This window comes from Bombus pascuorum, chromosome 1, assembly GCF_905332965.1.
Source record: "Bombus pascuorum chromosome 1, iyBomPasc1.1, whole genome shotgun sequence".
Classification (NCBI taxonomy): Eukaryota; Metazoa; Arthropoda; class Insecta; order Hymenoptera; family Apidae; genus Bombus; species Bombus pascuorum.
Window position 1 is genome coordinate 34,143,915 of NC_083488.1, and position 66,954 is coordinate 34,210,868.

At 41.7% G+C, this 66,954-nt stretch overlaps 2 protein-coding genes across 2 annotated transcripts; both read left to right on the top strand.

Moving 5' to 3' along the window:
• The first annotated feature begins 23,498 nt into the window (after nt 1-23,498).
• LOC132916051 (uncharacterized) lies at nt 23,499-26,280 on the top strand. Its single transcript, XM_060975795.1, has 4 exons — nt 23,499-23,863; nt 24,493-24,707; nt 25,186-25,467; nt 25,752-26,280. The coding sequence occupies exons 1-4, from the start codon at nt 23,499-23,501 to the stop codon at nt 26,189-26,191; spliced, it is 1,302 nt and encodes a 433-aa protein (XP_060831778.1). The 3' UTR covers nt 26,192-26,280.
• A 4,847-nt stretch (nt 26,281-31,127) lies between these two features.
• Nucleotides 31,128-39,629, top strand: LOC132911952 (fatty acyl-CoA reductase 1-like). Its single transcript, XM_060969017.1, has 4 exons — nt 31,128-31,426; nt 33,674-34,153; nt 36,133-36,360; nt 38,905-39,629. Exons 1-4 carry the CDS (start codon nt 31,242-31,244, stop codon nt 39,236-39,238), a joined length of 1,227 nt encoding a protein of 408 aa, XP_060825000.1. The 5' UTR covers nt 31,128-31,241; the 3' UTR covers nt 39,239-39,629.
• The last annotated feature ends 27,325 nt before the right edge of the window (nt 39,630-66,954 follow it).

Sequence of the window (66,954 nt, forward strand, 5' to 3'; positions counted from 1 at the left end):
AACGAGGGTTTGACTCTGGCTATTGCCAGTTCCTCGTGAAAGTAACTGAGATCAGTTGTAAGCTGCGAGTCAAACTGCGCCGATACTGGCTTCAACGAGCCCCTTGCTTTGATCCCTTTCCCCTTCGAATCAAGTCGACAAAATTAAAAGGGGAGACCACGTTATATCGTTTTTCTTTTTCTCAAAGACCGTTCATGCTTGGCTTTTCAAAGTCTCATCCCTTATTCGTCGTACACGCCATTACATATCAGCAAGCGTATTATTTCACGTTGAGCGAGGTTAATCGATTTAAATTTAGGATTTGTTTGTCGTAACACGAATTGCCATAATTCTACATCCACTCGCGATTGCACAGTATGCATAGCTACCATGCGAGTCTGTCAAAAACCCAATGATTGCGAGTTATCGATAACCCTCGAACGACCGCGAAGATCGCGACAAAGAGCGGTTTTCCGTAAGCAAAATCGAAGCCGATCGAACGTTTAATTGCCCGTCGATTGCATACAGCGTAACATATTTAACGTTAAGTTGCACGCAAAACGTAACTGATCGTTATCCACGTTATTAACGCCTTGCAAGCAGCAGCAAAGTGCGTAACGAAGGCTCGATTCGTGTCGGCGCATACACGAATGTAAAAAAATCGAGCGAGAGACGCGCTCTCCTTGGAGATACCTCGAATTACGGCGAAACCGGCGACGGCCTTCTCCCGCGTATTCAGGCAAACGTGTACTTATGAATTTTAAAAACGTGCCAAATCCTATCATTCGGCTTAACAACGTCGTGCGATTCGCGTAGCCGTGACATTCGCGTAAATATTAATTTTTGCGCCTACTCTGTTATTCATACGACTAGTATAGCAGCACGGTGCGCCACGCATTTGTATGGAACGATGCAACGCGAACTGTCCTTTTTTTTTTCTCGTGCACGTTCAACAGCCGTAGTTTAAAAATGTCAAATATTTTAGTTACTTCGAGTACGACTAGCATATCGAATATACGTAGAATGTTGGATTCGATATTCGTGGTGGAAATCGCTCGACGCGGTGCATTTTAAACGATGGCTTAATTTTTAATTTGCGACATTCTTTTGGACTCTGACCGTTGAGATATTGAACGGCAAAGTTAAAGCTTGATTAATTCTCGCATAGCCGTTACGGGGATCGGTGCAATTAACGGTTGCAGTTAGAATTTACATTAGATTACAATTGAATTCGATTTTGTTCGCGTTAAATAACCACAGGCATTGCGCGAGGTAGTTGGATTACACGATTTAACCGAAACACGTATATAAATATTCGTGCGGAGATAACGGCTGAAAAGTGCCGTTCAACGACAACTTCGATTTTACGCGATAATAAAGGAGATTATGGAAATGCCGGGCATAATAGTCAAATTTATCGGACCTCAAAACGTGGTAATTCGCCTGTACAAACGTTCTACAAATCCCGATTAACTTAATTACCGGTCATGAATTATCGGCTGTAACGTTTAATAGCAATTGGAATTTCATACTTCTCGAAAAAAATATCGTAAATAATCCTATCGTTCGCGATAATGGCGAGATCGAGAGGACGAATAAATCGCTGGAGAAAGGATAAACCTTGTTCAAGGATTTGATCGCGATCTCATCCATAGTTTCCTTCTTTACAACCAGGTAGGGATGGCCGTATTATTTCGGATCAACATCTAGGGTAATTAATTGCTAATAATTGCCATCCGGCTTCACGAAGAAGTAGGTTATACCTAATAACTTATCGTAATGGCGTCATTTATAAATCTTGGCGAACCAAGTGGTAAGGTTATACGTATAAACGAATAATTCCTAGTTGCTCGAGGAAATACGGAGATAAAAATCCGAAAGACACAGCTACCTCTACGTATCTATCCTTACAGAAGTACCTTACAGAAGTAACTGTCAGGCTCGAAACACAAATCAGAAAACGTTTGCCTACCGATTCGGTGACAATATTTGTAATTCATCGAAGATTCAGTTTAAACTATGGACTAGGTAATCGAGCGAATCGAGTGCAGGTTAGTCGTGCGGTTAATTATTCGAATTGCCTAAATACCTGGATGTATTTCACAGAAACGTAGTACCGGTCGAGGTCAGACCGGCTGCAGGAGCGTACTGTTTCACCGGAGATAATTAATGGAGACTTCAGACTAATAGCAGGTTAACACGACCGCATGACGGGGTTACAATGTAAATGGCCATTACTGGCTTTCAACTAAGAAATTAGAGTGACTAGAGTCGCGAACATTCGCGCTTAAAGACACTTTAATTCTCGTCAAAAACTTTCAAGACGTTCGGTCGAAAATGCTAGGTTCAGCATCCTGATATCCTGTCATCCTGATAAAATCACGCGGAAGCGCACGAGCAAAGGAAACGCAATTAGTTTTAACGTTCAAACCGCAATCGCACGTGTTTGGTACTTGTACTTTTATTAAATTGCTCGTTCGCGTCTTACGTTCTAGCCCTAACGAGTTCTTCTACGATTTAGAAGAGTAAGAGAACGTCGACTTGGGTCGACGACGTTAACTGGCGCGGCTTGTAAAAGAGCCAGGGTCGACGACCAACGTTTCGAGTAAGAATCACGAAAGGTGAGCGCGCTTGTGCAGGTGCGTGTACCAGGATTTCGGTCAGGTGGACCAATTAAGGACAATCTGCCTCATCGTCGACCATTGTTAGGAACAATGAACGAACGTTAACGAAAAAGAAGCAAAAGAGGAACGAATCGAAGGAACGGATTCGCGTCGGTCAAAAATTTTTGGCTTTTCGCGTGCTGCATTCTCGCGTTCCATACACGTTGAATCGAATTTTAATTTACCGACTCACGGAACGTTCTCGTCGCCATTTCTATAACGAGACGAGTCGTCGCGATACAGCGACCATAATACGGATACTGTCGCGACAAAGTTAGAAAACGGATACCGTGATACCATTTTATATGTTAAGCACGCAGGGTGACGCCTACCCCGAAATTGGTGCATCTACCGGATAAGCTTCTTTCCTTGTAACTCAGGAACATAACCCGGAGGACATCGCCGCTTGAAACGTCCCAGAAATCCTTCGATGCTCTTGCGTCGCAGCTTTTCTCTCGCAAGGCTTTCTAAAACGACAACGTTTCTGGAAATACCCGATTTTGAAGCGTCTGTCGTAAAATCTCGGTCGTTTAGTGCGAGCGAGCGGAGCACGGTTTGGAAACATTGATTAACCGTCCTATCTAGAGAAGCGATTTAAAAATAAAACTAGGTGTATCGCTGAACGGTGCAACCTTTCGGCAAGCGCCAGCGAACGTTCGTTCGATCATACGCCAAGAGGAAAATAAAAAAGAGAAGGAGCAGGAAGTCTGCCAAGTAGCGAAAGAATCTGTATTATTTGCGAACAAGTTTTTGCCTTGTTAACGGCCACTAAAACCGAAAGTCGTCCGTCATTTATCCATACGCGAGATATAGTAAACTCAAAAAAGTTTATCATCTGTGTACAGTATATTTTGGCGAGCGCGGTGTTGATCGTTTTTCTCAAAGTTACTACGTAGGCGTCGGTTACGACGAAATTCCGAAGAATATTCCCACGAACGTAGAATTATATCGGAAATGATCTCTGAACCGTAAAACCAGATTGGTTATACCAAAATGATTCTTGTTCGCTCATACTTGGAATTATGGATCTCGTCATGTTTCCCTTGGGAAAGCAATTAGACGATGGAAACTGGACCTAGATTCGTTGTGCTTCGACACCGATATCTACCTAACCGTTTGAACGATTTAGACACCCATCGATGAAAATAGGAAACGATACGATTGAAATTTCGTAGAAAATTTGTTGGGTACAGTGCCGTTTGCGTTCGTTGTTTATTGCGACGAACAAGTAAGAAATCCTACGAAATTGCGTTTAGTATTTCTTTGGTGCGATTCAAAATTTAACTACAATTTCGCTAAAATTTCTTCCTCCGCTCTACTGTTCGTTCAAACTTTTGCAACGTACATGGAAAACCTATGTACGAACGCTGCGAGTGAAGATATCTGTGAAATAGAACGCACAGAAGGCGAGTAGCGGGTGTTTTTTTCCGGGCGGTAGCAGAGAATTCGAGATTGCAAAGAATCGTAAGGTTAAAAGTTGAGAGGGTGTATCGTCGTAGTCGATTAAATGATCCGAGTCCTCTTTGGTATCGGAAGCTTCTCCGCCGAAGTTTCCTGGCCGTTCAATTCGGGCCAATCTCGACGGACGGACGGCCATGAGTCTCAAAGGGAAGTTGGACGGATCGAGGTCGAAATTAAGTTTCGACCCGATTGACGTACAGCCACCGGTGTGCTCGACTTTATCGACGAACCAATTATATTCCTCCTTATGCTCATCCTCCTCCTTCTCTCACCTCGTCTAATCCGTTCACTGCCTTTTATCCTCTATATTTTCTTTCCGCTGCTGTTCTTTTCTCGATGGTTGGTTCGAACGATCGCAACGGTCGTAAACGTGGCGGCTCGGCGGAGCAGGGCGGGATAGGGCGGGGCGGGGCGGATTTCGGAAATAATAGCACTCTCGTTTCTCCCCGATTTTCGTGACCGGGTTGTTCGTCGGCATTGATTTTGGATAATGTCCAATCTGTTTGTTATTTATGGGGAACGAGGTAACTCCGCTCTTCCCTTTCGCTCCTGTTCTTTCACCATTTCGCTTCGACGTGCCAGCCGGCAACCGATTTTCCATCTTTTCCTTTCGCTTGTCCTCCCTCTCTGCCTCTCGCCGTCTCTCCGCCATTCTACAAGGAGCGACCACGTACACCACACTGGGAAATCAATTTTCGGGAACAACGAAATGTCCGCCCTTTTCAGTCCTACCGCGTGACGCTGCTGCATCGATGTATCGCTCGAAACGCGGTCGTATCTCGACATTCTACTTTATCACATCGACAAATATCAACTGACCGATCCAATTATCGTTTCGAGAGTCGCCACTGCAACGCGATCCATTAATTACACCTAAAATGTTGTTTCCTATTCTCATCTCCTATTGCTTTCGAAATTTCTCTAACGAACGCGGTATCTTCCATTTATCTCTTAGCTTAGTTTTTCGTTTTACCGAAAAGAAATTCATCGCGTTTCATTTCTTTGTCGTTCTCGTTTCAATACCTTCGATAGAACATTAATAACGTTACGTTAGAATTCTTATCCTGCTCAACGACGCGATCGCGTTCGATTCTTGTATCCAATCGGCTTACGCGGTTGAGCTAAATTTCATTCGCCTCGTCAGTTCCTAGTTCTGTGTTCCTTAATTCCCTGTTCCTGTACATACTCACGCGTTGATACGAGATTCGTGTCGATTTTCGCTCGCCGTGCCGTTAACGTCGAGTTCGCCACCGTCAGGGATTAAATATTCAAGAGTCGTGTACAGAAGGGCCGTCAAAACGTTACATGCAACTCAAACCCCTCAGGAGATATCGAAAGTTTTATTGCATCGACAGATTTCGTGGTGTACCGCCGTGCGGCATTCTCGAGCGAATTCTCGTCTTTTCTCTTTTTACCGGCAGTTCTGCCAACTTTCTTTTTCTTCGAAACACGTCTTCGTTGGAAATTTGCGATATCTTTAACCACTTTTCCGATGTTAATAGTCGATAAAATTCAAACGATTCGATGCTAGAGTATAGCGTGCGTGTAATTATATCGATATATCTTATTGGAAATTTTCTTTTAAAAACTTTAAAAGATTATTCAAAACGATTCAGTTTGCAAAATTGATTCCATCGGAGTCTATGCGACAGAATAATTTTCATGCACTTTTCACAGTACGTTTATTGGTTCGCGGTAACGTTGTTTTTCCATACGAACGTAGTGTTTCAACCAAATTCTACACTTCGCTTCCAGGCATATTTTTTCGTTTTTAGGTTGCATTTAGGTTGTATCGCGAGATTAAAGATACAACGCACCATCCGCGTAAAACGCGCGTTCCATTTTCAACGTTAAATATTAGATGAAATAGCGAACAAGGGATTAATTACTAAAAAAATTTTGCAAATCGACCCCGCATGATTGATCGTGGTATCGCCTGAATTACTATTGCAACTGCTTCCTTGGCGACAAAATTTAAGGATATCACCGAAATTAGAGACAAACGTTATAGGTATTTTGAGAATCTATCTATTTCGCGAGCAGCTAACTATACGTTCAGCGCACACTTTTATAAATCGAAACGCTAATTTTAGCAAAGAACATTTTAAACTTTCGATCGACGTTCGGTTTGAAGATGTAAAGCCAATAATTTCAGTTTCCTGTATAATCCGTAGGTTTGCGTGGAACTTGGCAAATATTTTCGCAAATTTGACACGCGTTTTGTTTGATCTGTCGAGCCTTTCATCGTGCCTCTTACAAACTTACTCCGATTATATGCATATCGTGTATCGTGTTTATTACGAAATATCTTGTAAACTATCGAGCGTTTACGAAAACGACCAAATGTTTGTTCTGTGTCTAATACCCTATGACGTTGGGATACGCTACAAGCATCGTAGTCGACTTTTTGAAGATTATCTCGTGCCTGGTGTTACGTAACAGCAAAGATGAAACTTGTCCGAACCGGAGAAATTTTGAGAGCGTATTCGAGCGTATTTTCGCCGGGAAATGAAAGCTCGTAATCTGGAAAGGAAGTTTCAGACCGCAGAACGTTAAACGAGAAAGGCGCAGCTGTTCGCGTTAGTTCGAGAAGCACTAAAAATGGGCGATGACGTTTCGTTATGAAATTACGGCCAATTAATTAAAGCGGTAACATATTTGCCAAAGTAGAATCGATTTTAGCAGCTATCGAGGGGCCAAACTATCCGTAAATCAGTGACGTACAGCTTCTTCGGCATGATCTTGCACTAATGCAGTGCATCTGCGCTCTCGGCGTCTCGATATCCGTGCCGTGTACGCGTATTAACGCAATAACCGTGGAGATGACGGAGGGGTTAGATCGTAGACGCAAGACAGCGGAGACACGGTACGCGGTGTATTGTCGTAGAAAAGGTTTTCGCGGAGCTACCGTTTAATCGCGTGATCCCGGTTAATGGGTAAGATCCCGCAGCCATGCAACACGACCCGCACGCTACGCTACTTGGAGATACGTCGCGATCGTTAAGATTTTCATTAATATCCTTTGGTTTCGTTCCCATCGGCTCTTGCCTCTGTGTCTCTGGATCGAAATGCTAAAAGTAAAATCGAATGTACGGACGAGATACGCGACTGCAGGTGCGCGGCGGTTGCACGTCGGTGACATACCGCGCTTAATCATTAGCTAATATCCAGCACGGTTGCGCGGCATCCCCGCAATACGAAAGGTGATATAGCTCTTGGCTACTTGCTGCCGCACTCTGCGGTTTCGCTAGCTGGAGTTTGCGATTCAAAACGAGCAAACCTGTACGAGCCGAGGGCGGAAAATCAAGAACGAAAATACACGCGCGCTACTAGTACCTAATTTTCGAGCATGCGGCAAATTGCAAGAATAGAAATGTAACGGTGAAATGAAACGCGAGAATGGGAAGTTACGAAACAAAGAGCGAGCCACTCCGACCATGTTTTCAAGATTTGGATTTCAAAACACGCTATATCGTCTTTTAGCGCTGTGTTGTTTCATTTAAAAGATAAAGCGGAACGAAGGTATGGTATAGTTTTCAAGGGTAAACGATACACGCTAGCAAAGGATGAAACGTGAAAGACGGATCGTTAGAATGTTAATCAGGGCTATAAATTCTACATTGCTGTTATCGTACTTCATATACTTGGCGTGGACGGTTTTTCACGACTGAAAATATCTAAGAAGATAAGACTGGGGACCAAGTTCGGATCGTAAATCAGAAAACAGGGTGGCGGTCAGTCGAGCCGCTGAGCTTCATCTCGTGCACGAACGTGATTTATGCGGTCACCGTGTACGTACAACCGAAACTGCAGCTTCACCAGTCTTCTTAGTCGTCTCGAACATCTACCTTCCTTGCGTTAACTTGACCCAAGTCTCCAGAGATAGGTTATATCGAGTTAAAAACACTCGTAACTCGAATGCATTTAAACGCCACGCTACGATACGATACGATACGATACGATACGACGCGATACGATACGACGCGATACGATGCACGGGCTACCGAGAACAACGGCGTGTATTCACGAGGAATGATTATTATCGCCATTTCAATGGGGTCTCATTTGTATTACCGATTAACAGTTCTGGTATCGTGGCAACCATCGATGTCGACCGAGCAAAGGATTCTGTATTTCTGTATTTCTGTGTTTGCGTCACAAGATCCTTCTTTCGATTGGTAACGCTATAGAATAAATCTGCTTGCAAAGTGGTCAGAAATGCGATCTGTATCTTGTTTCTAGATCGACGCCTCACCGATTCTTTAAATTAATCGTTTTAATGGAATTAGTTTTTCGACGGATATAAATAAAAGCCTTTTATAACAAGCGACAGAAATAAAAAGTTATCGCCGTCGTATTTAAGGGCACTTCAATTATGTAAAGCCCTTCAAGGAACACAGTGGAACGAAATAACGTGGATCGAGCTCCCTTCGTGACACTTGGCGCTAATAGAATTCGTCGGATTATACATTGGCGGGCACTTAAACGTAAGTGCTTAAGTAAATTACTTCGCGAGAGCATCAACCCTCGTCGTCTTAGATATCGTTCGAATTATATTAATTCGTAACGTTGACATTTAAAATTTTGCCACGCTCTCGATATTGCAAAATTACTCGACTCTTGAATTTTAACGAAATTTACTCGAAAAGCAATTGTAATATTCGATGTTTCTACTACTCGTAGGCAAACCTTACTATACCTATATGCAATATGCGTGTAATTGAAAATAATTTGTAATAACAATATTCACAGTTATGCAAATCGAATTACGCACGATGTTCCGAGTTAATTAAACGTAATTTTAATTCGTACTAAATTCGAATAATAAGGTAGTTTACTTTTAGTACCCTAGAAACGGAGGACGACGCTTTACTTCATCTTTAAACTGTAAACGTAGGTTAGCGATTTTCGTGCTCCGTCGTCGTTAACTCGTAGAGGAGATTTCAAATCCAACGTCGTTCATTGTGTCAAAGTTACAAATGCTGTAATAGAATTTCATTGCTTCCGGCAAGTATCGCAGAATAGCTGGACATACATATGTACATAGTTAGCCGTTCGATATAGTTGAGTATGCGTAATGTTTCCTAAGCGGATAACCACGAATCATCCGCTATGAATAACATCATCCTGATTAATTCTCTCGCGCTCCTTTTACAATAACGATAATTTTTCGCATAAAATTCACGAAGTACAGCAGGAGCATTATAAATTTTACGACACTTTGTATACCGTACGAAGTGTACGTATGTATATCAAGTCAAAAAGCAACCAGCGGCGTCACGTGGCGCGATTTGTCGCGTCTACTGTCTGTGGCAAATGCGCTCGTGCTCGCAATGATATCTTCGTTGGACAAAAGATTGTTAGGACAAAAGACCAACAGCTAGGAAGCCATGGAGATTGCGCGACGTCAGTGGACACGGCACGGCGAGTGGAAATTTGGAGAAGCAAGGCGAGAAAGACAGCAACGGCGGCGTTTCCCGCGAGCAACCGTATCGCTCGATTAACCTGTACGCGCGTACCGCTCAATTTATTGGACGCGAGACAAACTTCGCTCGCTGAGAGGAACGAACGCGCTACAAAGAGAGAGAAAGCTCGCGCCGACGGAATCAACGGCGCAAAGGAAACAAGAAGCAACGAAGAACTGAGAAACGGAGAAGGAGATGTTGAATTAAATACGTAAAATAAAAAATAGGACGAACGCTAAGGAGCGACTTGGAACGTACAGAATCGGAGAAACAAGGCGACCAAGGCGGCGAAACGTGCGTAATTAGTTTAGTGGAAAGAGCAACGGCGAAGATAAACGCGCGTAGATTCGTAAAAAGAGAACGAGGCGGAAGGAAAATCGAGAGAATAAAAAAGCTCGCGAATGAGGGTGACGAAGTCTGTCGCAATATCCTGCAACAAAAGCCAATAAATAAGGGACGGCTTTACCGCGGAATTAAAACACATACATCACGACGTTGGCTGGTAGGCGTCTCCTTGTTTCCGGTTCTCGTCAGCTCTCGCTCCGACCGCTTTGTTCGATCGCTGTTTCTCTGTTTCTGCGCGGTGCAGTTCGGAACTGCGGCCGAATCGAACCTCGAATTAATCTTGGTCTGGCACTGATTGCGAAATAATTTCGCGATTGAACCGTCCGCCTCGACAGCTTCCGATCGTTACCAATGACGCAAGACGCGAACGCTCGCGAACATCGCGCGAATATATATGTCTTTGAACGACCGATACTTCCTCGTGGAATCTTCCTACAGGTAAATCTCTTGATTTACGAAGGTAATTCGTTTCATGGCCACCGATGGTTTTCGCGCGTTTCACGCTATATCCTGCTCCTCTAGTTATCATCCTACCGGCGGATACTGTGTTTTGATAATGAATTCCCGTCGACGTGGTTAGCTACTTCATCTTACGGTTTTGTATATGTATAAGAGAAGAATTTTACTTCTCAATTTCGAAGTTCCCAGAGAAGTACCCAGAGAAATAAGGTATCTCGTTCCACGAAGCTCTGCCATGCCAACAGCACTATCGATAGCAGTAGTAATTTACGCAAACTGTTTATTTATATAGAAAAAGGTACGAACGGCTTTACAGGGTTTACCGTAACGTGGAAAATTTATTCGTGTAATGCAGGACACGCTATCGAATACTTGGTTATTTCGCGTTCCAATTGGATACTTATTCGATAGTTTAGTAGGCCGCATACTGTTTCGCAAGTTTGCAGGGAAAATTTATTCGCGATACATCGATAATTTGCATATATTCACGCTTCGGATAAAAGTTTCGAAGTACGTATATTTTTTTAATCGATGTACGAAGCGTTGCTGGAAATGTTAAAGAAGCAAAGTAGACACGATCCCTGTGTCTATCATAAATATTTCGTATTCACGGATACCATTGTTTTCAATCCCGTTGCAGTCGATGTTGCACGAATCCAAAGTTCGGATCGACCTCCGGCTAGATACGAATTCGTTTTAAATTAAAGCAACTTGATCGCGCGTATTTGTAAACGCTACTTGTATCTAGATCAGATATGAGTTAGGTTTACCTAGATCCACACAAGCATCCTATGTATTACCTAGCTAGGTTTAGGTGACATATGGGTTAGGTCTATCTAGGTTTACCCACACATTCTCTATATTCTGGATGCTCTGTGTGTTTCCATGATCCGAGTTACGGATGGCTCGAATACTGCCGGGCTGTGGGGTTAACCCAACCTTACATTTACAATTTCTTTTCTTCCACTTAGCGGTCGATAACGCGCGGCTTACCCTAAGAGACGTATCAAAGCAGATCGTTTTGTTCTCCAGCGATTACGAGTCTCTTTAAAATTTTTAATCGTCGCTTCTCTGTTTTATCTTTTAGGCTGATAGATGCCAATCTTTTTGTCCGCTATTTCGCTAAACTTCTATCTCGGTAAATTTATGTCGGTAATCCGTACCGTCGCGTTTCTCTACGATGTTGTTAAAACGAAATTGTCGAGGATCAAAAAGTAATTGATATGGAAACGCTGTCTCGATTCTCGTAACGGAAAATAGCTATTCGACGAAGCGATTGAGAAATTCGTTCGGAACTTCGTGTATCGTGCAAGATAGATAAATAATACGTAGTTGGAAACCTTTAAATGATCCTATACACTGTGATAACATTTATCGTTCTTACAGTGATAATTTACACGTAATCGAAATAGCTCACTGTCTCTGGAAAACCTCGTACCCATTATCAAAGCGTATCACGAAACTTTTCCTTTGAAGAAAGTTTGCGACCGGTGTCGAACTTTGATCTGGATCGTGCATCGATTCCAGGGTCACCGATATAAAACGTGGGACCTCGTGGTCGATCGACGAATACAGGAGTTCTTGCTAAGGAGGATCGTGAAGGAAACGAGCCAAGTTGCCAATTACGTTCGCTGTTCATTGGTGGGAGTTAGGCCGGCAGCGAATGAGACGCAGGGGCCGTGGGTAGACATTTCCGTAGCTATCAAAGGCGCGATGGGGAAGAGGGTATGCAGCGGGTAGAACAGGAAGGTGGAGGAGATGTAAATGGTGCGCTTCATTAACGTGAGTTACCGTCACATCCATTATTCGCGGTAACCGAGCTGACAAGCGCGATTCCAGCTTGTCCAGGGCATTACTGTGCCGCGTTCCTTCCTGGACAGCCAAATTGGAGCGAGCTGATGCCGTCGTCCTAGAAAACGTTCTCCGCGACAGCACCGCGTAATCGCTCGAGCCTGCTTTTAATAAGAGGAGCGATCGTTCCTTTTCCGTCGGGAACGATCGCTAGTCGGCCGAGCTGTTCGCGATTAACGTACTTTCGTTAATTTCGCGTTCAGCGCGTGCTCGTTCGCCCGAAAGGACGAGCTTATCGTGCTTTCCGAAGCAACGCGTCGCGTCCGCGCTGTCTCAACGCGATACTCGTCTTCCAGGAACATCACGTCCCTAAGGAAGTCACGAATTTGTGCACCTTTCGCAAAAGTAACGCCGACACCGACATTCGCGCAGTCTAAAAATGACATTTTTTTCAGAACGCGGGACAGGACACGCGTATTTGGAGAAGTTCCTTCGCGATTCGTCTCAGGTTTGCCATCTTTGAAGCGTTGCCACGTCCGAAACGCTACGATACTTGCCACATCGATAAGCTACTAAAATCACTACGAACTTTTCATCTTGTCAAACGAAATATAAATGTAGCTGCGACATCTACACCCGCAGCAGAATCTACCTCGACCTTTACACCGGCAGTAGCACTATCACCGCAACCGCTACACTACTACACCTCAAATTGGTCACCCCAACGAAAAGAGGTGTGACCGTGATAACGCCACCGAGACTTTCATCATCGCGAACCCAAGACTGTGGCAATCTGGACCTACCGCTACGACGAACACGGAACGGCCCTTTCACCTTCAGTAAAATCTCGACGCCTCACCGCCGACCCACGCAAGCAGGTGACAGGATACGAGACGATGACCAAGCCAGGAGAGATGTGGCCAGTGCAAAGTCCATGGGTATCGTCACCAGCACGTCACACCTAAGAGGAAGAGAGGCCTACGACCGTACGCAGAACACTCCGCACCGTACCGACAGGTATCCACCGCCACATCGAAGACTTAGCGCAACATCTGCACGGGTTTGACAACATACGACTGACGCTTTACCACACGTAAAAAGAAACGTTATCACTGGTAAGGGGATACTGTAGCAGCGACATCAACATCCGCAGCAGAACCTGTCTCGGCCTTTGCACCAGCAGTAGCACTATCGTCACAAGCGCTACACTACTATACCTCATAAATTTAGGGAAATATCGAATCTTGCGTCGATCGATTTATACGATACATGAGCCACAGCTGGAAAAGATCAACAAAGTTTATTACGTCGGCCGACTCTCTGTCTGAACCGGGCCACGCGTCGCGGACAGGATGGCAACCAGATGTCTTCACATCCTTACCGCGTACTCTCAATAGTCTCAAGTACCCTCCATAAATCCCAGGCATTTTCTATTTAAGGTCCTTCAGACAGACCAAATATTCTTTCACCGAATAGTTTGTCTACTACGGGAAGATACGGGAAATTTGGTTTCTCTCACGTTCAGTATCTTCCGTTAGCGACTTTCTCTCGAGAGCGACTAAGACCCTTCCTAGTCCACCAGCAGTCTATTATCCAATCAGAAGCAACGTCTATTGCCCTCACTGTCCTAGCCAAAATTGTCATCAACAAATCCGATGGTTCCGTGCGCTAGACACACCCATCCTTAGCTTTCCTTCGCCACACCATCGTCACCGAATGGCACTGATTTTCCATCTTTCGAAGGGTCAATACCTTTGACCGGGTTTTCCACCTTTAGATCGGTCACCTACTTAACTTGCACATACGCACCAGTGTAACTATATTCGTTACAAAGTTGTTGGAATAAACTGTAACTTATAATTTGTCATATCAGTGTCGTATTCAATTTGACTACCTCTATTATCCTAAGCGAAATAGAGGATCGAACATTTCGCGGCGTCGATTATCTAATCGTAACGGGAATTTACGACTCCCGTTGACGTGCTTTCTCGCGAACGCGTCTCTCCGCGAGTGAACAAAACAAAGTTGTAACGAAGAAATAACAAACGATACGATTACGGACAAAGGAGACGTCCGTCGCGTTGAAATCTGGAAATTCTAAAGTGCGGTATTCCGTTGATATTAATTGGAGTTGGAATTAATTCTCCGCCCTCTCCTCATACTATATTACGAGCCACCTGAAAACTTGATTAGTATTCCCCAGAGCTGCGCCAACACGCTGACAGTGGATTTCTGCGAATAGTTGGAAATCGAAATAGATATAGCGAACTCGATCGCCGTCTACGAGCCAAACTATGCCATGCAGGAGATTCTGCTCTTCAACTTTCATTTGTTACGCATCTAGTAAATGCAACGAGAGGAATGAATGTTCCGTCGAAGCTTATCCTACGCTCGGTTGACTTTAATCGTCGATCGCGATGCGTCTCCTCCAAGCTAAACGCTATTCGCCCGCGTTACATACTCTCGTCGCGTCGACGAGGAAAAGCTAATGAATGCCGTTGCAACGTTACCACGCTGTTCTCTGGATCCTCGATCATTAAAGTCATTTCTTGTTAATTCTCATGAAACTCGCAACGCAACTAAACAGAAACGAGCCTTGTTGTTTCTGTGTTAGCTTTATACGATCGTATCGATAAATTACACCGGTCGTGCAAATTTGCCTTTCGTTTATCCACCTTTGCCATTCGATCGCTATCGTTTCAACGAAAACGACATTGTCAATACCATAGTATCGTATCAAATTCGAAGACGCGAAAACCGAGTTACGTGAAACTTGCTTTCTGTCGTCGCTTTTCGATCGGAAGAACGATAAATTAAGCTCGAATTCGAGCGACATCTCGTATTTTCCGGTTATTAGAAAATTCGTGAACGTTTCGAGTTTTTGGAGCGTTCACGTTAGGATAGATAGGATAGAACCGGGATCGTTACGCGATCGTCGATTCACATAGGTAGTACGTTGCAAAAGCATTTCGCTAGCACCACCTATTTAACACGCATGCGAAAAGAAACATGATCGAAGCGATGATTTTCACTCGGTACTGCAACAAAGAGACTGATTTATCATTCGGATATCGATCAGAAACTGCGATGCAATTTCGACCACTTGAAAATTAATACTTTGCGATATGACAGGTGTGTGTGTGTGTGTGTGTGTGTGTATGTGTGATACGCGACGCGGAAAAGTGATTATATCGTTAATCATCCCCGCGATCGGTGTAGCTAGCGGATCCGTCTCTTTGTTTTTATTCCAACCGAACGGCTGGTTGATTGGGCCAATGGAAAAATCGTCGAAAATGGTTCGTTAATTATCGGTATTTCGTATCGATGGGCCGACGTCGATGGGACGCTGCGATTAACATGCAAATCTACTCTCTTCCGATGTAGATTATTTCAAGAATCACCGATTCATAATTAACGTTGGAAATCCATCAGCCGACGACGCGGTAGGCTCGTCCGGATTGCTTCGTTTTAAAATATGCCGCACTGATTGTCGTCGCCGCGTTAATTAATGCGCTCGTACGAAGAATCGTACGAAATACTTCCGTCTATCCCTCTTTCTCTTCGTCGGTTCCCTTTAAAAGAGCCACGTTGTATCACGATGTTCCTTTTCCGATCGGACAGCTACAAAGAAAATCCAGACGCGGATCTTTATTTCGAACAACTCTGTAATCCGAACTGATATACGAGTTCATCTCATTACTGGATATACGCGTAATTAGTTCGGTTGCATCATGCTGGTACGCGTTCTGCCGCACATGCGACGTAGATCTACAAACTACGTCAATTTCTATTACACTGGCGCTACGTGCCACGGGTTTTCGATAGAATCAACCAGAATAAAGTTGTTCGTTGCAAACTAATCGCATACCATAGTAACGATCGACCGCTTTATATTTTATACGCATTTCATTTTCCGATTATCCATGACAATCAAATTTCATTTTCACCGCGTAATACTCGAATAAAAGATTTAAACGGTTGCGTACACAGCATGATAGCATGCAGCGCAATATATTTTCCATAAACGTGAAATTCATACGCCTGTGTTTATGAACAAACACGCCAAGTAAATTCTGTCGTTTCTGTCATAGAAACTCGACCAAAAAGGATGAAAATATTCGCGTTGTTTGAAATATCTCCGCTTCAATTTTTTAAACGCGCAACTCCGACATTCGGAGAATCTCGCTACGCGTGAAACGTCCGGGCTACGGTTTGCCCAGATTTCGCGCGTCTCTTGCGCTTTTTTATTTGTATTAAGACATCGTGATCCTGTTTCGTGGCCGTGACGCGGGGTTGTACCAACGCCGTGTAATTATACGCGAACGGATGCAAATCAAAGGCAACGCGAAACTGGTTAAAAACCGACAAACGAGTATTTGTAACGGTCGTAACTGTTATACAGCAATAAACGTATAGAACTTTATACAAATAAAGAGATGGCGACTGAACGACAGAGCTGGCAAGCGGCAAAAGTAGCAAACGAGCCAAAGTTCTAATCGATAGGATTTTTATACGCTTTCGATCAATTTAAAGACGCAAAAGTACCCACAGAATGCACATGATACACAAAGGAATATTCGATGTATCACTCGTTGTAATTCCTAGCAGAAGAAACAAATTGCTATGTAGGTTGCATTTCTTTGATTCTCTTTGTAAATATCGGCCGTCTGGTAACGAGTTTTCTAACGATCGATTCGCTCGATTATTGCCGCGTTTCTATTTTCACGGCTGCCAATTATTTGACGCGTTCCTGGAACGCAGCTCGAAATATTAGTATCGAGGCGCGTTGACACCTCGCAACGCGACACACCGTGTTCCCCTACACGGCGGTAAGATACCAGATCCCATTATCCTCGACTCGATGGATCTTCCACAATGGCTTTCCTGCAAAATTTAATAAATGCGCTTTCGCTTGAACATCGGTAACTTGTCGGAATAGACGGGGTTTATTCTTAAAAATGATCGTATTTCCGAATCAATGATTTCCGTGCGCGTACCGAAACGTGCTCCAACGGTAGCAACGGCAGCAAAGGCAGCAATGGTAGTAACAGCAACAGCAGCAGCAGCAGCAGCAGCAGCAGCAAACTGACTTTTCTCTTTAAAACCCAGAGGGGATAGTCGTGGAACGAAGAGAATCCAGAGAAAGGAGAGAGAGGGATTCTCCCCTATCTTTTCGCGTGCTTTCCACGACCAGCTCATTTATCAAGCTGGCTTCCATTAATATCCGACAAAATAGTACAGGGACGCGTGACATCCCATAGAAGTCATGGCTGTCCGGCAAGCGGTACCGGGTTCTGCATCTCACGGTACCTATATCTGCCAGAGTTTCGCACGCGTCTCTAAGGCCACGTTTTCGGATAGCATGGCTGACCGACTCGGCTCCCTCGAGCGTATGCCGCGTGACGCGATTAGTAATGTTCATCCGATGCTCTCTCGTGCGAGTTTGCAAGCAATATCATACTACCAAGTACGAAGCGGCTGTCGACTCCGAACCTTGTTTGCTCCCCAACTACGTTTCCACACTTTCCGCTACTTAATTGCTAATCTTTCTAAATTACAATATCCTTCTTCTTACAACCTGTTGTGAGAATTATCTCAACATCTTCGACACGTCGATACGTTTCCTCTGTTATTTAACGGTCCGAGTTACAAATATTAAATTCTTTCAGGCCCAACAATACTTCAATGCGATTACGTACGACAAATTGATAGATACAGATACAGACTTAAAAAAAAAAAAAAAAAAAAAAAAAACGGAACTGGACAAAACCGTTTGTATCCCCCGCTGAAGCATTGAAAAGAACAGATAAGCAACGGTATTGCGCACGTTGCATTATATAATGTAACGATATAAAAGAATCGTACTTCGAAATTCCCATTACTCGAAGTCCGTTGGTTACGTTACGAAAAGCGGAAACGAAGAAAATAAGTCGGTACAATAAAGCATAATGTTTTCAATTTTCCAACGTTTATATACAGACTCGGGAAAATAAGGGGCATGTCGATCGCATTACTAGGTAAAATTTCATCGTTGCTTTTTGTCAAGAATTAGATGTAAATTGTTTAAAATTGTTTTAAACCGAAGAACGAGACGTATATGTTTGGAAAAAAGTCACGTAATCCACGGAAATATAGGGAATTACGTTTGATTCCACGCAAACACGGACGACTGCACGCATCCGCTTTCCCATCTTATCCTCGGATTTCCAGTGATTTAGACCAAGTCATAGGGATTTGTTTGCGCGAAAGCTTTGCAACGTGTTTTCTATTAGAAAGCTTAGGTGCGCTCCTACGAACCGGTCTGTATCGCGTTCTCCTATCGTTAATCGAAGATCGGGAAGCTTTCGGAAGCGATTCAACAGGGAGATTTATTACGAAAGTTAATCGAATGGCGGCTTTGGAGAAACGAGAAACTTGTACTTATTGTTAGTTAGTATACCTTACCGAGAAGGATTACGTTGCGTTCACTTTCTATTCCTACTTTCTATTTTCACGCTGTTAATCGGCAGAACTACGATAGGAACAATAGAAACGGTGCTTATCAACAGCTTAGTAATCGAAAATAAAAGCAGCGTTCCTTTCAACGCTACGGTACCGTAGAGGCTTTGGGTGCGTTCTTCGTTTCGGTACATTAAGATCGTTAAAGTGTGTATTTCAAAATGCAAATAAAGAGGCAGCGGAGGCGGTAACGCGGACGCTTTGAAAAACTTTGAAAAACGACAAAGACCTACGGGTATAGGATTGTTCGACGAGTGGTAAGTTTTGCCGATAATGGGGCTATCGACGTTCCTTGTTTTTCTTCGACTACTACCGCCGGCAGCTTTGTCGATAGCGCTACCGACAACGTCCGGTTCCCCGCGCCATCCGCTCCGTTCATGCGAAATGGAAAAAACGATTATAGACGAGACGCGACCAATCTCACCTAAATGTTAATCGTAATTAAATTGCGTCTCGATTATTCGTTTCACTGCAGACATCTAGATCTTTCCAGGGTAACCAGGAAATTTACAACGTTCAAAACGTCCAATGGACGATCGAGTTTGACCAATTAGTCTCTTAGAATAGAATTAAAATGACGCAACGGATGATTACAGATCGAGGCTGAAGCTTTTAAACAGACGTCGTCTGAAGATAACAAGAATTCGTCCTGGAGCGATCGTGATTGTTGAGCTGTACAAAAGTTCATTGTACTTGTATATAGAAGAGTCATAATCCGACGCCCAAACCCTGCCACAACCAACTTCAACCTGAGTAATATTAATTTTCAACTTTATCTCGTTAGCTTTGAAACGTGGGTAAAATGCGAGATGGAAGGCGCGAACCTCGAGATGCTTTTATTCCTTCGAGTGCTTTGTCAAATCGAAAAGGGTAGAAGATCCAACGTTCGAGTCCAACGCATCCTCTCTGCCGGTCGAGAAAGACGTGGAAAATAACGTCGGGTCGTCCAACGTTGATCGATGTTTTCCAATAATTCTTATCGCTGATCAGAGTTCTGGAGGACGCGAATATTTTTCCCATTTGCAATTTCGCTCGATCGAGCTTCGAATAAATAATATCGAGCTTGCGCCTTTCACGTTTCCCGATTGACTCTCAAATTACAGAATGTCTCGCGACACTCGTCGATATTCGAAAGCAATTAAACTTCTCTTCCCCTCGAGCTTTTTGTCCAGCCGGTTTTTGCGTCTGGCTTTTTTCTTCGCGGCTTTCTCCATTACTTATCGGCAGCCTTTGTGCAGAGTTCGCATTAAAGCGACCTTTATCCGCTTCTTCTCCTTCTCTTCGACTAATTCGGTCTATTGTGACAAGCCACGCTCCAAGGACCTGTTCGTTTAGGTTCGCGAGCGAACTAATACGCACATGGCTTCTCCTCGCATCTGCTTATCTTCGGTTGTAATCTTCATTTGCGATATTTATCGGAAAAATTCTCTACGCTATTCGCAGTTTTACGATTTCCCTGCAAGTTACGTCTTTCAATTTTTAAATACCAAGATTTAAAAAAAAATTGCTTTATATTATTAGACGGTGCATCTATCTTAAACTATATCGACCAACGATTAAATAACTCTTCCATCCATTCCATGCGTTTGCCTTTAAATATCGGATACATTTTTACACGCGCATTTTTATTATCAACATTGTCGACGTATCTCTACTCGTAACCTTTTGGCGCTACTTTCTTTCGTACTCTCCATTTTCATGTACTCTGACGATGATCCTACGTTGCGCGTTCGGATATTTAAAAAGTTTTGAAATATCAGCAGAGAAGCTAAACTCGTGCTTACCATAGTAACTCCCCGAATTTTGATCGACCGATTTGAAAGTCAATACACCGTCGCATCCCGGAGATCCTTTAAAACGAATTAAAGTTGCAACGCGGTTGAAAATTTCCATTTCGAGTCGTCTCGACGGCGCGCGAATCTGAAGGTCTGGATGGATACCAAGCAACTTGATCTATGTAATTTTCTTTTGCAACGTATTGTAACACGGATCGATAGACCGACTCGGACGGTTCCTTTCAGACTTTATTTTCTGCTCGCCAACTTTTATTTATACGAGGTGTTTTCGACCGTAAAGTCGGTTTATACACGTCAACCCGGTCAAATACGCGTTCACACTCGCATTCGATATCCCTGGCAAAGCGAGTCCTTCGTCTCCGACAAATTCCATCGATCGTCATTGTTATTAATTCTCGTTGATAAAATTCTCTGATAAATATTTGTATTAATTTCAAAACTCGATCGAACGAAAGGCGTATATGACGCCTGTAACTTTGTGTATGTATCTTCTCCTCTCGATATCGATGGACAAACAGCCCATTGCTGCGGAAAATGAGCTTTTCTTCCGTGATAGTTTATTGCACCGTGACTCGAAGGGAATCAAAGATACAAAAGGTTTCGATAACCGGAGGCTTTTCTGGCAGGTATACTTGCGCGTCGTCTCCCAAATGGATTTCGCATTGTCGTGCCGGAAGCTGCATGGCACGCTTTATTTCCTCTTTTCCCTCGGCGACGCGTCGTGACGTATCAGTCGAACCCTGATACGGAATTGTCACGGACGCGTTCGTTGCAGTCCATTAATTTTGAAATTCGTCCAGCTAGAAGAAGACGATTCGCATAGGAGCGCGATACGCTGTTCCTGTCCCTTCTATTCCGTTTCTCTCGGGTTCCCTGTTCGAAATCTTCGCGAAAGGAATACTTTCTATCAGCTGTACGGTAGGACAGCTTAAGCGAAACACTTTTTAAACGGAGTTCTGTTCTTGCACAATGGCAGTCTGCGACAGGACCCTTAGATGCACGACTCCGACGAACACGGGCTTAGGTTTGACGAAAAGGCTACACCGTGTCCACTATGGTTCGTCGTTTCGAGGGACGAAATGGATCAAAAGCGCGAGAAAGCTCCCAATCGTCAAATGGATTTCTCTATCGCGACGTTCTAGGTTTCTATTTCTGTTACTTTTCATCAAACACTCTAGGAATCGTATAAACTGTCCTTCGTTTCTCTTTGCGACTGTGCTCGATGGTCCCAGTTTTTAGATGGCTGAATTTTCCTTACCGCCAACATCGTTACAAACGGCAATCCCCTTGCTTGCTTCTGACGTTGCGTTTGACACAAGTAGAATCGTCTACAGCCAAGTATCGGTATGATTTTACATTATCCTATTGATAGACCGTTTCGACGTGGTAGATATTACTTTAAATTGGAAATTGAAAGCAACTGGTCTAAGATGCGCGAGTGCCACGAAAGTGTATGTATAAAGTTATATATAAACGTCTGTTTACGTTAATAATTAAAGATTGAAATTCAAACATTTTCTCTATATCGGGATAAAATTACTCGGCTCGTCGTTTCAATTCGAAACGTTCCGAAAAATTAAAAACAGATCTGCGAAAAAACTTTTTCCTTTACCAGGAATATAGAAACGCGAAAAGTCATGATTATTTAACATATAAATCGTGGAAGCTCCTGTTCGAAAGATCGAAAGATGGAAAGATCGAAAGATCGAAGGATCACCAACAGGTTGACTCTGAATGCCAGTTGTTATCCCATTTTATTTCGCGTACAAAAGCGGAGGAAGACGATAAAAAATGAAGTTTTCAGGCGAAGCATTTGGGATCCGGGAATTGTATTTCCAGCATAAATTTCGGCTGGTCGATGGCTTTCCCGGTGGGAGAAAGACAGCGTAACAACCGTCCTAACTTCTCGCTCATCGCGTATTCTAGTCAGCAGTTTTGGAAGAGCGAGTAGCGTCCAATCCAAAGCTGAAACTGGGTCAACATTTGCTCGCCAATCTGAGAAAAGAACGAAATACGTTCGCAAGAACAGACCGCCTCTGCGATGTCGAACGAGATCCAACCAGATAGTTTCTCACCATTGATCGGAAACTTCTGTTTTTCGTTCGATTTAGAAATTCTCGTCCGAAACGTTCGTTCGTTGTCGCAAATCCAATTAAACGTTCAACGTTTGTCTCGATGATTTTTCACTAAAATCCGTTATTCGCGTGTTTAAAACGGCCACTTTCGTTCGATATCGATGCGTCGAGTTTTTCCCAAAAGTATAATTCTTTCCGCGAAATGCGTATCGGCGATCGATGGAAATCCGATGGGTGTTAACGTTTTTCCGAGATAACGACAAAGTTGCGTTGTTTGCACGTTTAATAATTTGTCGAGCACCGTGAACTATGCATTATGTAAGGAATGGTTTAAGCGCACAACACTTAAACAATTTCGAGGACAGTGAATATGGTGCCCGATGTACGTGTTACGATATATTACGTTAGTTTCGTTCGTTTTGCTTGTTTCTGCGTACGCTATTTGTGGAAAATTGCGTACAAAGAGCGACAAATGCATTGCGTTTATCGCAGGGATCGTTCCGTCGTCGAGTCTAAGATATCTTCGACGTTTCTTCTCCGGATCGATTCGTTGGCCACGCGAAACGCGAACGACTGTGCGCTGTTAAAGGAATTAAGGGAGATGTTTAATTAAAAGAATTAAGAGAGACGGATGGGAAAAATAATAATAATTATTAAAAAATTAAAATTTATATTTGTCCAGGTTAGATCGAAACCGGAAGAATAAGTTTTTCTTTCATTTCGATTTGCATTTGAAGCGTGGATTCGATTTCATCTGAAGTTATGTCCATAAATTCTCATGCGATCCAAACACGCTCGTTCGTTTTTATACGATCCAATGTACAAATATTTAAATATTTATCTTACTTTAAATTAACATGGTCGGGAGGAACAGCGTAGAATTGAGACGAAATATGGAAATTGCAGACGATGAAAATAATATGGTACGCGTTCCTATATTTGTACGTATTCCCTGTATGTTGCGCAATGGAACAGACGACGTCGCCAATTATAATATCAACGACGGGCACTATCGAGAACCTGGGAAAAACGGAAAAAGACGAGGAGCAAGAGGAGGAGCAGAAGGAAATGGAGGCCGTGCCGATGACGGAAGAGGTTATGGATGCCAACATAAAAATAACCGACGTGCCGGACGTGGAAGAAACCACCGAAGACCGGGACGTAAACTGGGACAAGAACAAGGTTATACGAGATGTCGCCTATTATATTCGGGCGCACAAATTTCGAGACTATGATCGTCGTTATTACAAGCGGCTCGAAGATTCGCCGAGCAGACTTTACGAGGAATTTCCGAAACCACCTTTAAGGTCTTTGCATTGGGAAGTACGCAGGTACTGCTGGTAGCCATCCGATCGTTATCAATTCGAAAGCGAATTATTCGATGTACGTATCTCTAAATCATATTTCATGACTGGAAATTGGAATCTACTAATCGATTCAAAGCAAGAAATTTAATTCGTATCTCGTAACGTGCAATTCGATTTCCAGCAATAAATGGTATTTGCTGCTACTACTTCTAAATAGACGGAACTAATAATCGAAGAAATAAATAGATCTACGTTTCTAATTCAAAAGTTGCTTCGTAATATAAAGTAGCAAGATGTGTGCGAAAAATTGTCATCGTTCGTTGCGTAACATTACGCGTCTTATTTTATACCGTTCGATGTATTGATTTATATATCAATTTTATTGTATCGTCGAGAAACGAAATAAATTACTTTTTATTATTCGTTTCGTATACTCAAAATGCTACCGGTTTATCGTTAAAGCGATACGCGGCTTTCAAGAACCAATCGTTAACGAGGGTATGTCTATTTAATCTCAGTTCGTTTGATCTCGATACGTACATCGATTGGCTAGTTTGAAATACAATATTTAGTAATAAAAGCGAGAAACGCAAGTTACGATGGAAAAAACTGTGTAAATGTGAATAATAACGATGTTGGACCATTGTACGCAGACACTGCGAGGCAAGCTTCGTCGAATGCCTGAAATATATCGAAAGCATCGTTAAACTGACTGCACTGAAGCGAGAAGATGACATTGTCACGATCATGAAAGAACAAAAATGGAATCTTGCGAGCAACGCCAAGCAAATTCAAGCCGCTCAAAAGGATTGTCTTGCAGGTCAGAGACGCGACGATCTGACCATGCCTCCCTTTCAAGGTCCAATAGGCAAGTACCCGCGCTTCCTTCCAAACCTTTCCAATAAAAACAGAAGGTTACCGATCGATACCGAAAACGATCTCTCCAATAAGATATTTTTTGTTTTCCGACACTCGATAACCTTCGACTCTTTCGTGTTCGCAATGTTTTACTTTTTCCCTTCGTGAAACATCGAATTTCAACGAGCAAAGGATATCAAAGAAAAATCCAGGAGCCGATCGAGCAATTCGATTATCGGAAAATGGTCGTACGAAAAGGTACTTAGGAAAGTTCGAGTCAGCGGCACATGCCATCACCGCAAAGTGCATCGTCGAACGACTAAATATAGTCATCGTTGCCTTTCGATCAAACTCTTGCAATTCGTATTTGCGAAATGGAATTTATATACTGCTCGGACGCTCTCGGTCCTACGTGCATTCCCAAATGCTCGTCGAACTCCGACACGCCCGGCACGTTATATTATAAATAGAAGAAAGTTTGGACTTAGAACGGTTTCAGTGGCGCACTACGGTCAGTTACTACATGTGCTGGTACACGATGCTGGGCGTTCCAGAATTGAGCATTTTCGGAGAGTCGTGCGATAACCACGCCAACTGTCGGGTCGAATCCGACTCCGGCAACGAAGACCCGAGAACCGATGACACGATACCATATGCCTGCGCCCTTTATAGTTTCTGTCCGGATCATTGTTGCCCCATGAAACATATTCGGGATATGACGGATTGCCATCAGTCGCGGGACAATCCCTGTTACGATGGGAACCCACCGGGTGCGTAGAAATCACCTTACGCCTTACACTGCTACCATAAGCGGATTCTCACCATTTTCGATCCCACCGCTCCACCTAATTTCCTATCGGATATTCCATTATTTCGCCAGTCAAAGATACGGTCGTCGTGTTTCACGCTTACCGCCAGACGTTTCTCGATCGTCTGTTTAATTCTAATTTTTTAAAGATACTTCGTTCTTCGTGTTTTTACTACTCGTGATCGCGATCGTACGAGAAAGCTATTTTCGATAAATTTCTAAAACTTGCTTCTTGATCTTTTACAGCTCACAGAGAATGTACATTGAATCGACAAGAAAATCGAGATTTCCCGAGCTTGGTGGCAAATCAGATCAACATCAGCTGCAAATGTCCCGATCCCGGATACGAATGGTCCTCCAGATTCGGTCTTTGCGTCGACGTGAACGAGTGCGCTCGAGGTGAACACGGCTGCTCCACGGAGGACGGAGAAACGTGCGTCAACCTACCCGGTGGTTACGAGTGCGTTTGCAAGTTCGGCTACATTTACGATCCAGACCAGAGAGAGTGTATTTTCAGCTCCGATATCCAACAAATCTTGCTAGGGTGGAAAGAGGAGTCGAATGTCACAGAAAAGAAGAGCCTCATCGACACGATCGTCAAAGCGATCGCGAGATCGCCCGGTAATCACCTCGTAACCAGTCATGCGATACTTTGTACCGTGATCGTACAGATTTTTTTCCTATAACGGTGTTTTCCTTGTAATCATCTAGCTGTAAAGATTATATGTTTCTAAATTTAGACTACGTAACACAATTGATCGTCGTAATTTGTTAAGTGGCGCAGTTGGTTGATGAAATATAATTTAGCTTTTGAAACTTGGATTAAACTTCCTAAGAAAATCACTTTACCGCTTGGACGATATAAGCGGAAAGAGAAGAATTAAAATTCGAAAATTTGTATCTTATCTTCCGTTGATCGTTGGATCGTAATGGAGAAATTTGTGCCCGTAACAATCCAAATTTTAGTCTCATCGATTAATAGCGCGATTCCATGTGTTTCGTGCGGTTATCTCCATCAGATGGTTATTTGCTCTACTAAGAGAAAAACAATGTTCTCTCGTGGTTCGTGATATTTGGCATAGTAGTCGCAGATAGGGATACTAAACGGCAAATAGAAAGCTCTAACGCGTTTTCTGTTTTGAAATGGCCCACGCTCAACCAGTCGTTTCATTTACAATGAAATCATAATTATATAATTTCCAGCAGTTCTTAAACGTTATCCTTTGTAAAAGTACCAAGGTACGTTACACGTAGCAGTCAAAGCGTAGATTTCTGTATGTAGTTAATTTCAGCACACGAGTAATCGTAAAACGTAAAACAATCGTTCGACGAGAAACCAGTTCGCGATCTCGACCGCGTAAAAACCTTCGATCGGAAGGAAAATCATATCGGGGAGATTTAGCGGCTGGCGTTATTAGAGAATTGTTCTAGGCGACAAACAATTCCGAGTGTTAGTTTATTATATATTACTATATACTATAGACTCTCAGGCGACCTCTTGGTCAGTCACAATGAATGGGTATACTCGGGAAAGGAAGGTGCGGCATGACGCGTGATAAAACGATCTGACATAGAGCAAGAGCACTTTAAGAAATTAGAAATTATACCGGTGATGCGTGGGCAAGTTTAAAGACGTCGTTACTTTCGTACGCTACAACCCTTCCGGCGTTTGCGCGCTTTCACCGGAACAAGCTCGAAACGACGCTGTTCATTTTTCGCGTAAATCGTGTCCAATACAAAGTTCAGCGAAACCGAAACGCAACTTCGAGAGATCGAGTACTTCGCGTTTAGTCCAGACGTTCTTTGAGAAATTTTTTAATTCAGCGACAGTTTGTTCCTTCGCGTGGACTCAGCTTTTCAAAAAGATTTCATTAAGTCGAGGTATCCGTCGAGTTAAATTGAAATCTTGCTTGACTTTCGCCTGTCCAAAAGGCGTCCTTTTCAATTTAATCCCCGTCGCTCTTACGCTATTTTCGAGTTATTAAAACTTTCGCTGCGTTTTAAATCCGTCTCGCCGCGATCAAAGCTTCGTTTGGAAAAACATCATCGTCAGTGCCAGCCTGCCCGCGGTATGTGGCCTGGTCTAGGTAGAGAGTCGGCCGACGTAACATGTTCTTTATCGTTATGGACCACGTTGCAGAAGAAACTGGTTTGGTTTGGCATACGCTTCTTCGCGATTAACAGCTGTACGCTTTGGATTCGGCGCGAAAGTGCTCGTGTGATCGAAAATACCGAGGAAAATAGATCGTCTGAAACGCCACGTTTCCAATTGTTTGTTGTTACGCGGCTTATTATTACACCTTCGTGTGGTTAATACGCAACGCTCGGATATCGCGAGATAATAATTTGTAAATGTTTTCTTACTAAACAGCTACACGTGGCGCGATTTAAAATTCTAATTTTGCGTGCAACCGGTTGCGCGTGTGTCTTACCGCTTATCGCTTATCACGCTACACCTCCACACTCTTGTCCCTTCGTCTTGCGCATTGTATTCGCAAACCTAATCGCGTAGAGTTAATATTTTCGGGCAGCTTTTCACGCCAAACTTTTTACGTCCGATTTCCTCAATTTTTATTAATTCTTTTTTCAATGATTACATCGCACCAACGGCCGAATAAAAAATACACGTAGTTCCGGTGAAACAACAGATATGAAAACAAATCGTAATTAAAAGCGCAAACTTTTAAATCGTACATTTCGTTTTTATGGCCAAATAAAACCCCCTCGTTCCGTTCAATTACGATATTTCCATCGTTACACGGGTCGCACGATAATTTCGTATCGAAATGGTTATTAATTTACGGTAATTAACTCACGACCCGTTGTACCAGCTGACTATATAATTTTACATTAGCCTCGTTGCCGACGAGACGTATTCATAGAAACGTATACGTACGTATACAACGAATAACGATCGTTTTTCTTGTTGCTTGTGTGCAACAATACCGGCGATGACGTAATCGATATCTATTCGATAGTATCGGTCTACCGTTCGCGTTCGATTACATCCGAATCGGAATTTGGGTTTAATTTTTATAACGTTTTTCGACGTTTCGTCGAAATTAAAATACGTATAATATATACTTCTACGTTTCCTATCGATCTGTGAAATTCGTAGACGTAAAAAAAAAAAGTTTCAGGCAGCTGGCGTTCGAACTCCGTCATTTAGTTCAACCAAGATTTTGTAATCCTGTTCGGTCTAAATTCGAACAGCGACATTCTATTAAGTAGCGATCGATATCGATTCGGGTAACCAGCGGAATTGCAAATTCTGAAAGCGCTTACGGTAATTGCGATGGCGATCCTAGAACGAGACACCGATTCCATAACGTATATCGTTCTATTTATAATTCCCGAGTTGTTGCCGCGCGCCGCTCCGCGGCGATTCACATCCATTCGATGCAAACAGCTACGTACATTCGTACACGTAGGATCCCGCCTCCGAGACTTTACGCTCTGCTATAAGTATCATGTGCAAAGTTTTATCGTCTCCGTGTTTCCGATTGATCGCTTTATCGCGTAAATAAATTTTCCAAAACTCTTTCAAGATGGCAAAAAAGATAAAGCGATGTTTTAGGAGAAAAACGACACGAAGAATAGGGAGAAAAATAGGGAGAAGCGAAAATTGATCAACGTCGATAGGTATGTCAGGAAGGTGAGCGACAGAACGAAACGCGTTCGTGACGCGTGCAAACACTGTCATCGATAGAGAAACGGATATCGACATGCCTTGATAACGAACGCGTCCATGCGAAAACGACGACGCAGTCTGCGCGGGTTTGCAAGTACGCGTGGCTCGCGGTTTCTTTCCAATTGGCTGGAATTTATATTCGCAAACAGCATAACTGGAACGTCCGAAGGTAGACCATAGATACGATACCGCGCGACGAAACATACGACTTCGCCCGCGGTAAACCTGTACATATTCATGGATGGGAATATAGCTAGAGGGAAAAAGTGGGTAGCCGGTCGTATCGCGTTACAGGGAAATTGCGCGCCGCTGCGCCGCGTCGTCCGGCCGGAAAGGTGAAAAAACCTACCAACTACCGGTGTTTCTGGTGCCGCGAATTCTGTTTGTAATTATTCAGCATAGTGACGACGATTATTAATGCTGGCTGGCAACTTACTCCGATTGCACCTACCATTTCGTAGTCCAAATGCAAATTAACGATCGTTTCATTTCCGCGAGACTGTTCCGCGGGTTATGATCAAGGAATTGTACAGCGTGTCCTTTGGTATTCATCGAAAAAGTAGTTGATGATGTTTAGTCTGGCAACCGGTAGTTCTGCACTCGCTGTAGATGCGGACGTAGTTGTGGTCACGGTCCGGAGAACGAAATCGAGGTTGGTCCGAGTCGCAACGTAGAAGCGTCGAGCCCGTGCTACGGTTCACGGTAAAATTCCATGGAATCTTCTTCGTTCTGTCTTCCTATATTAAGATGGAAGGACTCGTCTTTTAACGAAACAGGCAAATACGATCGATTACGACGGTTTCCGTCTACCGAGCCGTATCTTTCGAGCGGAAAGTCCTTCGTACAACGAAGAGTCTGTAAAATCCTATTGTACGGAGGAATCTGATATCCAAGCTATTTTGTTTCTCAATGGGTTTCAACAGACGGAGTTCCATCGTACTTTCTGTCGCGATTGTCGTCGCTATGAAATGAAAACGCGAATAGCCTCGGTTTAGAAGGATAACGTTGTCCCTACGAAATCGTTGTTACGCTCACGTTTCAGCGTTTACAAACGAATAAACGCGTTACCTTCGAACTTTTCCTCGGGTACGATGGTAGAACCACTTGACGCTAGACTCGATGTTGTTGGCAATCTTGGCTTATGTACCGGCAGTCTCGTTTACATGGAGATGTATCGAACGTTTGCGAAGCGTCTATACACGATCAAGGAGCGTCCGGGTCTCGTTGTTGGTCCGACTGTAATAACGGTTTGCGACACGCCGCGTTAAAGGGAGACCCTCTTAACGCAAACATCTTAAGCTTCGAATTGAATTAAATTGGTCGACGAAACGAGTCCGCCCACGATCGTCGATATCGAGCTGCTAGATGAAATACGAAAGGTATTCGAAATTATCGGAAAACAAGTTCTCCAGCGATGACAAAGTTTCGTCGTTAAAAAAGTAGTTGAAAGGGAAGACGGCGTCGCCGCCGCGTTCTCGATTAATTTCATCGATAAATAAATTCGCTGTATCTGTTCGTGGATAGCTCTCGTAAATACTCATTAAGACGGCAAATCGACAGGTTAATTGGTTGAAATAGAACTTTACTCATCGGGTTCTGAATAGTTCCTTTAATTCGTTCCCGACAAAATCGCCTTGAAAATTTATTGCTTTCGCTGTTGGCGAATTTCACCATTTTCACTTCGTTGCCTGCGAACTTTCGAAGCGATAAGATAACGCATCGAATACCTCCGCAAAAACGCAAGAGGTTCTTTGAGCGTTGTAACGTGAACGTTACGAGTGGAACTTTCAAAGCGCAGAACCGGTTCCTCGGAGGGAACGGCTCGAGTCCGAGCGACGATCTCTCGAGACGAATCGCTCCGAGTTTAGGAAACGCAGACGTAAACACGACTGGAATCGATCGACTTCCGGGGTCGGAGGATAGAATACAACGATGAAATAGTAAAAGGAAACCTGGTGCGGTATGCCGGTGGGACAAGAGCCGGTTAGGTAAATCGGCTGCGGCACGATCGGTCGCTTTCTTTTCCCACTGGTCAGTCATCGAGCATGGCTCTACGCGACTGGTACGCGGATCGTGAGCTGCTCCTAACGGGAGTCACCAGTGACGTAGGACGTGCGTTGCTCGAAAAGATTCTCCGTTCATTCCCCGATGTAAAGGTTTACGCGATCGTCCGGTCCCGACACGGCTTCGACAAAGACGACAGGATAAAGAACATCTTTCTGTCGCCACGGTAGGAACGCCTGCTTTCTTTCCTATCTTCTTTCTCGAGTCGAGAAGCGATTGAGTCGAGAGACGGTGTTTAAAGAACTGACATCGTCTAGATACGATCGTGACTCGAATCGAAGAGTCGTGATGGTGCGTCGAGTGTGTTTGTTAAACGATTCGCCAACGACGAGTATCGCGTTTTAATTCGGTTGAAAATTAGCTCGAGTTAATAACGCGCGTAAATTTATAAGAATTTCTGTATTTTATAAAAGCTTGGGTGGTATCGTAGGTACATATTACGGAATTGCGTTGAAATTTCCTACTGTAAATAATTACGGAACAAAAGCTCGCACGTTTGGTTAATTCGTGCAAACGGTCGGCCTATGCTCGGCGTTGATCGAAGCACAAGTATTTTACCGTGGTGCTTTAACCATTCCGCTTTCCTCGTTAGTTCGCTTTCCGAGAACAATGGTTCAGCCTTCGTTCGAAAAACAGATATTATCAAGATCGTTATTCGCGCGATAAAGCCGTAAATAATATACAGCTCGAAACGGTGCATATACAAAAAGAAATGGGCGTTAACGCGAATAAAGCTTACAACAACAATGTGCGCGAACGCAATGAACCCAGAACGTAATAATATCTCCAATTATTTACTCCTGCGATATCTGCTTTTTTGGTCGTTTGTTACCTTAGTTTCATTAGCTATTCGTTCTCACAAAGCTACTTTGCCTTTTAATAAAGCGCATAAACGACAACAAGGATTAAATATCGAAGCATTTATTCGTCATTTTTTCTCATTCTTTCGATCTTTTCTTACGCGCAATATCATTCGCACGTTGCATTTTGTACACCGTATATGCGTTAAACATCGCACCTCGCTTTAATCAGGCATTCGTTAGATCCTTCCATTCTACTCGAAGCTTCGTTAGACGGAACGACGGCTGTAAATTAGCTTCTCCACCTGCTCGCTACAACCGTATCAGCTCGTTTAACTATTTCAAGTAGTTATAACGTTATAACGTTGTAAGGGAGAGGGAGACGGAGGTCAAAATATAGAACAAAATGTTTGTCAAAATAAATCGTGACTCGTGGACATCGCGCGATACCTGTATGTCTTCGTTCGTGCATAGTACGCGGACAGAAATCGATAGTTTCTTCCAAATTATTTCGCAGGTAATTAACTCAACCAAGGAATAAAAGAGAAACGAGTAACTTGTTTATCTTCTATCCAGATTTCGTAATCAGTCATCGCAGCTTTAAATGGATCTACCGCTTTTCACGATTTACCACTGGCGAGTGCGCGTTACGATAATTAAACGTAACCTCGGAGCGATAAATGTCGCTCTGATGTATTTAAAATTGGTATAATATCTCTTGCGAGAAGAATGGATGCTTTCGTTACGATAATAGACGGAGCAAAATTCAACCGAGATGAAATAAGATATAAGTTTCGTCAAAAGCAACTATTAAAGAATATCGTTATACTCCGAAGTCTTGTGAAAAGAATCTACGAGCACGCTGACGTAGCATCAACGGTGGGTATTGTGAGTCGTACGATAAAAATAAAACGAAACTTGGAAACCGCGCGAACCAACGTGAATCCATCTACCACAAAAGGATTATGTTCGTGGTTAGCTGTCTTCCAGTAACAAGAAAATATCGATGATAAATCGCTGACATAATAGCAGACGGATTATAGTGTAACGAACAATAATAGGAGTCTTCGTAGTCGAGGGGGTGGAGAAGGACTGTCTGCGACGTCCTTAACTACCGCTGTTGCAAGCACCGACAACACGCTATTGGTTGCGTACGTTGCGCGGTATACACTTCGAAAGAATGATGATACATCGACATGAAAACGGATGAAAAAGCTTTGTCGGAAGAAAACGATAGAGACGTCGTGATTCCGCGTTTGATTCGTTCGATGGATTTTTAATCGTCGCGAACGCCGTGCTTAATTACAAAATTATCTCTCGTTTCGCGATATTCGTTATTCCCGGCTTTGCAACAATGCGTAATCCGGTAACTACCCTTTAACAGGTTCGTGTTGATAAAAGTATCGACTAAGAAACAAGTAGATGCTTTCACTTTTTTCCTTCACCATACGGTAGTACCATTAAAGTTGCAGACAATTCGCCGATATACGAGCCAGATACGAAGAGAAGGTGGCCCATAATTCTCGACGTCTCTGAATTAAATTGGCGAGTTAAGTCTGGCCGTGATCCAATTGAACAAACAACGAGTTCCTCGTTCGATTCGTTTGCTACAGATTCGAGAGACTGAGACAAGAGGCCCCAAACGCGATTTCTCGGGTGAAGGCGTTAGAGGGTAATTTATTGTACGATGGACTGGGCACGACGAGGGCGGACAAGGAACTGTTACGAAACGTGAGCGTGGTGTTGCACGCGGCTGGTCCGTACGACGAGGTATTTCGACTCTGCCAGAAACTGCCACGTCTTCGAGCAGCGGCAGCGATCACGAGCATTTTCCATCACGAGGGTCGAATCGCCGAATCGTTGGAGAGAGACGAGGAGACGATCGACGGGCCCGTGGCTCTGGTGCGAGTTCCGCTGGTCGGACCGGCACTGCGCGAGCCTATGCCTGGCTTCGTCGATCTTCTCAAAGGACCGACGGCTCTGATGGTAGGAGCCGGCTTCGCCCTCGGTAACTCGGAGTTTCAAGCGGAAATCGTTCCGATCGACTTGACGGTCAACACCCTGATCGCCGTTGCTTGGGAACGAGCCACCGCGTAAGTACCCCTTTTCCTGCTCTCCTCTTCCTTTTCCTCCCTCTTCTCGTTCTCGCTGATCTCTCCGCTACTTTTACGCTAAGACGACACGAATCGGATTAAACGGTTCGGTCGTTTTACGATTAAAAGCGATTGATACGACGATTTTTTTTACTTACGAGGAAAAAGAATCGAAATCTACTCGTAAGAGACACAGATATCTCGAAGTTTGCTTCGAAAGAAGACGACTTCGCGTCGTGTGGAACCATCCACTGATCGTTAAGGAAGCTTTACAGGCAGTAAATTCGCGTTTAATTACACGCGAGTGACCACCGGGTAACGAAGGCGATGTGCTTCGCGAGCTAATAAGGATCGTTGATTAATAAGGATCAACTGTTCCGGAAAACTGCTGTATCCTCGAGTTACTTTGACGCGATAATTACCGGTCGAAAGGTAATTTCTCGCTTCGTTATAGTTATCTATTAGAGAAATAGAGAAAGTTAATCGGCGCGGGAAAACGCGCAATTAGTTCTTACGTAAATCGCGTGTCGAATAATAAAACGGGGATTGAATAACAGCAACTAGGCTAAAAGACCGAAATTCAAATTAACGCAGTAGCTCGATAGAAAACAAAGCGGTAAACGGTATCCAACAAGTCGAAATAATAACGTAACAAAGAGTCGAAGAACCGAGACTACGTTTAAGGCGCGCGTGTAAACAGCGAGTCTGTGTATTCGATTCACAGACCGTTGCCTTTTTCGCTGTTCTCGAACAGCTCTAAAACGCAGCGATTAAAATTAACGCCAAACGAACGCGGTTTCGTTTTACTGGAGCGTTCAAATCTCTTTTGAGAGAGAAGGCAGCAATTTACGCGGTCAACGTTTATTGCATCGAGCAATACCGGGTGGAGAGTCGCATTAAAATACCTTCGGTTACCGTTCCATCAGGAATCACGCACAGAAGCAAAGGATTTTTCCAAATTACTTAGTTGTCCGTCTGTCACGATTTTTCAAATACTCCTACGGTGATACCCGCTCCTTCGTTACTGTACCTTATAGGTTAATATCGAGCGTTTGTCGATTTCGTCTTTAACCGCAAATCGTTTGCAGAGACTTCTCCTTTTCTCAGAGAAAGATAAAATACAAATTGCTCGTCGTCTTCTTTAAGATTTTAAGGTTCAAAGTTTAACCGGCCAATTTTTATGTATTTATATCCTCGTGATACTATACGATCGAACGATACGTAATAACTCGACGTTTCCTGCCGACCTGTATCTCCACGCTTTCCCTTCGTTCTGTCTCAGCTGCGAAACGAAGCGCGAGTAAGTCGCGAGATCGTATCGTAGGAAATACGGCCAATGCTCGTGAAAATTCCCTTAATTCTCGTGCATTTAAAACGACGGTAAAAATCAATGTTAAATCGCTAAAGCCGGAGATGGCTGCAAAAGTTGAATTTCTGAAGAGCGATCGTAATATAAGATAGGTTTGGCCACGAGTTGTGGCTATAAAATATACGATGGGTTGTGACGTTGATTTAAAATAAGTGGATAGAGAATGGGAAAGGGCAAATAACAAAGGTAAATAAGGTTCTGAAAAACGCGAGGATCAGGGAGGATTCCTATAAAAATACAAGTAAAAGAGCTCGGTGGTCAGAGTTATAAAGGTTGGAGTATCTACTTACATACTAAAACCGAAAATCCGACGGATTTACGAGGGTACAGATGAAGTTATTTCCTTTAATCTTGCCACGAAAGATAGTTCAAGCTTCGTAAATTCCAATGATACGTCAAACGGTTTCGCGAAATTCTCGAAACTGATCAAATAAAGATCGCGTTACTCTTTACAATATATATGTTTTCTCCTTCTATGAAAGTGCTATACCGCTGTCGCTTCCGTTTATTCTCACGTGTTAAAATTTTACCAAACAATCCAAATTTCTAATTCTCCCCAAGGTACGTTGAATTACAAACGAATTTATAATTGTCCTTTGAATTGTTGCAGAAAAAATGTAGAAACCACGCTGGTGTGTAACGCGGTCTCTATAGGATGCACATGGAGCGATCTGATTAAAGAAGGTCGACGGGGTAATCAAAAGTTTGCGTATCCGACTTTCGGTATCCGAGGAATGACATCTATGGTAACCCTGTATCGGACTCTGGTGCTGCTTTTCGAATGGTTGCCATCTATGCTCTGTGACACGATTCTCGGACTGGTAGGAGCAAAGAAAAGGTATAACGAATTGGAAATTTACGAAATTTTGAATTTTGATTCGAATGCACTACTTTGGGGTTTTCGTTATCGCTATAGCGACACACAACGATTCTCGTGACTTAGACGTTCGTCAAGAATTTAATCGTAATTTCGCAATCTCTACCGAACTCTGATAGGGACGCGTTCTGTGTTAGCCTATTCAAAAGCGACAACGAGACAAGGATTAACGAACAGACGAGTTAAGTTATCGGACACGAGACGAAGCTGCTTGGATGAAGTTTCCGGAAAGAAGGTTCGAAGAAGATTTTCAGGAAAGTTTGCTCGCGGTAGGGAGCGGCGCGGTGGCGCAGAGGTTGCATTCGGCTATAAGAGCCGATGCTAGGAAATGGTCCACAAGCATACTTGGCAAACGCGCTGCAATCGTAAAAGTAAAAGTTATTCGAAACTACGATTTAGGTGAATACCCAAAATAAACAGGTTTTCTACGACGGTATCCGAATCGACGAGACAGAGAAAGCAAGAGGGAGGAAGTGAAAAGGCCAGTTCGGGAAAGAAGGCAAAAAGTGTAACAGTCGAAAGGAAACTCGTTTTCCCCGCGGGAAACTTGCGGACTCGTTCTCTGATTGCTTTTAAAAATCGCGAGTTTGCCCCGGCAACGAGCAAACTTCCCGAAAATCTTGATAGCTTTCATTGAAATGCGTTTCTTTGCCGATCCGCGTGATTCCAACTTTTCTTTCTTTCTTTTCGTTCTTTGTCCAATATCGGAGAAACTACGAAGTATATACGATTAATCGCGTCAAATGCGTATCATTCGTATTTCTTTTAATCGTCGATAAGATTCGAGCTGGGTTCACTGTACACGAAGCGTCGCTTCATAGACGCGCATTAGACACGTTGATGCTATACGGATACGCTTCCATGCAGCGATCGTTGTAAACTAATGTCCACCTGTCTACGAAACAGCAGCGAATAGCTTTCGTCGTGTCGACTGGAGTTAACATTGTCAACAGTGAGGTGTACGTTGCAGTATCTAGTATCTTTGGCTGAAAAACTACGATAATAACAATGATAACAACAACAACAGGAACAACAACAATAATAATAATAATAATAATCGAGTTGCACGTAACGATATCGTTATTATTGTTACGTATTTACGAAATCCTAGTATATCACGGATAAAGTAGAGTAAATTAGTGCAGCGCAGCGTAATGAACCAGGTTGAGCGAGATACGTCAATGTTATCATTTACGTAGTCTAGCATGTCGTTGAAACTGTTCGTCAAACTGTTAATTGCAGTTCACGTCTTGTTTCTTTGAAGCGCGCTTCAGAGGTCATAGAAACGCTTCGAATGTGAATTACTTATCGAGTAGCATATCGATTAATCGTAACGACCAGCTTTGCCTTGTTTTCGATGTCTTCTGGCTGTGAGTAAAAAGACTGTGTCATATACTCTTAAAGATACGGAGAGTGAAAAACATGGTATCGCTTCAGTCGCTCTTTGCAGATATCCAAATCCGCGTTAAGAAACTTTCGTTAACTCCATCTCTTTCATTTATTACCAGGTATAGCGATCAATCTGTTCTCGACAAATAATTCGCCATATCGTTCGAACGTTTGTACGCCAAACGCGTCTAGTTTTGGGAAAATATTTCGCAAATTCGATTTCGTGTGTCCCATCGGAAAATGTCCCGAGGCTACGTCGCAGGAGCTTACGCGTCTTTATTACTTGGAAAAGTCAAACATCGTCGTCGAGGAACTTTTACAATTACGTAGGTTGGACGGTCGAAAGGGGAAATCGAGTGCACCTCATCGATCTGCGTACGATCGCACGGTTAGGAACGTGTTGCACGCGGTGTCGTGAGCCCGACGTCTCTGCAGCCGTTTATCAGTCGGAGGAAATTACGGTACCCTACTGCGTCTAATTGCGTTAATCGATTAAACAGCGGAACAATACTTTCGACTAATTATAACCTGCGTGTGTACGTGAAAGCAAAGACAAATTAGCGAGACACCGATTTCCCGTCGCGTGTCTTCGAGTAGAAAGCGAGAAGAGGAGAATAGAAAATATCGAGCAAAGTTTAAGGAGCACGTGAGAGATTCGCTAATGAAATCGTGATGAGTCGATGTCGAAGGAACTTAGTCTCGACAAATTCGAACTCGCAGAACTGTTGTAACTGGAGAAGCGTAGTTCCGCTTTGGTTGTAACGTCTCGTTCTTGCTCCACTCGTCGGCTTCAAGGGCCATGGTTGATATCTCGAAATGCAACGAGCGAGATAAGCCCTGTTTGAAAGTTGAATCGAAGCAAGCGAACGATTATACGTATGTATGGGTATGTATTTACGAGCGTGCAACGTGTAAGAGGAAAGTAAAACGAGAGTGGAGAGAAAAACGGCGATGCGACAGAAAGGGAATCTGCTCGCGAGGGAAACAGATGCGAATCGTTCAAGTTGGAAATAACAGAAGTCGAAGGCAAGGGAGGTGGTATTAGGGTTCGAACAAAACGCTGGTGAGACGAGGAGGAAAGAGATCAGTGGAAGTAAAACCTTTGCTTCTCCGCAGGTTTCTCGAGGAACACCGGAGAGTTCGTAATGCACTTCGATCCCTTGAGTCAATTTCATCGAGGCCGTGGTCAGTAGAGAGGAATCGCGTGTACTTGCTTCAGCAACGTCTCACCCCAGAAGACCAAGATGCATTTCCGGTTTCCACGGAAATCGACGTCGAGAGTTACGTTCTGTGCGCTGCGGCTGCTGCCAAGAAGTATTGCGTGGACGAGGGCAATATCAGCCTCGTAAAAATCTTCCGACTACTTTTCTTCTTTCTTATCGCGGTATCCCTCTTCTGCGCGTTCTTCCTCAACGGATATCACGTGCTTGCAAAGCACGATGAACTCTGAGCCAGTTTTAACTTCACACGGGGCGGCACGTGTAATTGTACAATTAAGACGTCAAATTTACCTACGCATCTAAAGTCTGTGTTCGAACGTTAGAGTAACGTATGCACTTTTGAATAGCAATAGCACGAAAGCTATCTTACGATACTCCGTCCTTCCAATTAATACGTTTAATCGTCGTAGCTTAAAATACCTTGCGATAAAAAAGCTGGAAATACATGAAATTAAGAGGAAGAGCGTATTATGATCTTGAGTTTATGGCTGTATATTACGCGAAACTTTGTCAAGGAAGATACACGGTATATCGATACGTCTTCCGAACGGTCATAGTTGTACATAACGATAAGGAAAATTGCCACAATATATGCGATTTGAATCTCAAATTTAAAATCAATTACCCTGAAGTATTTATTTCTACGTACATATTTACGTTGGATCAAAAGCAATTTTTACGCCACACGGAGGTTGCTAAAAAACGAAATAATTTTTCCCCCGAGTAGATTCCGCTTTGGTAAAAGGAAGACGCTGCTTACAAGCGGAAATCCGTTCGCTTCTTTTTTCTTTTTGGAGCGTACATCTTACTACGAATGTAGTCGTATAATAACGCTAGAATCCAGCGAATTAATTTGAATGCCGCTCCTGCCGAAGACGATCATGGTATTGCTCAAACTACCGGCCGAATAATCCAAGGAAAAGTATGCGCAGAGAGAGAAATTCGATCCTTTCACCCATCCGTCAGTCTCTTTCTCTTTATTTCCCTTTTCTCCCATTCCTATCAATTATACGTCTTTGATCTTATCGTTTTAGCGTGCTTCGACTGATATTCGTGCAAATGAATCGCATGCGTTTTTTTAAGAAATTTATAGTAGCTTTAATTTCAGAATTCCTCTGTCTCATTTGTATCAAGTTTAGAAGTAACTAGCGTTCGCGTGACAGGTCTGCGACGTGCCCAACGCGATCACCCTTTGGGTGAAATGCAAAATTGAAAAGCATTTGGAGCTACTACGATACTACATGTTTCCGTAACTTTCAGACAATCGGACATTGCCAGATTTTAATTCCAAGTTGGTCGGTGTCATCGTTATTAGTCAAGTCAGTTTAATTTCTGCTCGTGAGGCAAAACATCGTGGCATCGTGTCTCGCTTCGGTTTTGTTCCTCGCTTTCCATTTTCAATACAGAAAATTTGATCCTCCTCGGAAAGAACGCATTCAACTTGGATTCTTCCATTCCGTCACGCTGCACCACTTCGTACCGTGTGCAAGATGAGTCATTTAAAATCAAATAGTCGTTCTAACTTTGTCGTTTCCGTAAAAATGAAAATTACTTTTACATATTAAAGTATTACGATCCATCGATATCGATTTCATCGCCGATTCTGACGCGCGTAAAGCTGCTTAAAAAAATAATACCTATTTCGTCGGAGAAATATCTGAAATTGAACGTCGTAAACAGAGATAGTAGTAGGGGAGTAGATTGGGAAACGAACTTACAAGGAGGGGAAAGAAAAATTAGATAAATCCGAAAATACCTAGCAGCTGATTTTACAATTTATGATAAAAAGTCATATGGAAATGTATTTCGCGAATGCATCGGTATTCACAGTTTCGAATATATAAATGTGGTTGCAGTCGAGCCGAATGTACGGCAAATATTCGTGAGAATTTTCCAAGACGTCTATACACAAGAGAATGGTATACTGGTGAAAGTTTGCGGCACAACATCCACGACTACTTACTTTCGCATATAACCAAGGAACACATATCTCTTGCGTATTTCTTCTTACGTAACGCGTTACACCGAGCCACGTTTATCGAGCTGTACGATACGCCGCGCCGCGCCGCGCAACCTGGTAAAACGCAGAGCTGACCTGGCTTGATAATGAATTTAGCGACGAGAATTCCATCGACTCTCTGAAAGACCAACAAAATATCTGTATCGGGAACTTTAACCTTTCGCAAGATTCGATGGCTCGTCAAATTATCGATAACTATCCGTAAAGACGAAAATAAAAATAATTTAATATAATTTGCTCTGTGTGTGTGTGTGTGTGTGTGTGTGGCGTAGTGTATACGTTACGGCGAATACGGAAAACGTACAACATTACGGCCGCTGGAAAAATAGCTTAGTAATTGTATTAAATATTAGGATTACCGTGATACTTTTAACGCGATAAAATCGTGACATTTCACGAGCATTGTGTAAGTTGAGAAAAAGTTTAAGCTCTCAGATGACCGTTATCGGAAAAAACTCCGGCTGGGAAAGATTAAAACAAATTGGAGGAAATTCTCGCGAGAGAATAAAATAATATGGCTGGGAATGATCAAGATAAAAACGCGACGTGCAACGAAACGTACGAACGTAAAATAACGTGGTTATATATATATATATGGATAACAAGAAACTACAAATCCGGTATTTTTTTCTAATATAACGGACCATTATCTAACGAGCGAGAATGAAACGTGTTTTTGTAATTTACATTTCACGGGTGTATATGAAAGGCACTGGTCTGTATGGCACTGCACGTGGTCGTAGTCTCCCGGGGGATGACGAATGTCGCACGTTAAGTACAATCGCATAACAATATATACGTACGTATATTATATATTAACGGCGAAAGATGGCAGTCCTTGGTATTCCCATCAACGTAACGAAGGAGCAATAACCCGACCCGTTTAGCACCCCTCTGTTCTATCAAAAACTTGGTTCGCGTGACTGCATGGTAGGAGGAGCGGCGAGTTATGCTTTTAAAATCCTGTTACCAGTTGCGAGCGCGAAATTTAACAAAGAAACTTACAGATTAGTTTCGCGAGATATAATTGGAAGTGGTGTCTGGAACTGTGCCTTCATAATAATAATTGGAGGAACGTCTGTTCTACGAAACGAAGTTCCACGAACTGACTGGCTGGCTGGTTGCCTGGTTGTCTGCGTAACGGAGGCCTAGAAACAGGAGGAAAGAGGCGGTAAAGGGGTGCGTTGGAAGGAGGAGAGAGAGAAAGGGCTCGGGTTGAAAAGGAGTAAAAGAAAGGAAGCGGAGAAAGGAGAAGAAGACGGAAGATGAAAAAGCAGGAGAAGAGAAAGAAGAGAAAGAAGAGAAAAGGAGAAATGAAAGAGACGCGAACGAAAGTACGTATTCAATTTCATTGCAACGGGAATGAATAAGATGTATATATTTACGTATACGAATTGCCTCTCCAGGCAAGTGGCTTGCGTTGGCATATACGATGCTGCTACGACAAAATGCCGTGTCCCGGTAAAGGAACATCAAAGCGGTCCCTCTAAATCCATTCAACTCGCTTTATTTCCACAGAAATATTTTTGCGAGGATTAAGTACGCCTACTTCTCGAATCGCGGCATCTCTGTGTCGCATCGCATCGCATCGCATCGCATCGCGCCGATGAGTTTTCTCACAATTCCCTGGTGATCTTTCCTTTAATACGATTTCTCGCTCGCCGATCTTTATTCCGAAATAACAAATAGTCTCGCTGATTCGATGAAAAATGAGTTTTCTCCCCCTGTCGACGTTTTATCTTCGCGACCTCGTGACTTTCGCTCGCTTGCCCGGATCCGGAGTAAAAATTATCATAACTCGGCGTGTTTGCAAAGGAGTCTTCCTTTTAAAGGCGTCTTTCCATTCGAGATGTTTGGTCTAAAACGAACTTGAATACAAGCGATCGTTCCTCAGACCGTTTCGTCGGAAATTTTCTCATGGATCTTAAATTCGTTTCCGAAAATTCGACTCTTTAGCGTGTCGTCGTTTTCATGTATCAACGACGCAACGACGCAAGTGATCCGCTCTTCCACTCTTTCAATGCGTCTTTGGTTCTGTTGGCGTTGCTTCGCGCTAAAAGAAACATTTCAACCGCGGAATTCGAGAAAGGTTAGCAAGACGCGATATCGAGTTTTGAGAACGAAAGTTACCGTCTTTTTTCTAGCGAGTAACAAGTTTACTATGCCAAAAGAGAAAGAGAATGAGAAAAATCCAAGCCACGTTTCTCTTTCGACTGCGTTGTAACTTTTATACTTTTATTTCGAAAGTTTTCGTAATTAACGCAGTCGCAGCGACGCATCTCGAAATGAAATGTTGCGAGAGGAGTTCTTTATTCCGACAAAGCGTGACTTTATCTTCCCATGTTATCGCTCTAACCTTAAAAATTCCTTTTGCTATTTCTAATCACGCGCAATTTTAAAATAGAAATACTATGATCTTAATACGATAATTAATTGCAAAGATTGCAATTCACGTTGCATGTAAAGCAATTTGTACCTATAGTTGACCGCGTTTGTAATCCGTCGGGAATTGGTGCCTCGATTTTTTGAAATATCATATCGAATGTACACGACGAGTAATAAAATGAAAATAATAAACAGATTAATGGTCGCAAGAGAGATTTTATTTCCTCCGAAATAGATACGTTTCTGTGAAAACGCAATTTTTCGCATCAAACAATTTTCACGTAAATGACAACCGTAAAGTGCTAAGTTAATATGCGACGAATCCGTTTCGATGTCGAAGTAGCATTTGCACCGTGTAAATGTACAAATGCGATATGTTGCATTCATCGAGTGTATTCGTAGCTTTAAACGTAAACACAGTCTTCGCTTATTTAATTCTCGTTGAAGCGATTTTCTAAAATCTTTAAATCTAAAAGCTAGAGATTTACTATAGTAAGCTGCTGTATCTAGCGATTAATTTGAACAACGGAAACGCGAAGGAGGATGTCAGCGGTTGGAGCTTTGCATGATAGCCGAGCCCGGAAAAAATCGCAAAGAGCGTTTATACATAAATTCTTCCGGTTATCCCGCAGAGGCAACGCGCAATAAGTCCATCGTGATTTCACGCTCGTTACCTCTGTAGATTATACGCTTCCGGTGCAAAAGCTGTTTCTGGAAAAGGCACTGGATAGACCGGATAGAAGCGTCATTCCGTGGACTTTAAGAGGTACAATGGAGAAGACCGGTAAAACAGGAGATTTACCGAGAGTAGAAGCGGCCCGAAGAATAAAGAGTCGGTCTTTCTGTCGGCGCTTTACCTACAAGCCTATTTCATCGGTTGTCTCGTCGCTTCGTATATCTTCGTGTCTCCGACCGAGACCACTCGCAAGGCGAAGGTATTAATTGGAGAAAAGAAAAGCTACGAGTCTCTTATTACGATCTTTATACCACTTGATCCCTCGACACGCCAAGACGTTGGCCCACTCGATTTCCAAGATCGCGACGTAGTGTACCATAGCTTGGCGTGGCGTGGCGTGGCGTAGCATACCGCCATCGGTATAACACTGTTCCTTGGAAAATAGAATCGTCACCGACAGGATTAATCTTCCAATTACAACGGAACAGCCACCCAATTTCGAGCTGCACCGTGTTTGGTAATCGTTGGGCTAGAAGCTTGCAAGTGAACAGGGGGACTCTAAAACGAATCGGGGGGACAATTGCGCTGGCAATAATTCACCAAGAATTCCAGTACGTTCCTTCTACCTTTTTGCAGGAGAGAACTCGCTTAGATTTAATTTGTAACTTATCGCGGTTTACATGTTTCTCCGCGCACTCTTTAAAGTTTAGGCGATTAAGTCGGCGCCACGTTAAACGATATCGTCATCTTCCTAACGCATCGGGGTTCGCGCGATGCGTCTCGCAAGCTCTCTCGTGGATTTATTTATTTCGACTCCAATCGTCATCGGAATTCTCGTTGTCGCGAGAAAACGAAGACAAAGCTATCTACGAACGTTCGTTGCTAACTTTTTTAGAGATGCGAGGCATCGGTCGGTGTAATCTTGGCGATACACTCCACTTGAAGGACACAGATCTTATCGAAAACGACACTGCGAGCTTGCCAATTTCTAGCTGAACCATTCTCTGTATTTCGTTTCCTTCGTCGAATTGTTTCAAGATCTTCGATATCTTCAAATTCGAGTCTCTCGGCTAAAGTGCTCGCGATTTTGTTTACTCGAGTGTAGTAACCTGCGAAAAGCCTGGAAAAAGGAGTACGAGCAAATACTGTTATTTATGGTACTATATATATGTGCGATGATACGCAGAAATTAACTATTAAAAAATAATGAAAATGGGATGAACAAACATTCGTGAGATTCAGAAAATATTACGCTAATAACAGCAATCGCAATAATACTAAATTGTCTTAAGTAATACTAAATATTCGATACAAAGTCAGTTTCAAGCGCGTAAAGAATTCTTATTGGTAGTACGTGTAATCCGATTTATATAAATTCATAGTTTCTCGTATCTAAGATTTCTTAAGCTTTTAGCCGGAGAAATATTTCTTCCTCTTAAAAGTTTTATTTCTTCCACCGCGCTTTGCAGAAAAATGGCATTAATACGTAGCTTCTTAAAGCGAGACATACGTCTAAACGCGTAATATCTGCCTTTTAATAGAAAAATTGAATTTCACCGATATACGTAATTTTACGTTGGAAGAAGAATCGCGTGAAAAATTGTGGTACACGCCAGCTTTACGTAAGCTTTCCTACGCTTTCCGTATAACAATGAAGGAAAGGAAGATGGACATAACGAAGAAATGCAGCGGAAAAAGGGAAAAAGCGAGCAAATAGAACACGATCCTCGGTGTAGAAGGAAAAGATAGAAAAAGCAACTAAAAAACTGTATGAATACGAATGGTAGAATCGTTATGCAAAAAGCAATGCGTTTGCAACCACACGACTTTGCGCAAGGGTTGAGTGTCGTCAATCGAGACCCATGTACACGGAAATTTTCATTGAGAGGGAGTTTCCCAACTCGGGATATAGATCTCAAAAGAATATCTAAAGTGGATGTTTCGTTTTCATATACCGGTACTCTCGGTATTCGTCGCATCGTGAAAGAGACATCGAGTACAAAGAAAATGCATTTCGTTCGTTTAGCGAATGCATAAGAATAAAGGAGAGCAACATGAATTCGAATAAAAGGAAAGTTCATAATGTAGACCGAGTTCGAGCAATTTGTGGAACAAAGCTTGTTTCGCCCTACCTTTCCAAGTTATAATATTCTATCGTATCTAATATTATAGGTATACGTGCGGATATTGGAAATAGGAACGGTGAACTTTCGCAAAGACATTTATTGAAAACAGGTGCGTGCGAGAACGTCCCTATATATTATGCTCGCTATATAGGTGCACAGATGGAAACAGAAGGGGGCAAGAGTCAGTAACAATATCTATCGGAATAGCGGCTGCCACTCGTCTAGGGACCAGTCTCGGCCGGATTTGTAAGACGCGTTCCGCTTGAATAAAACTCGAGAAACGTTGTTATTGAAAAAGTCTGTGGCCATCACGGAAGAAAAGCGAATGGAACGGTCACAACGAACGCACACGAGTGTGTATGCAAAAGTAAACCGCGAGAAGGTTGAGACGAATGAAAGAGTAATGCAGCTAAGAAAGTAGCGAAACGCCGAGGGATGGAAAAGGAGAACGAGAAGGAGTAGGAAGTGGTGTAAGAAAAGGGTGACGGGGAAGAGAGAACGGCGCATAAGTTATAGTTGGCATTGTGCAAGACCTTCGGGCAAAGTTGTGCGAATTCAAAGGGGGTGTAGGCTGGCAGGGTAGAAGACTCCTCGAGCAGCTAAGCAGCTTTTCCCATTGCCGAGCAAGCCGCGTGTGAGCCACGGACGCGTCAGTTAATCTACACCCTTGCCGCGTTAAGCTAAGCTTTTTGCTGCTCTCTATCCTCCCTTTCTCTCTCTCTCTCTCTCTCTCTCATCGCTGGCCTCTTTCTCTTTTGCCATCCGGACGCTCTCGACGAGAACAGCACTTCTTCTTTCGAGTCGCTCGGAAACCGCTACGCCTTAATTGAAAATCCTACTCTATGATCGATTACGGGTTCGATATCCAAGACATATCAGATATCTTGCTTTTTGTTCCCCTTCTGCTTTTCTTCACCCGTGCGATCCAACCATAATTTACATTTTTTCTCATACGATCGTACAAGCGCGAAAGTTTAAGGCGTGGAAGAATAATTAAAGCCTCGTTTAACGATCGTTTCGCGGAGACAGCGAACAGTTGAAAAAAAGACTTTCCTTGCCTTTTGTACGAGGCATCGTCATTGAAAGAACGAACAAAAATTTGTATCTGTTGGATCGTCGAGCGATAGAAATATTCTCTCGAACGGCCGAATCTTTCTCCCGATAGCTTGGTATTTCGGGCCGTTTGCCATCGACTATACCATCTTAGACTAATAAACAGAGCTCAACACGTGGATAAAATGCTCGGATTTCGGATAACCTTCGATTCGACACGATGTTCTCGCGAATGCCAAAGTGCAGCGAAAACGTTTGCTGCATAACTGATACAACTAAATAACCTTTGATCCTGCGCATAATTAACGCATGCGATAAATACCTTTAACGTTACATAATTCGTGGAAGAAATTTCGATGGGTAAATACGATGAAAGCTTGTACGATTATATATTAAAATATACTTTTAAAACGAAACGAAATATAGGCAAAGGTATTTAATCGATAAGATCAACTATCTTCATCACCAGTGACCTGATTAACTTCTAATAGGTTTGTGCAAATGCAAATCGGCTACTTTTGCCTTGATCAACTTTTACCTTTGAAGCTTTCGGTAAACGTTCGCCGTTCACCAAGTTTCTTCGTTATTCCGTAACTGCAAAGCTAGCGCGAATAGTCCTTCTCGCCGTTTAGACCATAATCTCGATGTTATCGCGTGAAACGCTACCGGCGCGGCGACCAGCCAAACGAGCTAAAGTTGATTATCCTTTCGCGTGTATACGCATGCGCGTCGCCAATCGGATAAGGAATAAAGCGGTCGAAAAAAGCGCAAGGAAAGCCTGGAACGTTTTAGGAAAACGAATAAATCAATTCGTTACCATTGGAGAGAAACGAACTTATTCGCGCGATGTTAGCAGGGTCAGAAAGGAAGCGCGGAATAACCGCATAACCGCTCGAAAGTTTCCACGACAGAGCGCCCCTTTCCGTTCGTGGCGTACTTAGGCAAACTTTGTATATGTGGCGGACATATCGTGGAATCACGAGTTACGCTAAGCAATTACAAGCACTGCGAGGCGAATAATTATTATCATTGTCGGCCGCATTATCCTTCCGGGTCGTCGAGGAGCTGCAAGCGTTGCTTAGCTCCGGGCGCTCCTTCTCCGTGTAATTCCAAAATTCCAAACTGCTTTAGAAAACGAGACATCGCGTCGTGGAGCATCGTTCTTAGTCGGAATTACGTTTACGCGCCCACTTTTCCTTTCGTCGTTCTTTCCCATTAACTTTTTTCTGTTGATAGTCGCTTCTCGCAAAGAACGATGTTCCACGTATATATCGAACTAAATTACCATTATCGCATCGGCCAAAACATCGGTCCTGAAAATGTAAAAGCGTCGTACGATTGGCGAGTGATAATTGCGCAACGTAAAAATAATATCTACAAAAATAATACATACGCGTGACGTAGCAATGGAAAGGTTTAAGTACATCGGCCGGCATTCGAGCAAGCAATTTCGTAGGTAAAAGCGTTCGAGTAGAACTTTTTTCTCCACAGATAGTACAGTTCGTGGTTTCTTACGCGAGAACCTATAGAGAACTACACGAGTATCGAAGCGGCAACAGAAAACGACCGCACAAAGTTTCAGACGTGAATGCGTCCTTTATGACGGCGCTTTTCATTTCTTTTCTATATCGCGTCACCGTGGAAAGTGTAAAAACGCCGCTGGCAGAGTACATGCATCTTTTCCCGTGCGCATCAAAATGGAAGAATACATTTCCGGAATCGAGGTGTAACGAACGCTTCACACGTTACCGTGATACACGTATCTAACCTATAAGCCGCATATTGCGCGCTCCAACTTTATGCTGGGGAAGCGAAGAAAAAGGTCACCATTTTTCATCGAGGTTATTTCCTCTCCTTACGATGTACAGTAACGCGCTCCTGGTTACGCTGAAACGGAATTATCTGCTTTTTCCTTCGAAAAAATACACCGGTTTTTAGAAACCAGACGATTCTTTCTACTTTAATATTTTCTACCGAAAACGAACGATTCGACGCAACAAGGAGTCCCAAAGTTCCAATTTCTACATATCGCGTTAAAAGAATCTACGTAGGACGCGCGTGATTATAACGAGAAGAAAGAGATTAAGATACTCGAGAGAAAAGTTGCGACGCAAGTGGAAAGACAGCGATACTGATTCAGGCAAGAGAAGGGAAGCAGGCAAGCAGGCAAGTAGGGAAGCAGAAAAGGAAAGGGATGCGAGAGTAGGCTCCAATTCCTATATACATATGTATGTAAGTATGTTTGCTCAGCTTCGTAGAGCGTCTCGTTACGTACCACGGCGCCCAGCTTCACGCTTTTCTCGCTTATGTATACACTTACAGGCTAGTGTTTATGTATCATTTATGCGGTGCACCAACCGTGGAAAAGCCGTCTTTTCGCGTAGATGGTAGCTCGTTTCTAACCGTCGCGCGACGAATGCGCGTGTCACCTTCTGATAACGTTTCAGTTATCAACTAGCCCACACCGAACGTTCAAACTTGGAGAACCGCCTTTCACATAGTTGGACGAATTACGCAAAATATTCTATAACGCCCGCCATATTTTCCTTTATCATTCCATTCCTTATCCTCGATTATTGCGAATCAATTTTTTAAAATGTCGAATAACAGCAGGAAAAAGGAAAATTATTTTTTCAGATTTTCATATTTCGGAATTACCTTTACCGTTCGAATTTTTCGTTTGAATTGCATTGAATCGTAGAAAAGTTTTGAAAGCAGCCTCTGTTTCCTCGGCTTTTGTCCCAACGAACGCTTACCATTCATTGGTTGCGCTATTCGTATGCGTTGCACGTATTATTCATTGATTACACGGAAATCGATGTGTCGTGTGAAGAAAATGAGACGGAATAAAATGTTATCGAAGAACGAATTATAAATGGAGAATGTTGTATAATGGACGAGCAAATTGAATCGAATCAGCAGTTGTCCGAAGCAACGAGAGAAACGTTCTATATTTACAATTCTCACGCTGCGAGATGTCTTGCTTCGAGCTGAAATTTTCAGTTAAACTGGATTATTTGGTACAAAATTATCAGAAAATACGTCTCTACGAACTACGGTTTATTTAAATGATTTTCAAGTATATACGTTGTTCGATCCGTGAAAAAATTGACACGTTTCTCGCTCTGAGAGGAATGTTTCCGAAAAAAGAAGGAAAGTATGAACTGACGTATCACCTTCTGCATCAAATGCGAGTTGTTTCCGTTGAAACCAACAGAGCGGAATACGAATCATTTTTCGCTGTTGCATCGTTTTTCGATAAACGCTTTACAGTCGACTAAATAATAATTTACGGTGATCGTGCGCTCGTTACGAAATAAACATTGTCCACGGGGCCACGAATTTCTGGCAAACTCGACTCCTCTGGTAACCCCGTTCTAACGAATTGTTTGCCATGGCTGTGTAACCCTATTACGCGTACGTGCGAGCAGATTCCTTCTTTATGTTTGCTCTATGTTCGTCACATTACATCCAGCTTTTCAGGCAAGGCGGATTTTCTTATTTGTCGAAAAAATATGTATTACGTTACCGCTATCTCATGTTCTACGTAGAATAAGCTGAAAACCATGAACTTTCTTGAACGCGACTTTTAGGATTTCGAATCGATATGTTCAAATAGATATAAACTTTATTTTTTTTTCCTTAGCGTTCGACCGAGTACCTAAATTGTAACAATATACGTATATATACATTTTCAATGTTGATCGTTTGTCTTAAACTTTAAAAAGCAATAAACGATATCTATTTACTACGTTATTAGTTGGAAAGAGAGAATAGTCTCGCTCCTGACAAGATCCTAGTCGATGCCACCGTTTCTGTAAGATGCATTCTCATACATTTATTATTTCGATAAGGATTATTTTCCAAGATATTGCAACGCGCGTGTCTCTCGTAAAATAAGATTCGTTGCATTATGCAACAGTAGTTTTCGGACTGCAGGTGGATAGTTGTGCAGTTGTCGTATTATCTTTATGCTTCATCTTGCGGGATATATTTCCTACAAGATGTCTTTGTGCCTTATGAATTGCACCCGTCTCTCTAGTATCAAACGCGTAATTTCGTGTTCCATTGTTATGCTAATCTTTGTTCCTTCGTGTTCAGATTCATTTTTCCATTATTCTTTTTTTGTTCTTTTCGTTCGATCTATCGAAATTGTATTTTCTATTCCTCAGCGACTCTCGCGCATCGAGCGAAATCGCCTGATCGTTATACCTGGCCACATCACAATTTCTCGTGAGAGTGATTCGATCCATCGAAATTACATCCTAATCGAAGGGACTGATCGATTAATGACAGTACTGGCTTTGTGTAATTCGATAGCTTTAACTAATCGATTAATTATAAATTTGTTACGACTCAATATGGCTTTGAATATTTGCAGGAAATACAACTAGTTACTCGTAGCAACCGAGTGATTCTATTACTTCGTCATTAATTATGGAAACTTGACAGAAACATATCTATCGTTCTAGAGTTCAATAGCAAATAATATACCATCCGTTCTGTCCCAGTTTCCCTAACAAGCTGTTGTATATCATAACAGTGTTTCACCTTGTCTAGCTCAAACCTAGCCCTTTGTTCATTCGACTGGCTGTATCGAATTGTCACTACAAAGTGTATATCATTTTTGTCATTTCTTTCCTTCTACCCGATAATGAGCTTTTTTCGGTAAGTTTCCTCTAACCTTTCTTTCCAAAATGGAAAACACTGAAAGGAAGCATGCTTTGTCTCGGGTTTCTAACGAGTTCACAGTAAGCGCAAGTACGTATTATCCAGCAGACTCGGACCTTAAACGCGCGGACGATTGAATCAAGTCAAAGGATATAGCGTTTGTATGAACTAAATGTTTGGACAAAACTTAAGGGAATTTGTGATCCGTGAGATCTCTCTGAGAAGGGAAGCTACTACGATCATTCTACAGTGTATATTACATGTAGATTCGATGTGTGTGTGTGTGTTAAGCGTTTTCATTATACTATATCCAGAGCAGAAAAGTATTACATGTCGTCCTATCCACTTTCGACTATCATCGGCTATACAAACTAGTCAGCGAGATTTCTGATAAGCAAAGTTACTTTTGTTTTAATCACAAAAGTCTACTACTAATTAGCTTTCAACCATTCGTAATATCGTATTAAACGCGCAAAGCTATACAAATGTGTACCAATGTAAATCAGTAAAGAACGAAAATGAACCAATTTTAATTAAATTTGGCTCGTTCGGCGTTTTCATACATGCTGCGATCGATCAAAGATAGATGCACGTACTAATACGATAATATCCCAAATAATTGTCAACGGAAGATCAGTTATATGAGAGAAACAGAACTCGCTTTCAGTACGAAACGACACATCTCTGAAAATGACTTCTTCTAAAAGTTGTTGAAAGTCATATTATATTTGATTTCGCGTATACGGAGTGACCCTTCGGGTTGTCGTTAATTCGCGCAAAACGTAAAATTACGATAAGAGAATACACAGGATGGTACGTGACCGTTATCTGGTCACAAAATGCAAAGGCAAATGGGAGAATAGTCCGCGTCCTTCGTTACCGTTAATCTGTCGAGAAGGAACGTAAAACGGAACGTAGCGTTCTCGTTAAAATGCGCTCAATCTGTACTCGGGCTGGCAGCTAGCGAGATGAGCGAAATTAATTTCCGCTCGGAGATGAAACAGGCGCCATCGTTTAATTCGTGCCTTAGTATCAATGCTAGTATTAACGCTTCATCGGGGAGGATATTTTATCTGCGTCTTTCCCACTCACTCCCTGCGTTTTCTCGTATGATCGTTTCTCAACCCCGCCTCGTTTTATTTTGCAATATACTCTAGTGTGAACGAAAATTTATTTCGAAACGAATATTTATGTAGTTACTTTATCGAGATATCGGAAGATAGTTGGTTCCTACGATCCGATAAATAAATATTCTACGAGATATTAGGAATTATTAAACATCGGTAATTACATACTGATATTATTAGTCTACAGTGGATTTATAACCTAGCGTATAGTAGATGTTAAAACGCTTATGTTTTCCACTTAAATTTTCATTTGTATATTTCAAAGACGGAAACGGATAAACCGTAATTACCGCGAAAGGCTGGTAATAAGATTTTCTTTGTCACTTTTTTGCTATACGACGCTCGACAAGTAATTCGCGAAATGATCAAGTCCACGTTGAAATCCGCGACAAAAGACGAATAAAACAAGTTAGCGTTCCACAGAGATCGACCGCGAAATTAATACATGATTTGACCTGGTGAAAAGTTCATTTCGTAGAAATGGGACAATTTCATCCTCCCCTTAGCATCCGCGTGGCTATTAACGTTTCGTTGAACAGGATATTTCAGCGGTTGTCGCTTCTCGTCTATCTCTGCCCTTTTTGCCGGGCATCCTTGTTCAGTGATACGATTGTTTTTTAGCGGGTTCGTTTCATTTGGCGGGGACCGTGTTTGCGTGCTTTGAATTCTGATGCGTTAATATACTCGCTCGGAAAGAAAAGAAAACGATACGTCCATCTTCCGCAGTATTCGCTACTCGCGATTCAGCCACACTTGATTCGGTAATATTTTCTCTTCGTATTGATTCTTCTTTCCATTTCATTCGTTTTCACCCTTTTTTCCCTATTTCGCGTTTTTTCTCCGACACGCAGCGCTCCTAAAGAGACCTACAGCCGCATAAAATTTATTAAAAATACAGGTGAAGTAGATAGAGCTCTTGGACGATCCAACCTATTTTTGTAATTATACCGGAGAGATTGAAAAAGTAATTAAAACGTGTGTGATATTTAATCGAATTGGCGGCACTTTCGAATTACGCGTTAAGCGTAGAAATAAAAATTTAATAATCCTCTAAGATCTACTTATTGTTGGTGAAATAAAATGTAGTTACGTCAAATATGATTTTCTATCTATTTGCAAATGAAATAATGTTGATACAAACGATGTTTGGTTTAATCAAAATACGATAACTAAAATTTAAAGTCGTATATTATATCGTACATCAAGACTGCTGTCATCCGCAACACGTGGTATTTGCATTTTAACTCGGTTGATATAGTATATGTACGTTGTACGTATGCACGCAGAAATAGTTTCAGCAACGACTCCCTCAAATACGCGAACGCGGTCATTGTTTTTCCTCGACTTCTGTTTGGTTTCCATTCGCGGAGAAACATTACAGCGAAAAAGTTTCACCGGTTTAACGAGAGCGTAGCGCCGTTCTTCGATGTTTATGCTCGCTAAATTAACGATAACGAACGCCGGTACGCGTTTTGTTTCGTCCCTGGTATAACTTCTCTCGCATAGGACGAATACCAGGCTTCCCACTAACCATCGCTAATGAAATACATATTATTTTCTGTTCCTTCGCATTTAATGGAAATCGCGTTTATACGATCGCTTTGCCAACCAAACATTTTTACGAATAGATTTCGTAAAAACATCCGAATCGTGTTGTCACGGTGATCGTCAACCACGCGATATTCCTCGTTACATCCGAAACAACTGGCACGTTGAATGCGCGAATAAATATTTGAAACGAATCGTCAAACGCAATTTTACAAAGTTATTTCACCAGTAGAATCCGCAAAGATCAAATGTTCTACTGTAACTTCGTTGCGGAACTCGTTTCAAAATGGCCCGTTTCTTGAAAATAACGGAGTACGGAAACCGAGAGAAGTCTTATACGTACTTATATCGGCTAACAAATCACCGAAGTCGACATCTTTTTCATATCTCGAACAAAGCATGTAATTTTTTATTGCGTAACGTTCGAGTACGAATTTACAAGTTTTCCCGACCGTTTCCAAACTTATCGATAGATATTCAAAAGTACCTATCGCTCGTGTCATCGCTTGTCGTACGTTTGACATTAGATTTTTGACGTATTGAGTTTCGAAAGTTGGAATTTTGAAGTTATCGATTAAAATATTCGCGAAAGTACTGGCCAAATTATTTTTCCTGTCATCGATTCGCTTGAAATCTGTTTACTGTCAGAGTTAACGGCGGGATCATCTTTCACTGTTCGTTTGCTTTTCAGAGTGGCGTTCAGAAGAAGTTACTTCAGCAGCACGGAATTCGCTATCTTGCCCAAACTGACTCCTGAGAAGTTGCTTCATTTATAACTGGCGTAAGTTAAACAGCTTGTGTAATATAGTTCATGTTGTAATCCATTAGCCGTAACATTTTCTTCCAGAATATCCTTGGATATTCATATCATCACATTGACTAATATTTCCATTATCTTTCGTCCAATTTTTCGCGCAGCAAATAATTTGATACGTTCAAACGCAACTTACGAACTGAGCTATTTAAACCTAGTTTGATCCTCAAATATGACGATAGATTTCATAACTGTACCGTCGTTTTCGATACCATGGCACGAACAAATATATTCAAAAAAATTTATTACATGCAGAAGCTCTAAACCTCATAAATTTTAACATCCTAATGAAAACTTGAACTTTGCATAGTCAAGTGACAAACTTTCTATGACAAGAGTTTTTTATAGTAAAGTAACTGCCACTCGAGGAAACAACTTATAGACGTTTTCGCTATTTACTTGTTACTTGAATATCTCGTGTAGCCGAACGTGTTTCGTTCGTTTCTATATCAAATAAAGAGATAAAGTTATCATAATGTTCAGGAATCAATGGTAAGCCGACGATCCGTTTGGTGAATTTGAAAACAAGTTGAGCTATAATTTTAACGACCATTTACAAAACGGCAGAGGAGAAGGTCGATTTTTGTCGAATCGTAAGATACGTCGTCTTTCAAAATAATCCACAAACATCGCGTATCCAAAGCGAGAGAGTAAGCGCGTTATTTCAACGAATGCGGTCTGATTCAAGCCCAAGCACCTTCTTCCGACGACTGCGCATAGAGAGCATGGAAATCCGGTAAATACGGTCTTTGCCTAGCGATATTCTCTCTAGCTTCGCGTAAACAAGATGGCTCGGTATTTACATAGGAAAGACGAGCTCGATGTTGGTCGAGCGAGCGCATAAATCTGCACCCCCATACCGAACTTCCTCTCGCAACGAAGCCGCTCCTCGCAACGAAGCCGCTCCTCCATACGACCGTGTCAAGACCTCAAGGACCGCTGCTTTCACAGCCTTCACGACCAAGGAATATATACTGTTTTCTCAGAGTTAATTTTTACAGCTTGGCACGATTGTTACAAATGTTTCTTTCTAGAAACATTAAATCGACAACTGGTATCTCAAACGTTAGATGCGTCCAGCGTAAAATTGAAAAAAAAGCGAGTATCGCGTCGTAATACGCGGATAAAGAAACAGAAAAAAGTAATTGTTATTAATTAGATTACTTTAACGTTTAATCGTTTCTTTGTTTTTATTCCTACCGGCGCTCGACCGATTACATATCGTCAAACAGTTTCTTGAAATTAACCTGACGGCATAGAACAAGTATCTCCTTACGTATCGAGTTATCCAGTAAACCATTTTAGCAAGTTAAAACGATAAAGCCAAAGTAACTCATACACGGCAAACTGCTACCTGGGAGTCTTAAATACGCGAAATTCCTACAAACCGTATATTATTACACTTAAAACACGGAACTGAGAAGTTCCGGCTTACAAGCGAAGCGTACGAAAACGAGGGTGTTACCGTTCATACCAGAGCGAGTCGAGTCGATCTCCTGTCGCTACTCGGCAGGTTCGTTAAAAGATTTAGACGTACTTTCGTTTCGGCTCTGTTGGAAACAGACAATCTGCCTTGGCTCACTGGTTCCGACTTTTACACTTACGGATTTTACCATATCGCGTCGCGTTCAAATATTTATCGGGCGAGCCTTGCATACCAAAACTGAAATTACGGTATTCGCTCGTTTACAGCCGGTTATTAATGGCCTCCTGTTTTCTCCCTGTAAATTACCAGGAAATTTACCGGCGACCTATTATGTGAAAGTCCAACTTTGTTCGAAGTCTGTTGCATACTCCGCTATTGGTGGAGCACGGTGTTGTAATAATAATCGCTAAGAAGCGATTAATGGCTAAACAGAATCTCCGGTTTAGCGATTTTAGCTGTCGAACCCTTTGGCGAAGGATCCTCTGCTTGAAAATGATTTAACGTGTCGTTTCCGATGCAACGAAGCAGCGTTAGGAGACATTACCGCGTACGAAGTATCCTTCGATTCCAGAATAGAAGATACCTATCTTTCGCTCGAACCTATCGAGTCTCGTAACCACGAAGCGCTACTTTCTCAAGATAATTCGTTTAACTCTCCATTGTAGAAAGTTCTACTGAAGAATTCGCGTTGGTATGCGTTCGAAGTTTCGACGCAGTATCAACAAATCGTGAAACATTGGTAGTTAGATTGACTTTATTCCGGAACGGTGTATTTAAACGCTGTCTACGTGCTGTTTTGAAAGTTACGAAATAAAGGAACCAGAAAGATCGTACAAGTTTCTTGTACTTTCCCAAGCGAAGTTTAACGAGATTAATTAAATCGAAATATAAGAGTAATTTGCTCATTTTCACGATATTTGAAAGTTAATACATTTTCGAAATTAGAATTAAATCGTCAGGTAGCGATAGTCGTCACAGACATCTACGTAACCAGAGCTAAGTCGTTTCATTTGTCAAGATTTAAGGTATTTCTTGTTCGATCGGTTCTGCCACCATATCGAAACGTTGCACGATTAAACGATTAACATCGAAATCCATTCTCAATATCTATTAACAAATTCTATTGACAACTGCCGTTTTCTTTTCTCTTGCCACTGTTCCTTTTTCTTTTATCATACCGCGTTATCAAGTAACTACGATACTACTCGTTGAGGCGTTAATTACTGTTTAAAATTCTACCAGAACATATTTGCCGTCGTTTGGTCGGTGTTTCGACGAAGCAAATTGTTACGCAATTATTTGTTTCTAAGTTAAACTCGTCGAATTCTTTTACACTTTGACGAAATTTCAGCTATATCAGTTGATTTTTTTATTTCACAAGAGACGCGAAGAAAATCAGAGGGAAAGATCTGAAAAGATAACGAAATGGAACGAATGGAGTATGAATTTACGAGAGCATCTATCCAAGCAGAAACGAGAAGGAGATGCAATCTCGGATACATCCGCGTATCCGTTTGGAATACTATACATATACATGCTCCATACATACATTGCATACTGTATACAGATACATAATGTCTAAATTTTCGACACCTCTGCCGTTAATCCATACTCTCTGTCTCTCTCTAAATGTCAGTACATATATCTTCGATTTTATCATTCCCATTTCCATCCAAAAACCATATATGTACAAACATTTGCAAACTGCACCGGTTCTCGAATTATATATACATACATATACGTATGTCTATGTACTTTTTTTTTCCGTTTGTGGTTAAAATCGGTGTCAGTTGCATCAATTGAATGATTAATGCGCATAATGACAGATATTTGCACATCGAATAATGCATTATTAATTACAAGCATCGAGCCTCGTTTTAATCGAATAATTATCTTAAATGTTATTATTAACATTTCACATGCACTACATCGGGGCCATGAATTAATTAGTACTTTTCAGATCGTGATCGTTCAATTTGTAATTATGCAACAACCGAACAATATTAACTTCGTTGTCGTGCCCTGATATTTTCCTTTTGTGCTAAATTTATTTTGTAAATCGATCGTAAGCGGACGTTCATGACAATTAATTTAACAGAGATATAATTTATAAATCAGCTTCCAATGATTTCGAGTCCGACATATGGGCACTGGACGCGTTAAAAAATTAATTAATTAAATAATAAAAAATTGATTTAGCATTCGAATGAGATCGATACGATACATACAATTCCCCATTGCAACGTAAGAAGAAAAACGTCGATTCGAAGAATTTCTCAGCCAGTCATTTCGATAAAAAAAGCCGAAAATGTCAAAGGGGACACAACTCGGAAAGTGCTCTCGAATACCGTAACGAGTAACGCATCAGCGTGCGGTCATTTTTCTCGTATCGATCGAGCATCGCGTGCCCTCACCGTTCCTTCGAGCGGAGCTTCCTCAACGATAAATCACATGGCTGATTGTACTCCTATGGAAGGCCAAACGAATCGTCAAAGTAGAAAGAGTTTCTGGCTAGATTCATACGCATGAACACACGTATACGTCTAGAAAAAGTACGTATATCGATCCAGATATCCTATCTAATTCCATGAAACGGCAATGTCGAGAAATCGAACAGACCTGATATATTATTCTTCTCGCGAAGGAAGCTACAGCCAGGAGTTAAAATCGTCTTGCTATTTTCATCTAGCTCTTCTCGATACGTCAATTTCTCCTACATTCGTCACGTTGTTTAAGCTCCGTTCCTCCTCAATCACTTAGTCAGTTCTAAAATAATTTACAGTATCTAAAATTGCCCGTATCGACGAAACTCCGATCGATAGTCCAGACAAAATATTTCACATCCTCTTGCGGTATTTCTTTCTTCTTGATCGTTCGGATCTTTTTTATCGCTAGATGTATCTACATGACGTCTTGCAAAGTTAGTGCGTTATCCAGTAGACTAGGTACGAGTTTACAAAAACAAAAGGGACAAAATAAAATTATTTCCGAAAAAATCGACTTTGAAAATGTATCAGACGTGTGCGCATACTTCGCACAACAATTCTCTATGCACACAAGGTGTTCGGCTGCGGGTGTCAGGAATTTCAAGGGGTAATTCTTGAAGCCGAAATAACACGAAAATCAAAAATATAAAAATTGCGTTTTCGGCTTTGTTTTTAATTACTGACAATTAAAAATCGGCCAAAATATCCCTGCATGCAAGCAAACCTCCTTACACGAACGAAGGAAGCTCAGCCTGAGCAGTGGGGGCGCACAGTGATCCTCAAATCGAACAACATATGGGCGGCTTCTTACCTCGTACAAGTCGTAAAGAAGGAGACCATAATACCCAGAAACATAAACGAATCCGTGCGACGTTTTGCAAAAAAAAAAAGGTAGATTGAACATTAAACCTGCTTACTCATGAAAATCTTTAAAAGAATATCGAAAACCGACTTATAAAATGTTGGAGTAGAGAGGATTAATGTTTCCTCTAATTATTTGCCTCCATAATTTATAAATAGAAAGGTGTATTGTCAATATTCGTAAAAGGTTTAGATAGATACATCGATATGAACACCTAGCCAGGATCGCAGCCAATTAGCTCATATTACTTGCCATATAATTAATGATTATATCAGTTACACAGTTAATTCCTTTGCTGTATAATGATACAATTAGTAATTATATATCAAATAATACTGATTGCCCGAGTCTCACCGCGAGGAGGTGCTGCGAGCGGAAATCCACCCTATCCGCGACCCATCCACCCTCTTTTTACGCAAAAAAAGTCTACAATTTATTCATCGTCAAATAAATACTTCTTTCGGTGTGCGTTTACACAATGTTCAAAACAAACAGCCAAAGGAGCTTTTTTTAAGAAAAACCGAGGCGAAAACTAGAAACCTTACTAGGATTCGTGAAAACCTGAAATCTAAAAATTAAATTAAACCTTAATCCAATTGTAAATACATATATGATATTTGATATACATATTTGATATTAATATGACCTAAAATAAACGAGATTATCCTTTTATCGCAACTCTAATTCAAACCGTAATCATTCTCTCGCCACACTAATAAAAAAACCGCGATGTTATTTCGCAACTCTAATTCAACCCGTAATTAATCTCTCGCGGCACAAATAAGAAAAACTGCGATTTACCCAATGCGATGATGGACCGATATATATATCAATCAAAAAAAAAAAAAAAAACTACTACTATTACTGCTACTACTACTACTACTACTACTACTACTACAGATACTAAAAGCGAGCGTAGTGACAAAGTAGTAATAAGAATGACTTTCCATGCTCTGGATGATCCAGAGGATGGAGAGCCATTAGTAGTTGCCCTCTTGAATGGCAGTTAGCCGGGCCTCCTCGGACCATCTCGCGCGACGTAACAAATTGAATGTTAACATTTTAAGATTTTATTTCAATTAGAAGAAAAAAATGTATAGCTTTCTAGATTATCAATCGTTTCTGTTTTGTAATTAGCAATAATTCAAGCAAAATACAAAAAATTGAACAAATTGAAATACAATATATAAAACTACTTACATTCTTGAGCTCCTGGAGAGGCTTTATCCACTTGAGAGACGCACTGACTCTAACACCGAAAGCAAATGTTCGAAAAAATATATATTTAAAAAAAGAAAAATAAAGGACTACGTTACCGCGACCGCTTAAATTATAATCGGCTAACAGGAACTCTAATATCGCGTACAAATTTCTTTGATAAAATTTTATTACTTTCGCGTACGATCGTATTTAATCGAAACTATCGTGATTTAAAAATATTGAAAGAAACTAACTATTGCGTAGCAAACACTGACTCTACAAACCACTTGCGCGCGTAAAACTGTTTAAGGGCGGGGAGTGGCGAGAGGGGGGGGTGAGGGAGAGAGGTTAGAAAAGAAGCGAAATATCGTTTCGATATTTTTCTTCTTTTCCCTATCGAACGTTTATTTAGAATATACTGCTATTCTTCTCACATTTAAAAGATTATTATTAAGACATTGGAACAAGTATGAAAAATATTACTTGAAAATTATAAGAAATTTCTCGATATCGAACAAATGCTTACGAGTACAGTGAATGCAATGCAATCATTTGCAAGAATCATACCACGAATGTTCGTTATTAGAACACGAAACATACACTCCACTAACACACAACAGTCGCGTGTTGTAAATATTCGAGAATATTTGCAAGAATTCAAAAGTTTACAACTAAATATATTTAAAAAATACTACACAACGCGCGCGAAACCTTCCTTTGAAGTAATCGAGCCTCCTTGCACGCCACCTCTACGACAAAAACATAAGTTACAACGTTGCAAGTATATGGCATTAACTGCAGCAAATTCACATAATATAGCAATGTTATTAAGATGTCTACGCGAAGCTATCGTTAAATTATCAAGAATTCTATATCGCGGATTACATTAAAACAGTAAGATAATTCATTAAAAATTCGTTTGATCTAAGAGAATGATTTTATATATTCGGAACAGAACAATGACTTATTTAATAGCATTTATTTTCATCTTAGTATTCTAAATAATTAAGAAATTATCTATTACGAAATATGTTTCAAATATATTTTAAAATAAATATAAATTGTATATCAAACGTTATCAATACTCGAATGAAAAGGCTTAGTTAAAATAAATTAAATATTACCAAATTTCCATGAAAATTCATTGGATCGATCAATAATCGTCATTGCGTCCATATATTAATATTCCTGTTACTTGTGTATTATCCCTGTTATCGATCAATAACCTGCACAAAAAAATAACTCGAAATTAAAACAAAAATATAAGATAATTAAATGAAAACACAATCAAACTCGAATTTTATTACAAAAGCTTACGATAGAAGCTATCGGTAACAATATCATTTAATAAACGATTGAAAAAAGTTAAAACAAAAAATTTCAGAAAATTGCTTACTGTTCAACGAATCGTTAAATAGATGTGCATTAATTAAACGATATTAACGAGATATAAACGATAGATACTGTAAAATAGTACAATAATAGTAATAAAGAACGATGTCACCAATAGGTTAGAATACGTTACAAATCTAACACAACACGATACATGCTATCGGTGCGATATGAGACGACTGAATGTCTTCTTGTACCTTAGTTTTGCTGTGCAACTTCCAAAGTGGAAGGGGAAGGGGATGACGCACGATGAGGGGGGCGGCAAAAGCAAGTACACAGTTAACGATTACAAGCAGTTGCAGATTAACCATCTACACATAAAAAAAAGTGTGTACTATTACGTATCTAAATACGAGTCGTTGTACTTAAACTGTTTAACATACACTTCTGTGGTATTAGCTTTGAATTTAGAACTGTGTTATAATTTATATTGAATGGCAGTTTATGATGAAAATAATTACGCTATTATAGTCAAAGGATATAACTGTTGTAAATTAAGAACATAATTATTTTTAATTAATAGGAACATATCGTTATAAATTAATAGTATAATTGTCAAAAATTAATGGTGTGATTGTTTCAGATTAATAATAAATTGTTATAAACAAATGGCGTAACTATTATAAATTATTAATTTATTTGTTATAAATTAATAGTGTACTTTAGCATGCTTCTGTAGAAAAACATTTCACGTTATAGTAGAATACAACTAATTCGTGTTGTAGACGGATTTATGCATTAATGAACGTCAATCTTGCAGTTTTTCATCGGACAAAAGATCCGTGATAAGACACGGTTATGGACACCAGTAACTTTTCTTTTGACGAAACAGAGCTATGCCCTCTGGTTGCTTTTATAAACCCGATGTTATATCGGTATAGCCGGCAGCGGTTTAATTAAAAATTTTTTGCCAGACTACGAATGAATGGTCGCTTCATCCGAAGAATATTTCCCTCTTTTTTTGCTCAACTATCCGAATACTTAATAATTATTCCGATAGATTCGGGTCGGATATCTCATTGAAACATTCTTCGCTTTCCCCGACGAAAAAAAATAAAATTAATCTGTACAATTTTCACACCTTCGCCCTTTGTCTCGTTAAAGTCATAGAATTTTCAGAACGTTTCAAGTACATTTCACCGTGTTTGATCTCGCATTGGCATCTATCGATCGAATAAACAATTCAAATTAACATGTAAATAAATATCGAATTTAATCATGTGAAATAAATCGCGTACGAACCCTCTCCAAATGGAGTGTTGTCCGCAAAATTTGTTCTTACGAAATTTCATCTGTCGATATAGGTGAAACCAGTTTCGTGCCTGTGAAACGATCCTCGTGGAAGCTATTAATTGGCCTGCGATCGATCATCAGTCTTACTGCTGATAGCAGTGCAAAAATGTATGGAAGAGAATCCAATCTGTTCGCCAAATGACTGGCGAATTTTCAATTAGATATAAATTTTCCAAAAAATTAATTGCCTATGTGTCGTTGAATTATTCAAAATGTATAACGACGAATTTCGTGATTTAACCGAGTAACAAAATTTTACGATCAGCGTTACTGTTCGAGGAAAGATGTCATTTTGTCCCGATTAGATTTTCTGACGTAAATCGTAAAAATATGAACGCGTTTCTGTATCTCAAAGAGCTTTAACAATGATCTGTATTAGCAAAGTCATAATTTCGACTCTTTGTCGAGCTAATCGAATGTCAGTCGTTTCCAGTCGTCGTTCCTGAGAAGTGGTTAGTTTAGTATCCATGCGAACTGAAAAATTCGACAGTTCGAAGATAATTCAATGGCTCACGATTTGTCTCGAGTTCAAAAAGCAGAAACGTGGAGTCAGGTGGAAAGCAGATAAGAAAGTAATGAAAAGAAGGATTGTTCTCGTTCTGCATTTTCCATCAAGTAGTGACGGATCGATGACGTATTGCCAAGAAGACGACAAAGAAAACGTGGACCCTAAGAAAAACGATTCGCAGTTAAATTACGCAGCTTGCATCTCGATGTGCAATGTATGGTGGATGAATACCGAGGAAGTTGCAACAATCCGACTTCGTTTAAATACTAATTTGCTGTCGGTTTAAAGACGCGATACCTTGAATGTCGAGTTAACTATGGTAAACTGTAGTAAATTATCGGCAGTTGCATAATGTTGTATGGCGAAGAAAATCGTGGCCACGAATACAAATTGCGAAAGATAAGATGTTCGTTAGACTCAAGTCCGAATAATATGCGTCGTGAATGGAATAGAGAAAGTTAACGAAATTATCGCTAATTCTTTTCCGCGTTAACAGAAAATTATTTCGCATTGTTATCGTTAATCGCGTTGTTTCGAATGTTCCAATCTCGTAGCGAAAGAAACATAATTGAACCGAGTGTGCAGGCTAGTATCGATCTCGCCGTAATAAGGACGTAAGGTAGTAAACGAGGGACCGAGTGACTCGCGCGGTAGACTATCAAGTGGCCATTACGCGTTTACACGGTAATTGGTTAGCCCGATTTTCGAGCTGTCGGCCAGCCTTTAGGCGGGTTAATATAAAACTAGTTATCGCGACCCCGATTGCGGCTTCCATAAAAAACGAGTTCGTTCCTCGATAAATGGCTATCGAGTCAAGTACACAAAAACATTGAATCACATACATCGGCCGATGTCCGCGCAGGTACGCCTGTCTATCCCATTGAAGCTTCTGCCAACCAATTTGCTTATCTTTCCCCTGACTTCTGATAGTGTTTTTCAACTGTGTTTTAGCGGCCGACACGCACGACGAATTGTTCGTGCTAATTCTCTTTCGGTAGTTCGACCGAACGTATAGACTTTGGCGTACGTACCTAGAACGAGTGAATTTTCGAAACGCTCGCGAGAACATCTCGCTTTTAGTTCTTCCGATGATTAGATGTAAACCGTCGTTTAAGTAACTTTGTTAACGCGAGTAAATTTGTGGAAATTCGGTTTGCCCGCCAATGGAGATATTTTACAAAGAAGAAGACCGAGGTCTACCGCTTCGTGTATACCTGATACACGAGTAATTTTAATTAACAAAGCGATTGGAGAGGGAAACGGAGTATACGTGCGATGTATGTCAGGAGTTTAAAGCTGTCGATCGAAAGAAGACGTTGTGTCAGAGAGCTCGCGAGAGTAATCTAGGCATGGAGGCTAGTTTCCAACGAGCGTGCAGACCGAATATCGCGCGACGATATTGATACAACGGCAAACATAATGTGGCCTGGAGCATCGCCAGATACGGGTCAACGGTTATTGCCCGTAATAACGTCATAAATCTGAGAGATGAACACGGAACCGAGGATCCTTCGGACAGGAGAAATTCCACGCGCGGAGAGTTCTATCTCGCAATCGTTTCGAGTTACGGCCTTCTCCCACGGCCTTGGCACAGACTCTACTCTAGAATACGCACCACCGTGTCGCTAATGAACCAATAATTTCACTAATGACGCTCGATCAGAAACTGTTTGTCGCACACCTGCGTCCGATTAGAATCAGTATTGCCGGAATCTGTTGCAACTACACACTCGTACACGCTCCTATTCCTGTGCGTTAATCGCCGATCTTCCGAGTTTCCTACAACTATCGCGAATTCCACCGTATTTCTCTTGCTGTCTTTTCTTACATTCGCTTAAAACGGAACAGAATGCTATGGGAAAAACATTCTTTCTTCGTGCAGTATTTATCTTTCAAACGATAAAGTAAATATACACATACTTTATGTCTTGTACGTTCTAAATTACAGAGATTGGTAGAAATCCTTCATCGTTTGAGTAGCTCGTTACACTTTGAACGAAAAGCCAATAACGAGTTGATAACTTTTTACGAGTTTTCTATGCCGAATAGACTCGATATTTTCGAGGCACTCTCTTTAATTTATGTTCCTTTAAATAGTTCGAAACAAAAGAAAACTTCTTTGAACTCGTAAACCGTTGTACCATATTTAAACTTTAGAATACACATTGTTATTTTATCGATGTTATTTGCCCACCGATTATGTATATATTTCTTTTATTTTCCAACAATATTAGACATCGTGCGTTCGAACATTTTCCAAGCATGATATTCGCTCGGCGTAAGAATAAGCGTGTCCTCGGGCTCTTCGGAGATCGGTCGATCTCGAGGAATACAATGTTACGCGACCCACGCGTACAGC

Coding starts and splice junctions, on each gene's coding strand:
- LOC132911952 (XM_060969017.1), top strand. CDS start 31,242: ATGGCTCTACGCGACTGGTACGCGGATCGTGAGCTGCTCCTAACGGGA. Junction 34,154..36,132: donor GCTTGGGAACGAGCCACCGC/GTAAGTACCCCT, acceptor GAATTGTTGCAG/AAAAAATGTAGAAACCACGC. Junction 36,361..38,904: donor CTGGTAGGAGCAAAGAAAAG/GTATAACGAATT, acceptor GCTTCTCCGCAG/GTTTCTCGAGGAACACCGGA.
- LOC132916051 (XM_060975795.1), top strand. CDS start 23,499: ATGGAACAGACGACGTCGCCAATTATAATATCAACGACGGGCACTATC. Junction 23,864..24,492: donor TTGCATTGGGAAGTACGCAG/GTACTGCTGGTA, acceptor CATTGTACGCAG/ACACTGCGAGGCAAGCTTCG. Junction 24,708..25,185: donor TCCCTTTCAAGGTCCAATAG/GCAAGTACCCGC, acceptor GTTTGGACTTAG/AACGGTTTCAGTGGCGCACT.